At 39.4% G+C, this 54,467-nt stretch overlaps 2 protein-coding genes, 1 long non-coding RNA gene and 2 pseudogenes across 7 annotated transcripts; 4 read left to right on the top strand and 1 right to left on the bottom strand.

Annotated features, from left to right (window-relative positions):
* The first annotated feature begins 13,482 nt into the window (after positions 1 to 13,482).
* LOC137747833 (probable disease resistance protein At5g66900) lies at positions 13,483 to 15,798 on the top strand (annotated as a pseudogene).
* Positions 15,799 to 21,853: 6,055 nt separating this feature from the next.
* On the bottom strand, positions 21,854 to 22,455 carry LOC137747834 (uncharacterized). The gene is made up of 2 exons (XM_068487975.1): positions 22,322 to 22,455; positions 21,854 to 22,163 (listed from the first exon to the last, which is right to left on the bottom strand). Exons 1-2 carry the CDS (start codon positions 22,453 to 22,455, stop codon positions 21,854 to 21,856), a joined length of 444 nt encoding a protein of 147 aa, XP_068344076.1.
* A 4,893-nt stretch (positions 22,456 to 27,348) lies between these two features.
* LOC137748324 (probable disease resistance protein At5g66900) lies at positions 27,349 to 31,733 on the top strand (annotated as a pseudogene).
* LOC137747835 (probable disease resistance protein At5g66900) lies at positions 31,689 to 32,228 on the top strand. The gene has a single exon (XM_068487976.1). The coding sequence runs from the start codon at positions 31,689 to 31,691 to the stop codon at positions 32,226 to 32,228; it is 540 nt and encodes a 179-aa protein (XP_068344077.1).
* Positions 32,229 to 32,701: 473 nt separating this feature from the next.
* LOC137748201 (uncharacterized) lies at positions 32,702 to 36,526 on the top strand. Of its 5 annotated transcripts, XR_011070039.1 has the most exons (6): positions 32,702 to 33,143; positions 33,596 to 33,682; positions 33,987 to 34,806; positions 34,941 to 35,028; positions 35,310 to 36,232; positions 36,342 to 36,526. It is a non-coding gene; the product is annotated as an uncharacterized lncRNA (long non-coding RNA). The 5 variants fall into 5 exon arrangements; XR_011070036.1 differs by having other exon boundaries at positions 32,702 to 33,682; XR_011070038.1 differs by having other exon boundaries at positions 33,596 to 34,806.
* The last annotated feature ends 17,941 nt before the right edge of the window (positions 36,527 to 54,467 follow it).

Raw genomic sequence — 54,467 nt, forward strand, 5'->3', positions numbered from 1 at the left:
TCCTTCGAAAGTGCGAAAAGACTCAATGGTGGAGCGTAGTCGAAAGGTACAAATACACCAACAAGCTGATTAAATGGGATGAATCTCTTCAACAACATTTGAAAATACTACGCGTTGAGGGAATAAGGGATGTGAAGGACACTGCAGTTACGGTGAAGACTAGAGAGGAGGCGGTCAGAAGAATTGAATTGAATGAGAACACCATTGTAATTTACCCTTTCTTGTCTTGGCTCAAAACAAAAATTTTCTTCTCATATTGGTTTGTCATTTTGTTTGTCAGATAAACATATAAGTAATTTTGGGTTATCACAACTCATAATTGCAGGGTCTCTATAATTCAAGTTCCAGTGGGTCAGTTACACTAGACATTGGTTCCCAAGATGTAAATCATGAGGTCTCTGAGCACCGCCACAAGATGAGGGTATTGGTAAAGAATAACTATAATCAAATCGGCATTTATTTATCTTTGGGAAGGTTCTTTGCTTTCACATTTTAAAGTAAGAATTTAATTGAAGTTTGTATAACTTCTTCTGCAGGCAACTTCATCAGAGTGGATCCCGTTACTCACTAACCTTGGCCTAGAGATTCTGTCTGCTGCTTTTGATCAGGTTTCCTCCCCACGTAAGCCTCACTATGCACTAATTGGTATGCTGTTGGCAATTGTTGCTATGCTTGCTTGCATCTGTGAGCTCGTTTACAATGGTATAAAGGAAGGAGTTGTATTGAGGAGGAGGGGAAAGTTATGGTGGTTTTATTATCCATCTCCAAGTAACATGCTTTATGGTACATTCCCCAAAATGTTTGGATTACTTCTTGCCATTGTTCAATGCATTTGCTCAGCAGTGCAGTATTATTACCTCTGTCGGCATGCTACTAATCCTATAAAACTGTCCCCTGTGCCTGTTGTATTCGTTTTCTGTTTGGTTGTTTTAAAATTAGTTGAGCATCGGAGGTACACCGTTGATGGCACCCTTGAGAATCGTGCTTAACCAAAGACAGAGACTAGATTTGAGTGAACTCAAAAAATGATTCTCAAAGAATAAGATCGACCAGCAGAAGGTTTTCTTAGCATGGAAGCATACCTTGAAGCTCACCTTTAACGTATAATGAAAGCTCATATATGGCTTCTCTGTAGAAATAGAGGTCCCTGTTCAATAAATACATTCTGCACGTGAGCGCGTGCATGAAGACTAGTTAAATTGTGAAAGCAAGGTTCGAAAGGAGACAAAAGCCTAAAGACAAATGAAAGTTTTGAACCAGTGAGCAATAAACGATCAATATTCAACCACAAACCAGTGAGCAATAAATGATCAATTTTTAACCATTGTTTCTACGTTGCAGGAAACTGTTCATAGTCGAGTACTACCGATCATATTTTGAAAATTTTAACTTTGCAATATCCACGATATCATGTGTGGTTGCATATAAATGGAGAAATTTTTTAATGTGACCAGAATACGAGTTGGTACATCACATGCCACTATACAAATTGTGAGATATGTGTTCTAAAAAGTTAACAACTTAAAAAATACAATTTCCCATCACTTATATAATAACACGTGATGTATTACCCGTGTTCTGGAATTTACATTAAGAATAAAGAAAATAATATTTAATAAACAACTGATTTAATCACATTATTGTTAGCCCATTGTAAAGTTAAGCCTACCCCCTCCCCCTTTTGTCACATCCTGACTCCGCTGTAGCACGATATTGTCTGCTTTGGACCACGCCTTCACATATTTGTTCTTGGGTTTCCACGCAAAACACGTCATGCTAAGAAGAGAGGGGCATGTACATATAAGGCCAGGGACCAATCCCCACCCCGCTGATGTGGGATACTACAATCCACCTCCTTTAGTGAGATCGACATCCTCGTCGACACATCTAAATGGACGGTGAGTCTAGCTCTGATACCAAATTGTCACATCCCGACTCCGCCGTAGTACGATATTGTCCGCCTTGGCCATGCCCTCACGAATTTGTTCTTGGGTTTCACCCAAAACTCGTCATTCTAGAAAGAGAGGGGTATGTACATATAAGGCCAAGGACCAACCCCCACCACGCGGATGATGGGGATACTACACCTTTAGTTTACCTATCTTGCTTGATTTGCTTGTTTTCCTCACTTTGTATTGCTTGTTTTCCAAATCTCTTTATTTTGGGTTCCAAATTTAAGAATGTCTCACTTTTTCGTTATCATCCATCCAACCAAAAAAATAAATAAAGTCAAGTCAATATCTCTTTTTATTGATTTTTAATTTTTCCTCCCACTTCTATTATTCTACTATCGTTTTTAATAATTTAATAAAATTCAGAAATTGGGGATTGGCCTGGATTATTGTTCTAACAGGAATTAGCTCTTTGTAATTGCTCTGAGCATGAAGAAAGTAGTCTGCTTGTTGATGGCTAATCCAGATGTTTTGGTTCTTTTTTAATGTTTTTTTCTGATATAGAGAGTAAAACTACTATTGTTATCCGAAGACCATACCATATATCTAGTGTAGTTTGATTAGCCTAATCCATTTTATATCATCTTTCCAACAAAAATAAATAAATTGAGTCAAGTCAATGGTCTCTTTTTACCGAATTTTAATTCTTCATTTGGCAATATAATTATTGGAGTCTCTTTTTACTGATTTTTAATTCTTCATTTGACAATATAATTATTGGAGTTGGTCCGTAATTCAAAACTAAGAACGTGCTTACAATTTTATATTACACTGTCATGAAACACGCGATATGTGAATTTGACTTTGGATGAATTAGAATCTGTTATTGTTAATCTTTTTTATATTTTAATCAAATTTTCTCACATTTTCAAAGTTACATTATCTGGTTTGCTGGGAGTGGGGGAGCTTTATACCGGGGGCGGCCTAGGGACAGTTTTCAGTGTGCTGTATGACGGAAAGGGATCCTCTACGACATCTTCAACGAGGTGAAAGCAAAGACGTCCATGTTCAAACCCGTCTTGCATGCTGAGCTCTATTTTGATTTCGTTTAAGTTGATCATGATGACCAGTGGTAGGTCTATGAATTATTTTCAAGGAGTTAATGAGTAAAAGAAGTACTCAACTGTTTTTTAGAGCACAGATATTAACGGAAATTCTCTCCCGCACATGTTTTTTCATGAATGAATTGTTGAGGTTTAGGACAAACCTCATTTCTGACCTGCTCTACGGATTGCAAGACGACCAAAATATATAGGCTCAAGTGCATAATATGGGCTAAAACTTTTGCGGCTTGAAGATTTTTGGGCTTAGTTAGAGCATCTCTTCAAGAGAAATTCTAAATTTTTGCTAAACTAAGTGAGCAGTATAAAACACTATTTTAGCTACTCAACTTAATTTTTCATCTCCAACAACACTATTTTAACAAACTTCGAATATTTTATTATTAAAAATTCAAACTCAACCCACTCATTTTGTAAAACAATATTCCCTCTTCATTTTCTCCTTGCTCAAGGGTCTACCCTCCAATGTTATTTTTTTTTTTACATTTAACAAGTGAATAGTTGAACTCTAAATTTAATGAGTGGCCGTTCATTTTGTTATAATGGAGACTCTTTTACAACATCTCTTGGAGATGAATTTTTTGAGTTTTGCTCCTTAAAACAGAGTTTTTAGAGTGTTGATTGTTTTCCAACAAAAAAAATACAAAATTCCAATTTTCCTGTTAGTGTGGTGGTACAAAAAGTATAGAAAATAAATTCAAAAGAGTAGATCAGTAAAATTGGTTTGTGGTTGTTGAAAGGTTCCAACTTGCGACGGATTGCGAAAGGTTTGTGGTTGTTGAAAGGTTCCAATTTTCCGGAGTGGTTGTTGAAAGGTTCCAACTTGCAACTAATTGCGAGTGAACACAACACTTTTCAGGAAGGGATGGAAAATGGGTTTGTGGTACATGAATTCCTTGTCCCCAAAGAAAGAAAAAAAATAAATTGTAAGGTATTTCTGAAATCATAAGAACAACAACAAGATATTAGTATCACGAATGCAATAATAAAATCAACATGAAAAGGAAATAAGCTTATCTGTAGCAGAGGAAGACAGATGGTAGGGTTCCAGGAAGAGTCTTCTCCACTCAAACAATCGTTAGTTCCTTTGCTAGTGAATAGGGTTTAGCAGGAAAGAGGTTAATTATTGTGAGTGCAACGACCTCCTAATATACGGATAATTATCCATGTAATACAGCCTATCAACTGATTACATGGGATATTCCATATCAATTAGGGTATCATAATAGTCCTAAATGGTAACAAATTCTTTGTCAACTAATTAAGGTTTTCATGATTAATTGCACTAAATAAGGACTCCTAAACCTAACCAAATAAGGCTCCATAATTTTCTCAACTATTAACTCGGATTGACCAAGTTACTTGTATGTCAAGAAACGGCGAGTACATGTCCTTTGACACTCACAACTTACATTCTCCCACTTGAGTGTCCAAGGACATGATACTTACTTGATTAGGTGGTAAGTGATCACTGAGTCCCACAAAATTTGCAACTATACCTTTAACAACTTGTCACTTGTAGTTTAAATATTGGATTATAGAAAATAACATGTAATTGCTTTTACATGTTTACTCTATTACCACGAATATCAAATTACAGGCACAATGTTGCCTGACATCATTCATTAAATTCAGGTTGATAAGCAAAAGATCAACTCTTGAACTAAGCCTCATGCAAGCATGGCTCATATTTTTCTATCAATTTATAATGTGATAAGAGGACAAGTAAATACTACATACTATTTACAAAATTAGGATCTCTTATTAAACTTATGAACAAAACCTAAACAAAAACTCTTAAAATATCAGCCACTAACACTTCAAATTTTTTAACACAAAAGGTAATCTCCTACTCCCACTGATTAACAGAAATAAAATTATATAAACAAATTATTACTCCCACTGACTAAGAGAGTAAAAAAAAATCTTTATAAATGTCTAAAAAAATTAAAAAATTAAAAAATGAAACAGATACCTTTCAAATACTCCCATTAGCAAAAGATAAATCATGGGATCTAGAACATAAAATTTGTGAGCTCAACATCTTTATTCTAGATATCTGTAGGGAAGTGACTCTTGTGACTGAAAAAATATACAAAATCATCTGGTCAGTTTTGTTCATCTAACATTTGACAGAAATAGAAAACTTTAACTGTGACAGCCCGTTCCGAAAATTTTAAAAACTTACGCATGAAAAGACGATGTTTTGAGTTATTTTTTGGGTTTTGTTGACATGTTTTGAGCCACACACACACTCCCACACTCCACACCGTTTTCTCCCTTTCCTCTGCATCGGTCCCGAGCCCCATTCCTTTCCCATTTTCCTTGAAACGTACGGACACACACACAAACTCATCAAACCTTCACAGATCGAAGAAACAAAGTACATATCCATGCTCGTGAGGCTTGTAGGAGTCCAACCATACCCATTTCAGGTAAGAATACCTTCGTTTTCACGTCGAACTTGGGATACCCGATTTTGGGTACTGTTCATGCACACATAATTTCTCATGTTTTTGGGAATTTCAAGCTTGTAGGAAGCTTGGTGAGGTCCCTAGGAGGCTTGGGGTGGTTCGTTTGAAGGTTTTGGACGTCGAGACAGTGAGTTTCGAGTTTGGCCGGAGTTGGGGTGATTTTCCAGGTGAGATTTCGTGGATTTTAGCACTTGAAAGTAGTATTATTTTGTTCCTCTCGTTGTAAGCTTCATTTTGGTACCAATTTTGTAAAATTTGGTTGAAAAACGAAGAAGATATCACGATTTGAAAATTTCCCGATTTTTCGGCGTCGGAGTCTTGCCGGAGAAGACGACGGAATATTCCGTCAAAACTGACGGAATATTCCTAACACCGTTGACGGAATCCGTTAGGGATAACAGAATATTCCTGACGGCGTCAACGTGCCAGGCACGTGCCTGCGCGTGGGGGCATGTGCGACGGTGAAAAATTATTTTAAAAATATGGGGATGTTCCTGAGGTTGAGTAGATCACGTTGGTGTATTCATACACCCCATTTGAGTATTGTACGAGAAGTTATTTCTTAAGTTTGGTTATGTGCTTTAAAATTAACGTTTTTATAGTTGTTTCGCATATAGGTGAATCCTATCCCGAGGACGCGGCAGGGGGGTTACGACCCTTCCACTTACCAGTGAGTGGGCTTTTGGTTTTCCGTATATACCTATATACTTATATTTCCCCAGAAATTGATTTAAATGTTTATTAGTTATATGCCATATATTATATTGCCGTTTGTGTGCATGGCTAGTTGCATTTATATATGTGTATGTATTGGTGCTGCGGATGCACAGGTAAGTGCCAGGTAAGTGTAATTCATGTTTACATTCAGTAGTGATTTGAGATGCATAGAGAGCTCATAACCTGCACCCCGGTGTTAGTGCTCCCGCCCAGAGTTGGGCACAGTCCTTCACGTGATGTTCACCTCCCGCACCACACGCTCAGCTTGGATCCAAGTTAGGTGCACAGTCCTATCGTACAGACCACTTTAGGTGGTTCCGACTCATAGGTGACCCGTGATTATTCGCACAGCCTTCACGTGATCGTAGCACTTGAGCGTATATATATATTACACCCAGGCCTGTCGTACAGACCACTTTAGGTGGTTCCGACTCGTGTGCAGGTCTAGTTAGTGAGATTGAGATTTGAGCTCTAGATTCAGCCGTACAGGTCACGTTAGGTGACTCCGGCTGCCAGATTATATGTTAGTGATATAATTATACCTGAGCACTTACATTTCATTTGAGGTTTTGGCATAGCATATTCTTGAGCATGGTTGACATATGTTTATATATATATATATATATATATATATATATATGTCTATTTTCTGGGAAGTATACAGGTTTTACAGCGAGGGGTTAGAACTATTTATTAAATGGTTTTCGAAAAGCTTTGTTCTTGCCCACTCACGCTTTTGTTTTGCGCCCCTCCAGGTTCTAGTTGGCTAGCACGTTTGGTGGTTTCCCTAAGGATTTTCCCGGCATATCTGACAGACGATCACCAGCGTAGGACCACCTTCGGGTGTACTTTTGTTGCGTCATTTTCTCCCGGACTGCTTTAGGCTTTATGCTCTGAACTTAGCATCGCACTTACGCTTGCACTTGTTATTACTTTATGTAAAACCAGTTTTTATTTATTCTTACATTTTACATTATTATTTTATTAGCTTCCGCACTGTGCACATGGTTACGTCACTTTCACGTGACAGCCAACATGCCCTGATCTAGGTCAGGGTGTGTCATTAACTGAATGTTTTTCTGATTGCAACAAAAACATATAAGTCCAAAATCATCTTTGGACATTTTCTGATTATATTAGGTTTTCACAGCTAAAACATAAAATACAAGGGCAAACGTATATAGTTTCAACACTTTTGAGCAGATGAAGTATATACAATCTTGTCAATTCCATGTTTAACCGTTCACTGATTTATAGTTGGACTGAATAAGAAAACTTTTTTGAGCAGAATATACTCATTAACCCTTCTTGAATTTCCTGCAAGATTAGTTGCATATATAACAAATAAAATATAAACAAGTACGATAATGTACGTTTTATCTACCAAAACTATGACCATTACAAGCAAGCAAAATTGATTAGTGTAAAGCCCATAATACATTATTTCTCCCACTTGGGCAAACACTCAAAATTGCAAGTTTAAACACTAGAGAAAGTGGTTTTCATATAACAAAATATAGGCTAGTTGAATCAATAAAGATCAAATACATATTTTATTTTATTTTATTTTTTTAAAGTAGGTTAGAATTAAAAGTTCCATATGCAATGACTACAAATTTTATTTTATTTTAGTATGTGAGAGAAGACCCACATATGTGTTAAAGGTTAGGTCATAAATTAAAATGAAACCTAATAAGAGAATCCAAACTCAAAATTTATGTTTTAATTCTAAAACAAAGTCGACTAAAGTAAACACATAGATATCTCAACAACATAATTTTAATCCAATTTAGAATTCACAGAAAATTAAGGCAAAAGATTGGAAAATTTACCTACTCATTCTCAATTCTGCAAGATTCATAATGGAAGTAATCAAGTTGTGGAGGATCAAACCAACTCCAAATTGCATGATTGTTACACCTTTGGGCAAAAACTAATCATGCAAAGAAAATACCTGCATAGCTAGCCCAAACATAAAATACACAAAATACATATAGCTTCAACAACTTTGGCCAGATGAAAATATGTTAGAAGTACTTTATGATGATTTGCAATAATACTAATTTATAATTGGTAAGTGATTTCCTGAAATTCTCATTGGGACAAAAGTATTCACCATATAAATTAGAATTTTGATTTTTGAAAATAATACTTTAGAACAGTATTAAATAACTGATTCTCAAAAGATTAAATCAAACACAAGAGTATGTCATTGTTAACATTGAACAATAAAGTTCTCGAAAGAGGAAACATGATTATTCAGTTATTCGATAGAGACCAAAATGATCAATTAGTAAATTGATATCACTTTCCATTTTTTTTTTCTTTTTCTCGAAAGACAATGATCATCATAATCATAATTGATGACCAAAAAAAATATTGGTTTGAGCAAAATAAACCAATACATCTTTAAATCAAAATTTAATCAGTGTTGTCTATAAAAGTCATTAGTATTGAGAATTTGCATAAAATAAGGACTTATTGGAACCATAAACTTGGATAATAATCGGTACCAATAGATGTGCACAAATCAGTGAAACAATATCACATAACAAAACTAGTTTTGAAGTACCAAAATTCAGCAATACTACTTTAGTTTGCAAATTCACTAAAAACTCAATTCTCTTTAGGTTGTCATGAAAATTTTTAGGTATGCACTAGACATATATGGCTACTATTTCGCAAAATTTCATGATTTTTAAAATTTTTAAGCGAGCTAAACATGAATTTGAAAAGAGAGGTGCTTTAGAAACATCAGAAAATGTTCAATACAAACCTGAGATTACAAACTCACCAAATATTCATTGTTCATCCGATATGCATGAAAATTTTCAGACATAAAGTAAACATACAAATTTGTTAATTCCCAAAATTTCATAACTTTTGAGACTTTACAAAAGAAAATTAGAAATGGGATGTGCTGCAGAAACGGCAAAAATTCTGCAGTACATAATGGAGACTAAATAATTCACCAAAAATTCATTTTTTTCTCCAATATGCATGAAGATTTTCAAAAATGAAGTAGGCAGGTAAATCAATTGTCACCCAAAATTCCATGATTTTTTCGATTTTAAAAGTGGGCTAAAAATAAAATTGAAATGGAATGTGCTGCAAAACTGCATAAATTCTGCAGTACAGTCTCAAGATTAAAAAATTCACTAATAATTCATTTTCAAACCAATGCTCATGAAAATTTCCAGATTTAAAATAAATATCTCAATGTATATTATACTAAAATTTCTTGAATTTATCAATTACATAAATATATCAAAATAATATTACAAACACACTATTCTGTAGAAGTCTGCAGGCTTCCAGCAACATGATATCACACTTAAAAATTTACCATAAAATCCATTTCTTGTCCCAAAAAAGATAAAAAATGGAAATATTGTCAGCGTCTACAATCCATTCGATATTACAACATGTCAAAATTTCATAATATTTGGAGTTATGAAAGTCTATTAAGCCCAGGTTATTGTCATGAATGGTTTTCCTTATGAAAATTACATCAGTTATATATAATACTAAAAGTAATATTTATTGCAATAATAGAAGCGACTATCATTTCATAGAGAAATAACCAAGAACGAAAACTTACTTATTCATTTGCATATGCACTATATGGATAAGAGTCGAAAAATGCAAAATTGAATTAATCCCAAATGAAAACACCATATTTGCTAAAAAACAACAAGATAGTTTTCAACTTCTCAATTATAATATCACAAAATCAATTCAGTTGAAACAAAAAGCTTAATTTCAATTCAACCAAATTGCAATAATTTATGAAAAGCAGTTTCATACCTTCGCGGGAATACCCCGAAATTTCAAGCTTCAATTCGAGCATTACAGTGATTGAAGGAGGTTGGTGTAAGCTGGGCATTTATGAACAGCAACCCTCACGCGAGGGAGAAACCCTTTACTGTTCGCATGTTTTAACCTCTTTTTTTATTTTTTATTAATCAAATAAAAACCGGTAATATTTATCAACTAAAATAATAATCAGAAAATTATATAATAAATCAAAATATTACCCAAGATAAGATTAGGTCATCGTTCACCGTGACCTTGATATATATATATATATATATTAATTATTAATTCATAATTATCAAATAGGAGTCCATAAAGTCGCATAAAACAAACCTTGTTAGAGTTGTATACCTAATTTCAGTTTATCTTGATGCCCAGGTAAACGTGATAAAAAAAAACTGCAAGAAAAAATTTGCAGAAACCAGAAGCATGGTTATGAAAGAAAAACCTCATTGCCCAGATTCAACAATCCTATTTCCTAGTACTTTATTTTGGCATTAGATAGATAACTTATTTAAAGATACTTGATTCATATAATTGGAAAATTCACAACATAGATGACACGATCTTCTCGGCAATACAAGGTTAACATATCCATACAAGAAGAAAAAACACGGAAGCAGGAAAAAGCCCAAAATCATATCACTAGAGCGTGATTAGTCGAACCAAAACAAACCCACTCTTAATAATTAAATGAGAGCCAAAAGGAAAAAGAAATAATTAAATTTCATGAAAACTACTTAAAGGCAGCAGTATGCATAGTCACCACCTAGACCAGTCCATATATTATAGTCAATAGAAATCATACCAAATAGAATTATATATATCACGGTTCTCTAATCATATTGGTTGAAAAGAATTTGAAATTAACCAATCGCAAAGAACCCCTTCCTCCGAACCCTAAGCTTGTTGTGTGGCTCTGATACCACATGTAAGATATTTCTAAAATCATAAGAACAACAACAAGACATTAGAATCACGAATGCAATAATAAAATCAGTGTGCAAAGGAAATAAACTTATCTGTAGAAGAGGAAGACCTGATGCTAGGGTTCCAGGAAGGGTTTTCTCCATTCAAGCAGTCGTTAGTTCCTTTGCTAGTGAATAGGGTTTAGCACGAAAGAAGGATAATTACTGTGAGTGCAGGGACCTCCTAATATATTGATAATTATCCATGTAATCCAACCTATCAGCTGATTACATGGGATATTCCATATCAATTAGGGTATCATAATAGTCCTAAATGGTAACGAATTATTTGTCAACTAATTAAGGTTTTCATGATTAATTGCACTAAATAAGGACTTCTAAACCTAACCAAATAAAGCTCCATAATTTTCTCAACTATTAACTCGGATTGACCAAGTTACTTTATGTCAAGAAACGGCAAGTACATGTCCCTTGACACTCGCAACTTACAGAAATGCCCCCATGCATACCAACTGTTTGCGTTGCGGTGTCCAGAAAATTTTAAATTATTTCAATATTATTTGTATTATATTAAAATTTATCTTTGGATCATTGCATTGTAATTATGCTCTTGTAGGAAGCCATGAGTGTGATAGGTGCGATATTTTGGTTAGCGGAAGCTTCTTCTTGATCAGTCAATGCAAAATATATTAGTTTCGAAGTTTCCCAGAAAGCAGCTTTGCAATTTGGTTAATGAGGTAGGTGAAAGCAAAAGTTAGTGGATTCAACTAAGAAGTTCTTAGCCTCCTATATGAAACAGGATCGGATTGTTCCTTACATTAAGAGCATTTTTATTTGGGTTTTTTCATACTACTACGTTCTCCTCTTGTCTTCAAATTTTGATGGAAATGATTGCAAGTTAGTTTTCGGATTTTTCGGTGTCGTGTTTTGTTTGAGGGAAGCTGGAATGGCTGGGGGGCTTTTTGCAGGGGCTGCTGTAGGAACATTGTTTACTCTGCTGTATGATGTTGTGAAGGATGTCAAGGACAAGACTATGATGTTTAAGGAGCTCCTCAGAGATCTCAATTCCACACTAGAAGCGTTAAAGCCGCTGATAGATGACTTAGCAAAGTACAAAGCGGTGTTGGATCAATCAAACAAGGAAGTAGAAAAAATTGAGAAACAAATGAAGAATGGGAAAGAGTTAGTTCTCGAGTGCTCCAAGCCTAGCCGGTGGAAACTCTTCAAAAAGTATAAATACACCAACCGACTTCTCAATTTGGATAAGTATCTAAAAAGGTTGTTGACGATACTGGATGTGGAGGGAACAAGGAATACGTTTGAGAACTTGGTTGTTTCAAGGGAGATGGTGTTGTGAGGGAGGACTTGGCTGTTTCAAGGGCGACATTTGGTGTTGCGAGGGAGAACTTGGCTGTTTCAAGGGAGTCATTTGGTGTTGCGAGGGCGAAATCGGCCGTTTCAGGGGAGACATTTGGTGTTGCCAGGGTGAACTTGGTTGTTTCAAGGGAGACATTTGGTGTTTTGAGTGAGACCTTGGCTGCTGCGAAGGAGATCTTGGCTGCTGTCCAGAAAAATGGTTCGGTAGGAAACAAAGAGAATGTTGTGATACAAAAGCAAGAAGGATTTCATGATTTCCGTTCAGTTCCAGAACCTCCACATGTTACAGTTGGATTGGATGAGCCTTTGAGGTATTTGAAGAAGATGCTTCTTACAAGCGATTTCTCAATGTTAGTGCTGACTGCTACGGGAGGATGTGGGAAAACCACATTGGCAATGAAGTCAAGATAAGGACGTCAAAGGTATGATAGTACTTTCTAATAGCTAATTGAGAAGTGTTATAGAAGAATTAATCTGTAATTTCACATCTTTTTCTCTCGATTAGTACAACTAGTATGTTATAGATGTCGTTCGTTGAGTTGAAGCCTTTTGTATGAGTTTACAGCACCTATTTATACCAAATCAAACCCAGCTTCAGATATATATAATACCAAAGTTAATCCAAAGTGTAATATTTCAATTGCTTGAATATTATGTCTTATTGGATATTAGTCTCACTCATGCGTTATATCAGTAAAGGATCGTCCCCATTGCTGATATACAGTTCATATCTGAGTCTTACATGAATATAAATGGAAAACCTCATGGGTAGGAATTTACTACACTAGCTTCATGATTGAACTACGTTCCATTAGGACAACAACTTTAACTCGTTTCATACTCTTTGCATATGCTAGGGCTGTACTTGAGATCAAGGTTTAGTTCAAGGAAAATATATTCTTTGTCACTGTTTCGGAACACCCCAACTCAGATGTAGAAAAGCTATATCAACGCATAAAGTCTCAGGAAGCAGGACAAGATCTACTGTTGGTCCTGGATGATGTTTAGTCCAACACTGTTCTAAACATCCAACACTGTTCTTCAGAAGTTTGTTGAATTGAAGTTGCGAAATTACAAGATCTTGGTGACATCGAGATCTGAATTTCCAGGATTTGGCACTCCGTATAAACTCAAACCTTTGGAGTATAAAGATTCAATGACTCTTTTGCGTCATTCAGTAGCCCTGGGAGATAGCTTGTTTGTTCCAGAAGATCTCCTGAGAGAGGTTTATTTCTCACTATGCAATTCGTGACACAATATACTCATCAAGGCCTCACAAATTATAGGGCAACAAAGTGGGGATAAGAAATTGTTTTGATCTTTTATGATCAGTATACAAATACAAGTATGCACGTATAGAAGCGAACACCCATTTTACCATATGAACGTGCAAATGATCATTCACGAATCACATATGATTTTAATTAAGAACTAAAACTAAAATAAGAATGAAGATAAGTAGGTAGTCATTAACCATTTTCATGAAACCATTGAGATGTTAAAAGAAACTTGAACTTACAGTATGCAACTCAGATAGTAGTTGACATCATTTGATACAACTAAGCTGCAGATACTAAAGCACTGTAAGGGAGTTCCGCTTGCCATTACAGTGACCAGGAACTCACTTAGCGGACAAGCTGCAGAATCCTGGCTTTCAAGACTAGAAGACTGGCGTAGAGGTTCTATTCTTGATTATGAGACTAAGTTGCTTCTTTGCCTTCAAAGTAGCATAGATGCCTTAGGTGACAAAGAGGCTATCACCAGGGAATGTTTCATGGACCTTGTTTCATTTCCTGAAGATCAAAGAATCTCTGCTGCTGCTTTCATTGATATGTGGGCAGAGTTATATGTGCTAGATGGGGACTTTCGGTCCATCAAGAACCTCCACGAGCTCGCCAGGAAAGGTCTGGCAAATCTTGTGATCACTAGGTACGCAAGATTTTATGTTTCTCCAGTATAATATTCTCATTGAAAATTTCTATGTTCATGAGTAGCTCCTACCATATTATACAACTGCAAGTCTGCAACTGACTGAGTTTGGATTGTTACCAGGAAGGAGAATATGGAGATTCTGGATAACTACTACAGCGAACACTTTGTTCGCCAGCATGATATGCTTAGAGAGCTGGGTATCTACATTGCGAAACTAGACCCAATAGAAGATAGAAAAAGACTGATTGTCGTAAGTGGACGCAATCAACCCAAGTGGTTGAGGGAGCAGAAATCTCAAGCCATCAATGCTCGCCTATTATCTATCTGCTCTGGTTGTCCCATCTCTCTCTCTTTATAAAATGCATATACATGCATGTACCTATGACCAGCATATGTACACACACATGCATACACATTCGTGCGTGCTCACATCCAAACACACACACACACACACACTCAGATTTGAATAGCACTATCATTTATGTTCTCCACACACATCAACACATACACAAGTACATGTATATGTACACACGCAAATGCATGTGCCCACACAGACACACACACTAAAATATGCAGTAAAGTTTAATGTAATTCTCACCTACTCATATCTCGTTGCATATTGTTTGCAGATGTAACGTACCCAACACAATGGCAGAGTGTTCATCTACCACAAGTTGAGGTTCTAGTTTTGAATTTTAAGACAGAACAATGCCTTACCTGAATTTGTGCAGAAAATTGACAAACTGAAGGTTCTAATAGTCACAAACTATGGTTTATCACCTACTGAATTGAGTAATTTCTATCTTCTGGAATCATTATCAAATCTGAAGAGAATCAGATTAGAGAGTATTTCAATTCATTCCATAACCAAGAACTGGGTACCATTGAAGAGTCTAAAGAAGATATCTTTATTCATGTGTAACATGGGTCAAGCATTCCACAATTGTTCCATCAAAATTTCAGATGCCTGGCCAGGTTTAGAGGAAATGAATATCGACTATTGCCATGATTTGGTGGAACTGCCTGCCGAGCTCTGTGATCTTGTTCATATGAAGATTCTCAGTATCACCAACTGCCATAAGCTATCTTCCTTGCCTGAAGAGATCGGAAAGCTGAAGAATTTGGATGTATTGAGACTAAGGTCCTGTACAGAGTTGGTAAGGCTTCCGGTTTCAATTGAGAACCTCACTAAGTTGCGCTGCCTTGACATGTATAATTGTTTCGGCATTAGGAAGTTGCCTGAAGGCATTGGTAAGATGAGAGGTTTAAGAAGGATCAACATGGGACAATGCTCAAGATTGGAGGAGTTGCCTCTATCAGTGTGGGATCTTGACGAGCAGTTAGAGGAAGTGATTTGTGATGAAGAGAAGAAACCTTTCTGGGATTCCTTCTTAGCCAGAGACAAAATCAAGGTGACAAAAGAAAAATCCACTCTGAATTGGCTCGAAAAGCCTTAGTTATGAAACCTGTCTTTCCTCAATAAATGTTGAAGCAACATGTTTCTGATTTGCGTTGCATTGTTTTCCTCAATAAATGTTGGAGCAACATGTTTAGTTCATGGTTCTGTTCAATTTCTATGTTTCATCATGAGTTTGTAATACTTTTTATTTCAATCGCTTTTGAGTCTTCATATCTTGTGTTGTTTTTTTTATGTATAAATATCATGTTATTGTTTTACACAATATAAATATGTGTATTATATTTTTTTGGATTATACGAAACAAAATGTGTTTTAACCGCACCTAATATGTTAATTATGCACTTGGTTATATCTATATGTTTTTTTTTTTTTTTTTTTTTTTTTTTTTTTTTTTTTTTTTTTTTTTTTGGTAAAGATTATCTAAGTTGTGGTTTACCATATTGTCAAAATATGATCAGTAGTGCTCGACCACAAGTGAGTTAACTGCAACGTAGAAATAATGGTTAAATATTTAATCAATCATTGCTCTTTGGTTCAAAACTTTCATTTGTCTTTCTCTATGCTTTTGTTTTCTTTCAAAACTTGCTTTCTCAATTTAGTAGGATAAGAAACAAAATTTTCTCTGTCACCATATGAAAGATTCCCAGACATGCTGATGCAGTTTCCTGGTTAATTTCCAAGTCTTCCTCCGTAGTCAATTGAACTTTTTTTTGTTTATCCTACCTTGCTTGATCACTGACAACGTAAGAGAAAATTGAACTTTGTATTGCTTGTTTTCTGAATCTCTTTATTTTGGGTTCCAAATTTAAAAGTGTCTCACTTTTCCATTATCATCCATCCAATCTAAAAAATAAATTGAGTCAGTGGTCTCTTTTTATTAATTTTTAATACTTCTATTATCTTTTTTATTATTTAATAAAATTGAGAGATAGGGACTGGGAACTGTTGTTATATTGGGAAATGATCTCTTTCTAATCGTTCTGAACAAAAAGGAAGTAACGTACTTTATAGTTGATGGCTAATCCGAAGTCTTGGTTCTTTTTTACTGTCTTGTGTTGGTGTAGAGAGTAAAGCTACTATTGTAATCTGACGACCAACTTTATGTGTAGTTCTACTCGCCTAATCTGTTATCATCACACCAACTCTTTTTATTTATTTTTAGTTCTTCCTCACAACTGTATTCTTGAGTATTCTTTTTTATTGTTTAATAAAATTTGGAGATAAGGGATTGAGAATTGTTGTTCTGTCTGGGAATTAGCTCTTTCTAATTGCTTTAAGTGCGAAGGAAGTAGCTTATTTTATAGTTGATGACTAATCCCGAAATCTTGGTTCTTTTTTATTGTCTTGTGCTTATTTTAGAGAATAAAGCTACTATTGTAATCTAACGACCAAACTTTATATGAAGTATAGTTTGACTCGCCTATCCATTGTCATCCTTCCAACAAAAAAACAAATAGAGTAAGTCAATGGTCTTTTTAAAATTGTTATAAATAGGCAAAAGTTAGAGAAATAATCTTTGCTAAAAACAGGAGCATAGCGGGTGCAAAATATCATGCTATAATTTTAGTAGCTATAACACAAAGGATGGCAGAGAAAGAGAGGGAATGAGATATACTGATATTATTTATTTGATTCTTTCTTTTGCAGTGTGTTCTGATAACACATGGATCACTCTATTTATAGAGCTACTCCCATGAGAACATTCAAAAATGATATGATGGCTACTTTTGACAATATTACTTAACAACAAATATATTACTATTGTTTTCACCTTTTTCCAAATGCATGTGGGATGTGGGTATACTAATGCATGTGGGATGTGGGCATACACCATACAGCTTTTACAACACACCCCCTTGGATGCCCACATATCAACATTAGTTGCCTAACCTTGCTTGGAAAAAAACCCAGTGGGAAAAAACCATAGCGAAGGAAAAAGAGTACAACTTTACCTGGATTATTGATATAGTGTTATGTAAGCTTATGTTGCCTCGTTAAAACTTTGATAGGAAAAACTCAGTGGGAAAAATCCTAATCGAAGGAAAAAGAGTACAACATGCATGTATCATGGATGCTCCCCCTGAATTATATCTCACCATGATTATGCATTCTTCAAATTTAGTTGATTGGTAAGCCGACGTAATCTGATTCCCTGCACTAACTTCTGAAATGTGCACTTTGGTAAAGATTTGGTGAACAAGTCTGCCAGATTTTCATTGGAACGGATTTGTCTGATATCAATAACTTTAGCCTTCTGAAGTTCATGTGCACTAGAAAACTTTAGAGATATGTGTTTAGTCTTATCGCCCTTGATGAATCCTCCCTTCATTTAGGCAACACAGGCTGCATTATCTTCATAGATGACAGTTGGAGTGTCTGTCTTTGAAGTTAAACCACATGAATTCCAAATATGATGGATCATTGATCTTAACCAAGAACATTCACGACTTGCTTCATGTAAAGCAAGTATTTCCGAGTGATTGAAAGATGTAGCAACTAGTGTTTGCTTTGTTGAGCACCATGAGATTGTTGTATCTCTATTAGTGAACACATATCCAGTTTGTGAGACGGCTTTATGAGGATTAGAGAGGAAACCAGCATTTGCATATCCAGTAAAGATCTGGTCATTTGTGGATTTCTCTGAGTAGAAGAGACTCATGTTTGTTGTCCCACGAAGGTATCGCAAAACATCTTTTATTCCTTTCCAATGACGAATTGTTAGAGTAAAACTATACCTTGCTAACAGGTTAATTGAAAAAGCTATATCTGGTCGAGTACCTGTGCTAAATATAATAAAACACCTATTGCACTCAGATATGGTACTTCTGGACCAAGGACCATTTCATCATCTTCTTTTGGACCAAATGGATCTTTCTTAATGTCCGAAGAATGAACGACCATTGGCGTGCTAAGTGGATAAGCCTTATCCATTCCAAATCGCTTCAGGATTTTTTCAATATAAGCTGATTGATGGACCAAAATTCCACTAGCACAATGTTCGATCTGTAGGCCGAGACAATATTTTGCTTTCCCAAGGTCTTTCATTTCAAATTCGCTTTTCAGATATTAAGTAGTTTTATTGAGCTCTTCAAAAGTTCCAACTAGGTTCATATCATCGACATATACTGCCACTATAGCAAATCCAAAATTGGATTTCTTAATGAACACACAATGGCAAATGACATTGTTGATATATCCTTCTTTGATCAAATACTCACTGAGACGATTATACCACATTCGTCCGGATTGTTTCAGCCCATATAATGATTGCCTTAATTTGATTGAAAGTATACTTGTGGTTTATTAGTCGTTTCAGGCAACTTAAGTCCTTCTCGGACTTTCATATATATGTTAGTATCTAATTCTCCATATAGATACGCGGTGATGACATCCATAAGTCACATGTCAAGTTTTTCTGAAACCACTAAACTTATCAAGTAACAGAACGTAATTGCGTCCATTATAGGAAAGTACATCTCCTCATAATCAATTCCAGGTCTTTGTGAAAGACCTTGTGCAACAAGTTGTGTTTTATATCTTGCAATCTCATTTTTCTCATTGTGCTTTCTTGTGAATACCCATTTGTAACCCACGGGATTCACATCAAGCGGGGTTTGGACTATCGGTCCAAAAACAATTCGTCTTTCCAAGGAATTTAATTCTGCCTAGATTGTATCTTTCCATTTAGGTCAATTTTTTCTCTGTTTGCATTCATCAACAGAGCGGGGCTCAATATCATTGTTTAATATGATTTCACTGGCTAGTGAGAATGTGAACATATTGTCGATGATTATTTTATTTTGATCCCACAATTCGTTAGTACATGCATAATTTATGGAGATTTATTTGCTTTCATGCACTTCTGTCTCTTCAGGGACATGTGTCTCATCAAGGACATTTTCCTTTTCAGAATCATGAATTGGGGATTTATCATTCATTTTCTTTTCTTGAATGATTTCATTTGGATTCAGCTGTGCTCTTGCCTTTCTCTTTTGAGGGGCTAAATCTTTTGAACCTAGGGGTTTACCAAGCTTCAGGCGTGCACCAGATGATTCATTTGCTGCCACTTTATTTTTTCCAATAAGGACATCCATTTTTATAAGTGCATTTGCAGCTGGAATATGTGACTTTCTCACTTTTGAAACTAAATGCATTTGGCATTTGATTAGCAATACTTTGAAGGTGAACGATCCTTTCACTTCATTTTCATATTGAGTGCTTCGTGGGTCAAAATGAGATAAGGTGGGACCAGCCCATGTCAATTCTTACCGTCCTTCTGGAACGGTATTTTCTCCCCCTAATGACGGGAAGACTGTCTTATCAAAATGACAATCCTCAAAACAAGCTGTAAATATATCACCTGTTAAGGGTTCCAAATATCTAATGATAGATGTTGAATCAAAACCCACATAAATTCCCAGTCTGCGTTGATGTCCCATTTTAGTGCATTATGGCGGTGCAATAGGCACATAAACAACACAACAAAAAACTCGTAAATGTGAAATGTTTGGCTAATACCCAAACATAAGTTGTACTAATGAGTATTGGTGGTTGCCTATAGGTCTCAATCGAACCAATGATGCAGCATGTAAGATGGCATGTCCCCATGCAGAAACTGGCAATTTTATTTTCATAAGCAGAATGCGAGCTATTAACTGAAGCCGCTTGATCAATGCTTCTGCTAAATCATTTTGAGTATGGACATGAGGAACAAGGTGTTCAACATCAATGCCCAATGTCATGCAATAATCATCAAAGGTTTGGGATGTAAATTCACCAGCGTTATCAAGTCAGATTGACTTAATGGGGGTAATCTGGGAACTGTGCTTGCAACTTAATTATCTGAGTAAGAAGTCTCACAAAAGCTACATTTCGAGTAAACAAGAGACAAACATGTGACCATCTGGAAGATGCATCAACCAAAACCATAAAATATCAAAATCGTCCACAAGATGGTTAAATAAGCCCACAAATATCCCCTTGAATTCTTTGCAAAACTGATGGGGATTCAACATCAACCTTTAGTTGTGATGGTTTAATTACCAACTTCCCTTAAAAACAAGCCTTGCAAGGGTATCATTTGAGATAACAATGTGTCTACTGAAGAATGGATGTCCATTATAGTTGGTTATGATCATACGCATCATGGTGGATCCTGGATGGCTCGAACGGTCATGCTAAAGCATGTAAACTTTTGAATCAATGAACTTCTGGTTCATGACAGTATGTGATTCAACTGTCTTTATGTATGTATAATGTAATCCACTCGACAAACCATGCAACTTCTCAAATATACGCTTCTGGGTATCATTGGAGGTAATGCATATATACTCCACATTTTCTGCATTTTTCGTTTCAATGTGGTATCCATTTAAACGTATGTTTTTGAACCTCAACAAATTTCGAGTAGATCGAGTAGCATACAACGCATTTTGTATGGACAATATTGTTCCATTTGGTAACATAATCTGGGCTTTTCTTGAGCCTTCAATTACGTCTAATTGGCTTGATATTGTTGTTACCCTTACTTTTGTAAGCATTAAACTTGAGAAATACTTTCGATCATGAAGTATTGTATGCGTGGTTGCACTGTCTGCAAGACAAATGTCTCTGCTATTTCTCATGTTTTGAGAATAACCACAGTTTTTATCCATACTTTCTGAGTAAAGGGGATCACAATTAAAAACAACTTATTCATAAAAGGAAATTGAAATGCCATTTTTATTGAATTGAAATGCGAGTTTTATACTACAAGTTCAGAATAAAAAATACATCAAACATAAATGATTCAATCGGACCGATACACTTCATTCCCTCTTTCCATAATGAATTATGAAGCATCTAAGTGATTTGTGTTCAACTGCCCTAATAAGTTGAGCACTGGATCAGGTATATCCATTGGTCTAGCTTGGTCAAGGAAATTGATCTTGACACCCCTCTCCTTGAGGGATGCTTAATATAGATCCACCAAATGTTTTGGGGTACGACAGGTACGCGCCCAGTGCCCATTGCCACCACACCTATAGCAAGCTCTTTCAGAGTTTCTAAGAACGTTGTTCATATAAGCTTTTCCTTTGTGGCGATTTGCATTCTTAAAGCTCGGGCATAAATTATGCCTTAGAACCTGTTTGTGAAATTGGACACCATGGTTCTTGCCTTTCCCATTTGATTGGCCTCACTTGGAGCCACGTCCTTGTTTGTAATTATTGCCACAATAGGATGTGGTATTCCCTTCAAGGGAAGCATCATTCACTTCTGGCAATGGTGCCGATCCAGTAGGTCGGGACTGATGATTCTTTATGAGGAGCTCATTGTTTTGTTCAGCTACTAAGAGCACAAATATCAACTGGTTGTATTCAGTGAAGCAATGCTCTCTATACTGCTGATGCAGGAGCACGTTGGAGGCATGACAGGTGTTGAAAGTCTTTTCCAGCATATCTTCCTCATTAATGGTTTCCCTACAGAGCTTCATCTGTGAGCTAATTCTGAACATCGTAGAATTGTACTCAGCCACTAACTTAAAATATTGATCCTTAGGTGAGTGCACTCATAACGAGCTCTTGGAAGAATCATTATTTTCTGGTGATTGTATCTATTTCTCAATGCCTTCTAGAGAGCTAATGGATCTTCAACCGTTAGGTACTCGCTCTTTAGTCCTTCATCAAGGTGACGACGAATAAAGATCATGGCATTCGCCTGATCTTGAGATGATGCACTGTTTTCCTCCTTAATGATTTTTCTAAGATTTCCTACCTCCATATGGATCTTGGTATCCATGACCTAGGTAAGGTAGTTCTTCCTAGCAATGTCCAAGGCAACAAAATCAAGTTTTGCCAAGTTAGTCATTTTCTTTTGTAAAAGAGAGATGTGTAAGAACTTGCAATAATATGTATTCCTGGAGGAATATAGTGTTAGAACTTCTAGTTCTTACAAATTTTTCATTTTGATATGCAATCCAAAATGATAAGCACTCGAAACTTTAGGCTTGAGATTTAAATGATTGATGAGAAAGGCGATTGTACCGCACCATTCTTATTGAAGTAAGCATAGGATGGGCGATTATTTCGCACCACTCAAACTGCAGGAAAATTTAAATATGCAAGGTGGACGATTATGCCGCACTACCTAAAATTGTAGTAAAATTAAATAGCAAGCAAATTTAAATATGCAGAGTGGACGATTATACCGCACCACCTAAAATTTCAGTAAAATTAAATCTGCAGTCCAAGATAGGTGATGATACAGCACCATCTTTGATCGCAGTAAAATTAACATAAATAAATACTGGGTTAGTAATCACGAACTACACCAAACCAGAAATCAAATATATAAGTAATTGTTAAATTGAGAACAAGAAACAGACATGGTGCAAACAGTTCTTCACGAGGGTATATCCAGTAGGTGAGGCAAAGGAAGAAGAAGAACAGTAAAATCCTAGGAGGAAACATTTTTTTTCTTTCGGCGAAGGGAAATGAGAAATGGTTAGAGAGTCGTACCGATAACATGTTATAAATAGGCAAAAGTTAGATAAATAACTTTTACTAAAGACAGGAGTAAAGCGGGTGCAAAATATCACACTATAACTTTAGTATCTATAACACAAGAGATGGCAGATAAAGAGAAGGAGGGAGATATACTGATATTATTTATTTGATTATTTCTTTCGTAATGTGTTTTGATAACACATGGATCACTCTATTAATAGAGCTACTCCCATTAGAACATCCAAAAATGATATGATGATTACTTTTGACAATATTACATAATAATAAATATATTACTATCATTTTCACCTTTTTCCAAATGCATGTGGGATTTGGCATACACCATACAGCTTTTATAACAAAAATAAAGTTTTGATAGAATGAATCAATTTTTGAGTTTTCTCTTTTAAAATAAAGTTGTGATTTTTTACAGCTAAAAACACGAAATTCCTAATTGAATACACCCCTAAGTTTAAAAGGGTAGATTAGTAAATTGCCTACATGATAGGAGTTAAAGTTACCTTTTTGGGTAAAATCTTCCTCTTGTTACTGTTACTAGTTCTTTCTGAGAAAAGTACCACCACCGCCGTGGTTGTTGAGTTGGAAGTGAGCGGTGACCGGAGAAAAGGAATGCAATTGAAAGGTTCCAACTTGCGGCTGATTGCGAGTGAACACAACAATTTTCAGAAAAGGGATGGAAAACAGGTTTCTGGTAAGCGGATTCCTTGTCCACAAAGAAATAAAAAGAAGAAATCCCCCCATGCACACCAACAGTTCTGCGTTGCGGTCCGCAAAATTAGACAAGACTATGATGTTGTTAAGGATGGGCTTTTTGCAGGGGCTGCTGTAGGAACATTGTTTACTCTGCTGTATGATGTTGTTAAGGATGTCAAGGGTAGGACTATGATGTTTAAAGAGCTCATCGAAGATTTTTGGAGTGCTAATAACAATTTTCTATATTTATATACATTTTATTTTATTTTGGAAGTCAACTTCCTTTTTATTTTGTTTCTTTATCAATATGGGAGTATCACTGATTGTGACTCTGTGCAACTAGTTGTTGATTTGTTTTGAATAATCAACATTATTTCTTACAATGTCTTGGGTGTATGAATAACAGAAAGAAAACAGTCATGATACAAGCTAATAGTAGTAATACTAATTAGTAAACAACTTGTGCATGATGTTTGCTTATAACCAAACTAATAGTAGTAATAGCCTTATGTTATTCTTTATCTTGCTTGATCACCAATAACGTAAGAGAAAATCGAACTTTGTATTGCGTGTTTTTCTGAATCTCTTTATTTTGGGTTGCAAATTTAAGAATGTCTCACTTTTTTATTATCATCCATCTAACCAAAAAAATAAATATAGTCAGGTCAATGGTCTCTTTTTATTGATTTTTAATTTTTCCTCCCACTTCTATTCTTTTATTATTTAATAAAATTCGGAAATTGGGGATTGACTGGTACTACTGTTTTATCGGAAATTAAATTTTTCTAATTACTCTGAGCAGGAAGAAAGTAGTCTATTTTATAATTGATGGCTAATCCAGATGTCTTAGTTCTTTTTTACTGTCTTATGCTGGTTTAGAGAGTAAAACTACTACTGTAATTTTAAAACCATACCATATATGTAATGTAGTTCGATTAACATAATCCATTATATATCATCTTTTCAACCGAAAAAATAAATCGAGTCCAGTCAATAGTCTCTTTTTATTGATTTTTAATTCTTCATTTGGCAGCATGATTATTGAAGTTGATCCGTAATTCAAAACCAAGAACGTGCTTACAATTTTATATTACGTTGTCACGAAGCACATCATATGTGAATTTGGCTTTGGATAATTTAGAATCTGTTATTGTTAATCTTTTTTAATCAAATTTTCTCACATTTTCAAAGTTATATTGTCTGATCTGCTGGTAGTGGGGGAACAGTTTTCAGTGTGATCTACGACATCTTCAAGGAGGCGAAAGCAAAGACGTCCATGTTCAAACCCGTCTTGGATGTATTTTGATTTCCTTTACGTTGATCATGATGACTAGTGGTAGGTTTATGAATTATTTTCCAGGAGTTAATGAGTAAAAGTAGTACTCAACCTTCTTGTAGAGCACAAATATTAGCGGAAATTCTCTCATGCACATGTTTTTTCATGAATGAACTGTTGAGATCTAAGACAAACCTCATTTTCGACCTACTCTAAGAGCAGTTCCACCGGGGAACTGATAGGCCGGCACCCAGCCAAAAAAATGGCCCGACACCCAGGCTTTGCACTCCAGCCTAGCGGATAGGCCAGCACCTAGCCTAAGCCAGGCAAGAGACTGGCCCATAATCGACATACCTATGGGACGACCTACTTGATGCAGGTTGAAGTTAGTCACTTTTTTTTTTTTTTTTTTTTTTTTTTTTTTTTTTTTTTGCGCCAGAGAGGGACTTGTTGTGGAGGTCGAGTTCGTCGGAAAATCTGAAGAAAAAAAAAATGCACCGACAACATGTTTGCATCAAAGCAAAGGTTTCCAACACGATTTATAAGTTAGAAACCATAAGAATAGGATTGAGAGCTTACCCAGGTGAAATGCAAGAGATTTCACCGAGAATTGGACCTTGAACTCATCGGAGTTTGTATGTTTTCCTTTGTCGGAATCACATGCAAGGAATTAAGCCCTCGAATTAACCACAAAAATTGCAACACAACAGGATTTAAAGCTCAAGAACACAATACAGTGATAGAAACATCACCTGGTTTAGAGATTGAGAGCTCAAGCTCTCGACTTCAATGGTAGGACCTCGCACCATGCACCGATGCCGCATGCAAGGCCATGTTTGGGTTCCTTGAGCTCCAGGGATTACAAAAATAATATTTTTGTGTTTGGTTTGTTGAAGGTTTTGAAGAGGAAGGAGAAGGAGAGCTCACGGGAGCAAGCTGGAAAAGAGAGAGAGTGAGAGAGAGAGAGAGAGAGAGAGAGAGAGAGAGAGAGAGAGAGAGAGAGAGAGAGAGAGAGAGAGAGAGAGAGAGAGAGAGAGAGAGTCGGTTGGGGATGTAGAGGAAGAGTACAGAGGGTTAGTGGAAAGGTGACTTATCTTCTTTTTTTTTTTTTAATACAATTATTATTTTATAATAAATAATAATAATATTTTAATAAAATTGATTAGGCTATTTTTTTTTAGGGGTGGAGATGCTCTTGACCTATTACTATTCATTGGGGTCTATCACTATTCATTGAGTGGATAAATGTGCTGGGTGCTGGTGCAAAGTCTTTAAGGGTGGAATTGCTCTTAGGGGTGGAACTGCTCTAAGGATTGCAAGACGACAAAAATGTATAGCCTCAAGTGCATAATATGGGCTAAAACTTTTGCGGCTCGAAGACTTTTGGATCCAGTTAGAGCATCTCTCTAAGAGAAACTCTAAATTTTGTTTACACTAGCAAGTGAACAATATAAAAATATTATTTTAGCTACTCAACTTAATCTTTCATTTCCAACAACACTCAATTTTAACAAATTTTAAACATTTTATTATTAAAAATTCAAACTCAGCTCACTCATTTTGTTAAACAATATTCCCTCTTCATTTTCTCCTTGCTTAATGGTCTACCCTCCAATGTTTTTTTTTTTTTTTGTAACATTTAGTAAGTGAATAGTTGCACTCTAAATTTAAAGAGTGATCGTTTATTTTGTTATAACATAGACTCTTTTATAACATCTTTTAGAGATGAATTTTTTGAGTTTTGCTCTTTTAAACAAGAGTGTTTAGCATGTTGATTTTTTTACAACAAAAAATTACGAAATTTCAATTTTCCTTTTAGTGCGGTGGTACAAAAAATCTAGAAAATAAATTTAAAAGGGTAGATCAGTAAAATTGCCTATATGGTCGGAGTTAAAGTTACTTTTTGGGTAAAAACTTCCTCTTGTTACTTCTGAGAAAAGAAGCGCCACAGTAGTGGTTGTTGAGTTGAAAGTGAGCGGTGACCGGAGAAAGAAAACACAATTAAAAGGTTCCAACTTTCGACTGATTGCGAGTGAACACAACACTTTTCAGAAAGGGATGGAAAATGGTACTGTTTGCGTTGCGGTCTAGAAAATTTTAAATTATTTCAAATATTATTTTATCTTATTTAGTTATCTTCGGATCATTGCAGTGTAATTACGCTCTTGTCGAAAGCCATGAGTGTGGTAGGTGTGACATTTTGGTTAGCGAAAGCTTCTTCTTGGTCAGTCAATGCAAAATATCTTAGTTTCGAAGTTTCCCAGAAAGCAGCTTTTGCAATTTGCGTGGTAAGAAATTCTTAGCCTCCTATTGACTCAGAATCGGTTTCTTCCTCATATAATGAGCATTTTTATTTGGGTTTTTCATACTGCTATGTTCTTCTCTTGTCTTTAAGTTTTGATTGAAATTATTACTAGTTAGTTTTCGGATTTTCTGGTGTCGGGTTTTGTTTGAGAGAAGCTGGAATGGGAGGAGTTGGGGAGATTTTTGCAGGTGCTGCTCTGGGACCAGTGTTTACTCTGCTGTATGATGCTGTTAAGGATGTCAAGGACAAGACTATGATGTTTAGAGAGCTCCTCGGAGATCTCGATTCCACGCTAGAAGCGTTAAAGCCGCTGATCAATGACATTGCGAAGTACAACGCGGTGTTGGCTCAATCAAACATGCAAGTAGAAAAAATTGAGAAACTAATGGAGGATGGGAAAGTGTTAGTTCTCAAGTGCTCCAAGCCTAGCCGGTGGAAAGGCTTCAAAAAGTATAAATACGCCAAGCAACTTCTCAATTTGGACAAGTGTCTAAACAGGTTGTTGACGGTACTGATTGTGGAGGGAATAAGGAATGGGTTGGAGACCTTGGCTGTTTCGAGGGAGAACTTGGCTCTTTTAAGGGAGATAGCAGGTGTTGTGAAGGACAAATTGGCCGTTTCAAGGGAGACATTTGGTGTTGCGAGGGAGAACTTGGCTGTTTCAAGGGAGACGTTTGGTGTTGCGACGGAGAACTTGGCTGTTTCAGGGGAGACGTTTGGTGTTGCGACGGAGAACTTGACTGTTTCAAGGGAGACGTTCGGTGTTGCGAGGGGGAACTTGGCTGTTTCAAGGGAGACATTTGGTGTTGCGACGGAGAACTTGTCTGTTTCAGGGGAGACATTTGGTGTTGCGACGGAGAACTTGGCTGTTTCAAGGGAGACATCTGGTGTTTCGATCAAGACCTTGGCTGCGTCGGAGGAGATCTTGGCTGCTGTCCACCAAATTGGTTCGGTTGGAAGCAAAGAGAATGTTGTGATACAAAATCAAGAAGGATTTCATGATTTGGTTTCAGTTCCAGAACCTCGACGTGTTACAGTTGGATGGATGAGCCTTTGAGGTATATAAGGAAGATGCTTCTTGAGGGCGATTTCTCAATGTTAGTGCTGACTGCTACGGGAGGATGCGGGAAAACCACATTGGCCTCGAAAGTCTGTCAAGATGAGAAAGTCAAAGGTATCATACTACTTTCTAATTGCTGATTAATTGACAAGTGTTATAGTAGAATTAATCTGTAATTTAACATCTTTTTCTCTCGATTACTACTAGTAGTATGTTATAGATGTCGCTTGTTGAGTTGAAGCCCTTTGTATGAGTTTACAGCACCTATTTATGCCCAAATCAAACCCAGCTTCGGATATATATAACATCAAAGTTAATCCACAAATGTAATATTTCAAATGCTTGAATATCATGTCTTATTGGATATCTGGTTTCGAAATTCAAGCTTTCTTTTTTCCATGACTAATATGTGGTATATCTCGGATATCATAGTTCACTCATGCATTATATGGTAAAGAATCGTCCCCATGTCTTATTGGATATCTGTTATACGGTTCATGAGAGGAATATAATTGGAAAATCCCACGGGTAGGAAATTTTACTTGACAGGGTAACGAAGCATTTACTACACTAGCTTCATGATTGATCAGGTTCCATTAAGAAAATTGCTTCACTTGTTTCATACTCTTCAATTTTACCATAGTATATTGTTCCTTGTTTTCACATTTATCTAACATATTTCTTGTATTGTATTTTGATAGATAAATTCAAGAAAAATATCTTCTTTGTCACCGTTTCTAAAGAGCCCAACTTAGATGTTGTACAAGAGCTATATCAACGCATAGAGTCTCAGGAAGCAGGACAAGATCCTATACTGTTGGTCCTGGATGATGTTTGGTTCGAATCCAAATCTCTTCTTCAGAAGTTTGATGAATTGAAATCACGAAATTACAAGATCTTGGTGACATCGAGATCTGAATTTCCAGGATTTGGCACTCCGTATAATCTCAAAGCTTTGAATGATGAAGATGCAATGACTCTTTTGCGTCATTCAGCAGCCCTGGGAGATAGCTTGTCTGTTCCAGAAGATCTCCTGAGAGAGGTTTGTTTCTCACTATGCAATTCACGACATATATACATACCAAGGCCTCACAAATTATGGGGGCAACAAAGTGGGGAAAATAAATTGTTTTGATCTTTTACAATATGTACACACATACAGAAGCGAACACCCATCTTACCATATGAACCTGCAAAAGATCTTTCACTAATCGCATATGATTTTAATTAAGAACTAAAACTAAAATAAGAATGAAGATAAGTAGGTAGTCAATAACCATTTTCATGAAACCATTGAGATGTTAAAAGAAACTTGAACTTTCTGTCTGCAACCCAGATAGTAATTGACATCATTTGGTACAATTAACCTGCAGATACTAAAGCACTGTAAGGGAGTTCCCCTTGCCATTACAGTGACTGGGAAATCACTTCGCGGACAAGCTACAGAATTCTGGCGTTCAAGACTAGCAGACTGGTCTAGAGGTTCTATTCTTGATTCTGAGACTGAGTTGTTTCTTTGCCTTCAAAGTAGCATAGATGCCTTAGGTGACAAAGAGGCTATCACCAGGGAATGTTTCATGGACCTTGTTTCATTTCCTGAAGATCAAAGAATCTCTGCTGCTGCTTTCATTGATATGTGGGCAGAGTTATATAAGCTAGATGAGGACTTTCTGTCCATGAAGAACCTCCATGAACTCGCCAGCAGAGGTCTGGCAAATCTTGTGATCACTAGGTACGCAAGCTATTAAGTTTCTCCTGTATAATATTCTCATTCCATATTTCCACATTCACGTGTCACTCTGACCATAATATGCAACTGCAAGTCTGCAACTGACTGAGTTTCGCTTGTTACCAGGAAGGAGAATATAGAGATTCTGGATGACTACTACATCGAACACTTTGTTAGCCAGCATGATATGCTTAGAGAGCTGGCTATCTACAATGCAAAACTAGATCGAATAGAAGATAGAAAAAGACTGATTGTCGTAAGTGGACACGATCAACCCAAGTGGTTGACGGAGCAGAAGTCTCAACCCATCAATGCTCGCCTATTATCTATCTCCTCTGGTTGTCCCATCTCTCTCTTTATAAAATGCATATATGTGCACATATGCACGTCTACCTATGACCAGCATACTTATCCACGTATATTCACATTCGTGCGTGCTCACACACACATGAACACACAGAGACACGCTAAAATTTGCGCTTAAGTTTCAATTAATCTCCTTCTCTTATCTCGTAGCATATTGTTTGCAGATGGAACGTTCCCAACACAATGGCAGAGTGTTCATCTACCACAAGTTGAGGTTCTAGTTTTGAATTTTAAGACGGTGAACAATGCCTTACCTGAATTTGTGCAGAAAATTGACAAACTGAAGGTTCTAATAGTCACAAACTATGGTTTATCACCTACTGAATTGAGTAATTTCTATCTTCTGGAATCATTATCAAATCTGAAGAGAATCAGATTAGAGAGTATTTCAATTCATTCCATAACCAAGAACTGGGTACCATTGAAGAGTCTAAAGAAGATATCTTTATTCATGTGTAACATGGGTCAAGCATTCCACAATTGTTCCATCAAAATTTCAGATGCCTGGCCAGGTTTAGAGGAAATAAATATCGACTATTGTCATGATTTGGTGGAACTGCCTGCCGAGCTCTGTGATCTTGTTCATATGAAGATTCTCAGTATCACCAACTGCCACAAGCTATCTTCCTTGCCTGAAGAGATCGGAAAGCTGAAGAATTTGGATGTATTGAGACTAAGGTCCTGTACAGAGTTGGTAAGGCTTCCGGTTTCAATTGAGAACCTCACTAAGTTGCGCTGCCTTGACATGTATAATTGTTTCGGCATTAGGAAGTTGCCTGAAGGCATTGGTAAGATGAGAGGTTTAAGAAGGATCAACATGGGACAATGCTCAAGATTGGAGGAGTTGCCTCTATCAGTGTGGGATCTTGACGAGCAGTTAGAGGAAGTGATTTGTGATGAAGAGAAGAAACCTTTCTGGGATTCCTTCTTAGCCAGAGACAAAATCAAGGTGACAAAAGAAAAATCCACTCTGAATTGGCTCGAAAAGCCTCGGTTATGAAACCTGTCTTTCCTCAATAAATGTTGAAGCAACATGGGTCAAGGAATGTTTCACAATTGTTCCATCAAAATTTCAGATGGGTCAAGCTTTCCACAATTGTTCCATCAAAATTTCAGATGCCTGGCCAGGTCTAGAGGAAATGAATATCGACTATTGCCATGATTTGGTGGAACTGCCTGCTGAGCTCTGTGATCTTGCTCATGTGAAGGTGCTTAGTATCACCAACTGCCATAAGCTATCTGCCTTGCCTGAAGAGATCGGAAAGCTGGAGAATTTGGATGTACTGAGACTAAGGTCCTGTACAGACTTGATAAGGCTTCCGGTCTCGATTGAGAACCTCACTAAGTTGTGCAGTCTTGACATGTATAATTGTTTCGGCATTAGGAAGTTGCCTGAAGACATTGGTAATATGAGCGGTTTAAGAAAGATCAACATGGGACAATGCAAAGGATTGAAAGAATTGCCTCCATCAGCGTGGGATCTAACCGAGCAGTTAGAGGAAGTTATTTGTGATGAAGAGAATAAACATTTGTGGGAATCCTTCTTAGACACACACAAAATCAAGGTGGCAGAAGAAAAAACCAGTCTGAATTGGCCCAAAAATCCTCAGTTATGAGACCCGTCTTTCCTCAATAAATGTTGGAGCAACATGTTTCTGATTTGTGTTGCATTGTTTTCTTCAATTTTCACCTTCTTGCGTGATTTCGTTCTTGCTTCTGTCCAATTTCTATGTTTCATCATATGCGCTTGTAATACTCTTTATTTCAAACTCTCTTGAGTCTTAAGATATTTTGTGTTGTTTTTTTTTTTTTTTTTTTTTTTTTTTTTTTGTGTATCATGTTCTTGTTTTACACAATATAAATAATGAATAATGCGTGTTATAATTTCTTGGATTATATGAAACAAAATGTGTTTTAACTGCATCTTATATGTTATTTATGCATTTGGTTATATAAGTTTTTTTTTTTTTTTTTTTTTTTTTTGTTGCTTACTTTGGTCAACATGATTATCTAAATTATGATGTACCGTATTGTCAAATTATGATCAGTAGTGCTCGACCGCTAGTGAGTTACCGCAACGTAGAAATAATGGTTAAATAGGCCAAAACAATCAGGGACTCTTCGGGGGCGCCGCCCGTTTGCTCGGTCTCGGTCGGGATAAAATCTCCCTCAGGAGTAATCTGCCTTGAAATACAACCGGTTCTTCTCCTACTGCCTCCCCTCCAAATCCAGCGGCACTGGATACCTCAGCTTGGGCAAAGGCGGCGGATCTTCCAACGCCGTGAAATTCACACCCCTCGCCGACGTCTCCCAAGGCGTGAAATTTACACAGGCCTTCAGCAATGACCTGGAGGATGGCAGGTGGCTCGAGCTCTTCGAACCTGTTGACGACGATTTCTTTGGATTTGGGAAGATATGAGAAAAAGGAGAGGAAGTCCCAATAAGCAGGGTTGTCTCGGTCGAGCACCGGCTCGATCATGTGTATAGCCTTCAGAGGAGATTTCCGTCCGGGGAATTCGAAAATGGTGTCGGTGAGGTCCTTTGAACTCTGGGTGGTTTGTTCATGGATCTTAGGGAAATACAAAAAAGCAGCCAGAGCTGCGGCCCAGAAGAGGTCGATGATGAAGGCGCAGACGACGGGTGAAACGGAAAAAAAAAAAAAAAAAAAAAAAAAAAAAAAATTTGTTAACGGATGGAAGGGATGATCTGTTAGCTTAACGGTTAGGTTTGGATAACCCGTTAAATTAACGAATCAGATGAAATCCGATCCAAACCCAATAAACCCGACCCATTTACACGTCTACTTGATATACAAATGGATGATCGTGATTAATTTTTGGGTTTAATTTAGCTGTTGATGATTGTGGATGAGTTGTGAAACTTCTTTTCTATTATGTGATTTGTGCCTGTTATGTTTTTCTTATCTTGATTATATTTGATTGAGGTCATGATGATTTATGGGTATTTATTAAATATGATACAGGTCTGAGCATTCTGGTTAGCAGGCCCGCTTAGTTGAATCAACTAAGTTTCATGTCTGACATCGACGTACAGCTTCCCACTGCCTTTGGTATGTTTTCTGTTAATTCATAACTCATTTGAGTGTGTTTGTGCACTTGAATGCATGCCTGTGTACCTAGATGCCCGAGAGATCATTTTTTTAAATTGAATTCAATTGGATAAGTTTTTTAATTGAAAACCTGGGTACCCAGATGCTCCAAAGATCATTTCAGTCATCGATACAGTACTGTTGTAATTTAGTAGATGTGCAGTTTGAGAATTGGTGTCATGCTAAAATTTTGGGCCTCTTTCTTTTAAATTTTTCTGCGTACCGAGTGTAAACATTGTTGATAATGTCGTTGTTTACAATTCAGTCAGTGGACAAAACCTAGGGAAAGAGTGAAAGAGTACGCAGGTATTTCCTCTGTTTTGGGTGAGTCCCAATTAACCAGTGCATATAGTTTGCTTCATTCTATCACTACACATTCTAATAACATTTACAATCTCATCTGTCATGGTAAAATTTTGGGCCTCTTTCTTTTAATTTTTTTTGCGTACCGAGGGTAAACATTGTTGATAATGTTGTTGTTTACAATTCACTGTCAGTAGACAGAACCTAGGGAAAGAGTGAAAGAGTATGCACGTATTTCCTCTGTTTTGCGTGAGTCTCAATTGCCCAGTGCATCTATATTTGATAATAAAATTTAATACATAATTTGAATGGATCAAAGATTTTTTATTGTTGAAATGTTTGACTGAAGCTTTTAGACTCAATCAAATAACCGTTTATAAGAGATTAAGACACATGTAGGACCTATTGTAAAAGAAAAATAAACAAAGGTGAAATCATTGCTACAACCATAATTTGGTTTTGTCATTTATAGATCATATTCCTTGATAATTATCAAATAAAATTTAATTTTGACATGTCTACCACTTGCATTGTACTGAAATGTCTTAAATCTTTCACTTTTATACCGCTACTCCAATGTTTTCTAATGTAGATCCATGTGGCGTTTAGGAAGCCAGAGATTATGAGGTTTGAATATTTTCCATTTTTAGCTTAGTTTTGGGTAGGGAATTTTGATGAATTTATGTTTTTTTCCTCTTTTTCGGTGTTTTCAGGCGGCTGGAGCTGAATATGGAGAAGGTTTTGAGACTTCTAGACCTATTGGACCTCTCAAGGTTTATGTGGTAAGGAATTTATGGAGTTTTATGTATGGTAGTGAAATTGTTTCTGTATTATGTTGAATTTAATTTAATGGTTATACTTTATGTTGTTATGAGTTACTGTTGTTGATTTTTACTTTGGATTTTTTGAACAACAGATTGCAAGGAGATTTTCATAAACTGATACAATATGCCATGAAACTGGATGAAGCGTATGGTCGTATATTCTCTTTTGACAATTTCGTGGTAAGTTTCTTTAACACTCATTAGTTATGTGTTCTAGGTTCTGATGGGTAGAGGAATATCGTAGCTATCACGCTTTAACTGTGCAATTATTAAAAGATATCTAATGCTTATCAGTGAGTTTTTCCGGCAAGTGTTTTCGAGTTTTTCAGTGAATTTCTCTATCTTTATTTTATTTTTTGAGGTGCATGTAATAGTTTATGGTCAATGTGATTAGATCGTGTAGGAAGACTAGCAAGTAGCAATGATGCTTCTTTTTAAGTTAGTTACACTTCTTATTGCAGACAAAACCATTGGGATAACAACCTTGCATTTACGTTCTTTCAAAGCAATCCATATGTCTATATTGGTAAGCATCATTTTCCTATTTTTCTTTTATTATATATTTAATCAAATTGTAGTATTCTAACCAACAATTTGTTACTATAAAGGAATTAGCTTCATTTATTCAAAGCCTAATTAGTTAATTTATAAATTTATCTTTGTAATGTTATCATGCTTGGATTTTAAATATCTTAGCAATTACCTCAAAATCTCTAATAAATTTACCCTTTTTTTCTGTTGGAAATTTTGGAATTTTGGGTCATTGGAGAAAGAGGAAGAGTTTAGAGATCCCAGGAAGGAACATGGAAACTGCATCAGAGATTTTAGCTAAACTGAAACCGAATCCCCACCCAGAAGATAAATTTTATTTATAGACTTTCAGAGACACTTCCATTGCCCTACCTTTGTCTCAGCTTCCCCCAGACCGTTGAGTTTTGTTGCTTCTCATTCTCCTTCATTTATTCCTGTAATTTTTCATGTTTTACAAATTATTTGAATTTTGGATGTTAGATTTTTGTTTCGTTATGTATTGGGGTTTGTTTGATTAATGTGTTCTGTTGTGTTGTGTGAAATTGCATTCTTTGTTTTGTTGTGTTTTATTGGATATGTCAAAGTTATACAAATGCATGAACAATGTATTACAATTTTGCGTTTAAAAGATGTCCAGTTTACGATGTTTTTGAGTTTTTCAGCTACTTTGTTTATTTTCAACCCAAATAATTAACCTGCACTATGTTGTTGCCTATTTTATGTATGCATTTTTCCGTGCACGCTTCATGCCGAAAGAACAACGGATAAGCCACTTTCTTGGAGGATTTGAAGGATCACGATTCACATTGATGATTTTGTTAATGCTACTTGCTTCAAGACCACCGTGCAAAAGGTTTGTTCCCCTTTCGCATTTAATACTTTTACGGCATGTTCGCAAATGTTTTCATTGTTCAATCGGTTTGCTTCTAATTTTGATTAGGTAATTTTGCATTCGTTTTTAGTTCTTTGGAATGTCAAAGAGTTGTCGCAGAGATGAGCAATGATACCAAGGAAGTTGGAGCGAATTACCTTTGTAAAATAACAAAATAAGAATTTTTTTGCGGCAAATAAAAATCTTTCCTATCCTGAGATATTTTTATTTAGATTAATCAATGTTATCCCAACATGCATTATTAGCTCAATTTCATATACTGTAGCCGATTTCTAATCCCACTAGCAACGCGCAGGCATTACTATCTAGTATTATCTAAGTGCTCGACCGCAAGTGAGTTAACTACAACATAGAAATAATGGTTAAATATTTAATCAATCATTGCTCATTGGTTCAAAACTTTCGTATGTCTTTCTCTATGCTTTCGTTTTCTTTCGAAACTTGCTTTCTCAATTTAGTAGGATAAGAAACAAAATTTTCTCCGTCACCATATGAAAGATTCCGAGACATGGTGATGCAGTTTCCTGGTTAGTTAATTTTCAAGTCTTCCTCCACAGTCAATAATGATAATAGAAACACAAGTTCATAGTGCGCGGAAGTTGCTAATGCCTTAGCTTCTTTCAGTGCGGCTGCTAGTGCCTATACGGCTATAAATGTTGGACCACCGTTCTAGATTCTGTAGTTGTCGCTTATACTCATGACCTTGAGTTTCGTCTTGTTTTTCATTTTCATTGTTTGTTTTTTTTCTTCGGGGGTTTAGGTCATGTTCCTCCGCCTATATTCTTTTATTATAGTTTTTATTATTGTTGACCCTAAAAATTACAAAACCTACGTGGCGCGCAGGCCGAGTAACTAATAAGCTAACTACGTCATTCGGTCGAATGCGGGGCGTGCCAACTCGTCGGCCGAGCCTGGCCGAGGAGTAAAATTTGTTGATGTAGCTTTGAGCGCGTCGCTGACTTCTCTATCTTGCGATTGCGACCGAGGAAGGAACACTTTCGGTCTCTGGGTTCTACAGCCTGAAGACAAGGCTGCTAATTCTGCGGAGTTCACAGATCGTCCGAGCCCGATTCGGTCACTGTGATTATATTCGTGAGAGTATAAGCACGTCGAATCGAGACCAAACTGTATGGGCACAGGTACTCGAACGTGATGTATGTCTTGATGGTAAACGTAGTTCGGCCGTCGGAATGCCGAACCCTGAAACTCACTTGTGAGTATCCAATCATAAAACCACTCGGCGACCAGTACGCCGAGCAATGTAATTCGTAACACCTGACTATGCCGAGAAGGCTAGCAAGGTGACCTCTGCCAACAAAGGTTCGAAAACCCTTCTCGACCGAGACTTGGATAGATAATCGGTCGACCTCGACGCAGTGCTGTTTATCCAAACTGAAGGTGCTTCTTGGTCGGCTGATTCTGCGGCAGCAGTGCTGTTTATCCAAACTGAAGGTGCTCGCCGGGTGCTTCCACAGTGCTGTTTATCCAAACTGAAGGTGTGTCGGCAGGAAAAAGAAAAGGAAAAAATCTCAAGGTGTTTGAGAGGTTTTGCGCAGGGCAATTGTATGCTGATTTTAAGGTCCCCTTTCTGTTGCATGATCTCTTGTATTTATAGTACCCCATTCCTTGAAACCTATTCTGATTTGGATTGAGAGTCCTTGTCCCATTTCGATTCTAATTCGAACAAACCTACTCCCATTGGGATTCTAAATTTTCCTTCTTTTCGAGACTTCATTCCTTACCGGTCGAGACTCCTGATTGCACCAGGACTTCCTCGATCCCTCCTACTCATCTGGACCACTCAGGATCAGATTTGGCCGACCCTGCCAGCTGGTCCGGGATTTATTATTCGGCCCATAGTATTTATCATCACCTTGGGCCGAGCACATCCTGCCGCTCGGCCCAACAATAATATTTTGGGCCCAAACATTGCCCCCTCGCTTCTGAGGTCGCCGACTGTTAACTCTTAGTCGGGCCTCGACCTTGAAGAAGCGAAAACTTTTATTGCTTTTTTGGACTTTACTTCCTTAATGACCGTTATTCCTGCGCATTTATGAGACATGATTGCACTTTCCTCGTTGCCCCCAACGCGTGGCCACGTGTCGATTTACGCCGTTCTCAAAAGCTTTCAATCGTGGGCCTCGAAACCGTGCACTAACTGAAACGCCTTATCCTCATTAATGCATTAAGACTGACGCCGCACGCAATCGTGCGTCCTGGATTTTCGACTCCTCGATCCCCTCTTCGCAGGTTCCCCAAATATTCGAAATGATTGGGAACTTTTCCCGGTTAAATTTTCCCCCAATTTCGAATTCCAGTCGTTTGATATTCATTCTGAAAAGCTTATAAATACCCACATTTCTGCCATTCGCATCTTACGCTTTCAGAAACTCCAAAATCTCCAATTCCTCATCCTTGTTCGCTCAAACCAAACCTTCCAGTTCTTCCTTCTGAAATTATTTTCTCCAGTTCTTCCGAATTCTCCCCTACCATCTCTATAATGGCCTCCTTTATCTCGAAGCTTTCTGACGAGATCAACAAGTGCAAGGATTTCATCGATCGGAACGCGATCAAAACACTACGCTTCGAGAATGACATGGCCACTACTCATCAGATTCTAGGCCCCCTCTTCAGGGATGCAGTGCCGTCGTGCATCACCAATCTTCTCAAGGAGCAGTGCCTAACACCCCTGCTTCAAGGATTCGACTGGTCCAAATGGTGCTTGGCTCGGCCTCAAGGAGCTTGGCCTTCGACCACCACAGCCTGGGCCGCCTGGGTGGATCGAATGAGATCATTCTTCGGTGAGAAGTGGAAGGCCCTCGGCATTTATGATGCCATTCTGCTCTCGACCATGGAGATTACCATGGACAAGGAGCTGCTAATGGCGGCCTTGACTCTATGGTGTTCGGCTACCAACACCATGGTCCTTCCATTCGGCCCTCTTGGCCCTACAATCCTCGACATCTCGGCCATTCTTGGGACTCCACCATCCGGTCTCCCAATCGACGCCGCTCTTTCTGGATGCCCCTCCCTCTTTGACCTGAAGGCGCTTTTCGACGAGCGGGCCGTCGAAACGCTCAGCCGCGGAGATCGAGAGCCTCCAAGAGAAGAAGTTCAAAAGCTTCATAAGAACTTCTTCAACTACAATACTCTGATTCTCCACTTTGCCGGCCGAGGCGATGAGAGTCTCAGGAATGGAGAACATGAAGCCTTCCTCTTCTATTGGTACAACAAATTTATTTGTTGTACTAGGTCGAACAAGTGCTTGGTCGAGAATATGCCGGTGGCGTAGGCCCTGGCTAGTGGTCACTCTCTGGCGCTTAGCCCGGCTATTCTTGCCAACCTCTTTCGTTGCTTGGCCGAGACGACCATCAACAAGATTGACCCGCACCAGAATGGGCCCCTCTGGGTTTTCCAACTCTGGCTGCAGGTTTATTTCTCCACTCTTCGGCTCGAGGTCCCCGCTTTCCAGCGCTCGGCCGCCCTCGGCCCCCAACTGGCCTCTCGACCGGCTCTTCCTCACCGGGCTGATGAGGTCCTGAAGCACTTTTTCAGCCTCGACGTTCTTTCGGACGACGAGTTCCTGGTGTGCCGGCGCCAGGAATATCCTACTTCGATCGGGCTCCCGACGGCAGCTTGGGCCGCGGCCGAGGATGCGGGCCTCCGTCAATCCTGGGGGTCAATCGTACTGGCTCGCGACCTTCCCCTTAGTTGCGATGCCCGCCGAGCCAGTTGGGAGGTCTACCATCCCCACTTTGTCGCCCGGCAGCTCGGCTACCTCCAAGGTTGCCCCGTACCCCTGATCATCTCTCGTTCCCTCCTGGGCCGGAGACGTCTTTCTGGTTCTTCCGAGAGGGAGTGCCGAACGACGGAGCAAGAATTTCAGGATCGGTACAAGAAGTTCCGTCTTCGGCCAACCGTTCCGGAATCCTTGGGCACGGACACTTTTGGGGACTGGTGGGACGAGTACACCTGCGACTTCTTCGGCGCCTCGGTCGAAGACGTGGTGAGCAAAGTCTTTGGTGACGGGCCCAGATTAGCGCCCTCGACCCAACCTAAGGAGTCAGTCCAAGGTATATTATTGACTAATTACTTTGCTACTTCAGAAAAGAAAAACTCATTTGTCCTTGTTACTAATTCCTTTGCTATTTCAGGGGGTCGTGGGTCGAGGACGGTCGAGGTGGTCGCCGCGGTGGCAAGGGCGAAGAAACTGGTGCCCAAGAAGAAGACTATTGCCACCGAGCAATCGGTCTCTTCCAAACACCCCCACCGAAGGGCCGATCTGGAGGATGATGCCCCTCGTCCTTCTAAACGCGTCAAGAAATTGGCGAAAAAGGGCGACCGGGAGATTCATGTCGTTCCCAGTGACACTACTGGGACGCCTGCTCCTGCCGGCTCTCCTCCTATGCCGGCTGTCCCGGCTTCTCCAAACCCGACTCCTCCAGCCGTCTCCCTGGCCGATCCAATCGTCACATCAGCTCCAGCTTCGGAGCCGGTCGTGGCGCCTGAAGTGGGGAAGTCAGCTGCGCCTGCCGAAGCACCTTCGACACCAACGGTCGTTTTGGAGGTATAATTCTGTTTCCACTTCTCTTTTAGGTTTCTGGTCGCAATGCTAAGTATTTTCACTTTTTGTTCAGGATGTCGAGAGCGAGAGTGATGAAGTCCCGCTGCAACGCCGCCGTCGACCAGTCAACTCTCCTCACGTCCATCCTCCTCCGGTCGTCGAGGCGACCGCTCGACCATGTCCTTCTGCGGCGGATCGTGGCAAGAGACCCATGGCCGATCCTGAGGCCACGGCCGAAACGCCGATCCACCCGCAGGACGAAGACCCTCCCATTCCTCCACAGGAAGTGTCTTCGGCCTTTGTAAGTCTCGCTTCTTTTGTATTGATTTTTTCGTGACACATGTTTTTTAAAAAACCATTAAATGTCAGGTGCCCGAACATTCATTTCACCGGCAATTTTATACGCCGAGGGGCGTTGTTTATATTTCCTGGCCGCCGTCGTGGCCATCAAATGTAGATGACCTCCATCGGCCGCGTGAATTGCGTAGCGGTCTAAGGCACTGGGCTCGGCCATTAAGTTCCCTGGGTTCGAGCAATGACCCAGAGGGCATGGCCGAAGTCTCATCTCGGCAGGTCTAAAACAATCCCCTTTTTCCTTTATGCACTATATCACGACGTCTTCATTTTCTTCACAAAGTTCTCCTTTTATGTGCAGCCATCGTGGGAATTGGAGCTTGACGCTCTTCTTCAGAGCACGACCGGTGAGGCCGGCTCCTCAGCAGCTCCGGCCGAATCGGCGGGAGCCATGCCCGCCGAAGTCTTTGTGAAGCTGCACGAAGTCTTGTCTCTGACTGCCTCCCAAGCTCTCCGGTGCAAGGGCCTTGACTCTGTTGGAGAGTGTCTCAATGACCTCGCCAGCGGTGGTCACCTGAGTCCGGAGGGTATCTCTTTCTCACCGATCTCCTGGAGCGGACTCGGCAACACTTTCTCATCTTTGAGCGAGCTTTACAAGCCGAGGACGACTTGAAGGTGGCCAAGGTCGCGCATGAGGCCGGCCGAGTAGAGATGGGGGCCATCAAGGCGAAGAAAGCAAAGTTGACCGAGTTTGATCGTCAGATCTCTGACCTCCAACGTCAGATTTCTGACCTTCAACGGTAAAGGTTGGCTGCTGCTTCCGAGCTGGAGAAGGACTTTGAGGCCAACAAGGCTCGGCTGACGGGCTTCGCTGCCGGTGCACGGCGTATCCAGCAATTGCAGTGCAACAAGAAAACAAGGCAGGCTGAGATAATTTTGAGCAAAGCGAAGTGGTTGGAGCTAAAAGCTGCCCTTGAGACTTTCCTCCCTTCGACCCCTTAGGAATCTACCATTGTATTTGTATTTGTTCTTCTTGTAATGATTCTTTCGATATTAATACAATGGTCGTTTTGCTATCAATACAATGGTCGTCTGCTATCAATACAATGATCTTACTCTTGCATTTCCCATGTAATTGGATAGTATTTCTTTAAAAACTTTCCATTAATCGGCAACTTATGAACTGAACCCGTCCGATCTCTTAGATGATATGCCCCCTTGCCGAGTACTTTGTGAACGACGAATGGCCCTTCCCAATTCGGCGACCACTTACCAAATCTGGGGTCTTTAATCCCAACAGGCAACACAGTTTGCCAAACCAATTCTCATTCGCTGAACGTTTTTTGTCTCACACGCTGGTTATACGCTCGCTCGGCAATTTTCTTTTGTGCAACCAATAAGTTACCCGCGTCGATTCGACTTTCTTCTAAGTCTTCTAACTCTTGTCGCATCGCTTGACTGTATTCAATACTGCACAAATCACTCTGCTCGATTACTCGCAACGAGCTTATACTCAACTCGACCAGTAACATAGCATCGTGTCCATAAGTTAACGCGTAAGGAGTGGTTCCAGTGGCCAACCGGGGTGAAGTTCGGTATGCCCATAATGCTTCATTTAACTTCAAATGCCACAAACCAGGTTTCTCTTTTACCATTTTTTCAAGGATGCCGATCAGCACTTTGTTGCTTGCCTCGGCTTGTCTGTTTGCCTGTGGGTAGTACGGCGTAGATTGCTTGAGTCGGATATTCAAACTTGCCGCGTATTCCCTAAACCTATCGGCAGTGAATACAACGCCATTATCAATTATGATTGTTTCTGGCACGCCGAATCTAGTCACAATATTCTCCTCTACGAAGTTGCATACCTCTTTAGCAGTTAATTCGGCGTATGACCTTGCCTCGACCCACTTAGTGAAATAGTCCGTTGCTACAATTATCCACGCGTGTTTTGCTGCCCCCGATGATGGAGTGATTTTGCCAATTACATCCATTGCCCAACCCCTGAACGACCATGGTTTAGTAACTGAGTGTAGCATTTCAGCCGGGGCTCTCTGCACGGGTCCATGAATTTGGCATGATACGCATCTCCGTGCATATTCGATGCAATCCTTTAAAATATTGGGCCAAAAATAATCGTGTTGTCGGAGCAACCAGCGCATCTTTCATCCAGATTGGTGTGCCCCGCAAATTCCCTCATGTACCTCGGCCATTGCTTGGGTAGCCTCGTGTGGGCCGAGGCACAATAGTAGTAAACCATCCTCGCCCTTGCAATATAATTCATTTTGATACGACACGTAATTCGTGGCGAGCACCTTCGTTCTTCGGTCGTGTTTCCCATTAGGGTTATCGAGGTACCGTAGCATCGTCTTTCTCCAATCATCTGGTTCTACTTCGACGACACATACTTCTATGGGATCTCCTCGTTCTAGTAGGGATGGGAGCGACATTACCCTTGTACGTATTACGTGCGTGCGTTGGAGAGCTTGCTGATTGATCAAGGCGGGGTACGAGCGTTGACCCGTGGTCGCAACTCCCACAATTCGACCTAGTTTGCCCCCCATGAGTTGTGCTCCGGAGGCGATATGGGCGAGTTCGTCGGCGTCAGTATTGTGGACACGTGAAATGTGTTCGAATGTGATCCATTCGAATGACTCGGCCAGGTAGGTGGCGACCATGTGATAGGGAGCTAAAGTACAACTCATGCATCGAAACACGCCGTTCAGTTGATTAATCACAAGTTCCGAATCACCAAGGACGAGAACACGGGGGGCCCGCAAATCGTGTAAAACATGGAGGCCGATAATGAGGGCTTTATACTCAGCCTGATTATTGGTGCAGCAGAAATCTAACTTAAGAGAAAAATACCATCGGCAGTGGTCAGGCGACTGAATTGCGATACCGACACATGCCGAGGTCGAAGTACTGGAACCATCAAAATGCATAGTCCAATGGTTGTCGTGTGTGGTGACGAAACCGATGTCGACGTCGCCCCCCTCAAAACCATAAAGGGATGGGTGTTGTGCCAGGAAGTCGGCGAGGGCTTGCCCCTTGACGGCCTTTTGGGGTACATACTAAAGGCTGAACTCGGATAAGGCGAGTGTCCACTTCCCGATTCGGCCTTTGACAATAGGCCGAGTCAGCATGTAACGAATTACGTCGGTTTGGGCGATGACCTACGTAACTGTGGGGAGCATGTAATGCCGAAGCTTGGATGCGGCAAAAAACAACGCTAAGCAAAGTTTTTCGACAGGGGAATAATTAAGCTCTGGGGAATTCAGGTTTCGGCTAAGGTAAAAGATAGCTTGTTCGCGTCCGACGTTGTTATCTTGTGCGAGGAGGCACCCAATGGATTCAGCGGCTGCCGAAATGTACAATTTAAGGGGTTTGTTACGACAAGGTGGAACGAGCACAGGTGGGGTGGAAAGGGCCACCTTGATTTGCGTAAATGCAGCTTAATGCTTTTCGCGCCATTCAAATCGGTCGGTCTCCTTTAGTTTAAGGAGTGTAGAGAATGCTTTCATCTTACCGGCCGAATTGGTGATGAAATGACGGAGGAAATTTATCTACCCGAGTAACGACTGGAGCTGTTTCTTTGTCGTCGGAGGTGGGGCACTAATGATGGCGCGAGCTTTATTTTCGTCGACCTCGATGCCGCGATGGTGCACCAAAAATCCTAGGAAATTACCAGCCGAAACACCAAAAGCACACTTGGCCGAGTTCATCTTGAGGTTGTTCTTGCGCATGCGAAGGAACGCTTGTCGCAGGTCGTCCAGGTGTGTTTGACGGCGTTTGGATTTTACGACCACATCGTCGATATAAACTTCGACGATTGTACCGATTAAGTCGTGGAAGATCATATTCATGGCTCGTTGGTATGTGGCGCCGGCATTCTTGAGGCCGAAAGGCATGACTACCCATTCTTAAGTACCAAGTGCCCCCGGGCAACGGAAAGCCGTCTTGTGGACGTCAGCTTCGGCGATGAAAATCTGGTTGTAACCCGCATGACCGTCCATAAACTATAGCAGTTCATGATTAGCTGCGGCATCATTTAATAAATCCGAGATCGGCATCGTATACTCGTCCTTGGGAGTAGCCAGATTTAGATTACGGAAATCGATGCAAATGCGAAGGGCACCGTTTTTCTTTAACACGGGGACGATATTGGTCAACCATTCGACATACCGAGCGGTCCTAATAAACCCGGCTTTTAGAAGCCGAACTAATTCTTCCTTAATGCCGAGTTGTACTTCGTTCGAAAATCGGCGAGGAGGCTGTCGAAAAGGCTTACACCCCTTCTTGATGCGTAGCTCATGCTCTACAAGGTTTCGGTCGAGGCCTGGCATTTCATGATAGGTCCATGCGAAGCAATCTTTAAATTCCTGGAGTAACTTACGGAGTTCGACCTTCATGGGCGGTGGGAGTAACGAGCTAATAAACAATGTTCGAGGGTCATCGGCCGTGCCTACGTTAACTTCTTCTAACGGGTCCTTGACTTGAGGCTGATGGTCTTCGAGTTCGGCCGGCGCAGCCTGAACTTTATCGAAAGATAGAACGGGGCCGTTATCTGCTTCGGCCAGAAATTCGATTAAATTGATGCCAGAATGTGGTTGCTTGGTAATGGCGTACCAATGGGCCAGCAGACCTTCCATTGTAGAGGAAACCGCGGCCTGATGCCGTTCTTGCGTGGTGTGCTCAGTCATCGGTAGTGATGACCAAGTTCGCCAAGCCAAGTCGCGCCGAATCCTGTTGGACAGTCTCGGCGCCGACCTCAATCACTTTTTGTACTGAAATTCTCGTCGGCCGCCCATCCTCGTTAAGGCCTTGGAGGGTGATGTAGCCGACGTGATCATCATAATAGCGAGCCTGAATCATGTTGGTTTCAAATGGTTGGTTATCGGCTGGGTGGACTATGACCGATTTGCCATCCCAAAAGATGAGGACTTGGTATAGTGATGAAGGAATGCAACTGGTTTGGTGGATCCAGTCGCGGCCAAGTAATGCGTTATAATCGGTCTTGGAATCAATGATAAAGAATGTCGTCATGTGTTGACGACCGGCAATGCTAACTTCCAACGGGAGCACCCCTTTGGTCTGAGATTTGTCACCAACAAAGCTGCTCATAGTGATCCCTGACGGAATGAGCTCACTATCAGAACGGCGTAAAGCCTTCATGACGGATACTGGCATAATGTTGACTGTGGCTCCACAGTCGACAAACACTTTAGAAATGGGAAATCCTTCGATGTGAGCCGTGACATACAATGGCTTCAGGTGTTGGAGATTAGCCGAGGGGGAGCGAGGAAATAGCTCGGCCAAAGCTGCCTTAAGGTTGTCCCCGCTTCGGTTTTCTCTGTCGTCGTCGTTTGCGACGAAGTCTACTTGTGTTGCTTCCTCGGCAACTACGTCTCCGTCCAAGAAATTCGACTGATGGGTAATTGGTTGGAATTCGGCTGGTAGGACGTGGACCATACTGATCTCCATATGTTCGAGGATCGAGGGACCCATTGGATCGTGGTCGTCGTCTTCTGCAGAACTAACCACCGCAGCGGTCGACGGACCATCCTCGATCAAACTTTTGAGTTCCTCCGTAAGAACCGGTATCTGAGACGTGGGAACCAAATCGAGCGCGGGTGGGCTATTTCCCTCGATGATGTTGACTGTCGACGATTTATGTTGGTCCTTTGTTACACGGGCTCGTTCCTCATAGGCAATACGGGCGTTCCTCGTGTCTAGATATGTATCCAACCTTGCTATCCGTTTTTCCTCGTCGGCCATGAGGCCGAAGAGCGATACGGCCGAGAAAACTTCGAAATGATAGCGTAAATGCTGGAGGTCTTCGAGCGAAAAAGGTAATTCGGCAGCGTCGATGTCTGTATAGGGATCGACCTCAAAACAAAGGACCCGAGCCTCCCGTATATGTTGGAACCTACCTTTAATTGCAGGGTCGGAAGTTTTCTGGATAATTTGCTCGGCATCAGGGCAAGTTAAAGCTAAGTCGAGGGCTTCCTGACATGCCTTAGGTAATCCGTACAAGTCATTGGCGGAGTATTTCTTATGAAACTCCCGCATGTATTCCAGGGATTCACCTAGGAATGGAGGGTGTAAATTGCGCCGTATTTTAATAAACGGCTCGCGCGATGGTAACGGAGAAAGTTTCCTTTCGGCCTATTGCCTAAAGTACTCTAGACGAGCTCTCGTTTCCCCAGGCCGGAGAAGGATCTTAATACGTTTCTCAGATTCCTCAATGGTGGTTTCGAAACCAGCAGCCGCTACTTTCTTTCCTTCGGCTAACTCAGTCATGATAGTCGGGGTTGGCCGTTCACTAATATCTTCCACGGCCTTCTTTGGTTGCCACTAGTTGGCCGGGCTGGCCTGCGCTTCTCGTCGCCGAGCCAACAATCTATCCGTTGACGGCGACGTTTTTGGGATTTGGACAGCGCCGTATATAAGCCAGTCAGAGAATTGTAACTGTACCAACGTTGATCCGATGTCCTTGGTGGTTTGAAAGTTTTGCGATCGGCTGGTGAGGCCGAACTGTTAGTATTGCGCGAGTAATAATCCTCATTGTAGAAAGGTGCGTCGAAATCCAGACGCCGCCTGACCGAGGTCTGGTCTTTGGGCCGTACTTGTGGGCCGAGTCGATCAAACACTTGATGTCGTGGACTTAACCCTTTTGATGATGTTGTAGGTGTCGCGGGTGGTGTTGAAGATGTCTTCTTCCCAGGCTCAACTGGTGTTTTACAATGGTCACATAAAACCTTTGGTCCATGAGTTTCGTCGGAACTCGACCTCGTCATAGGCTCATCGGTGGGTGGCCCCGATTGTTCCGTTGGTGGTGCATTCGAAAAAATATCAAGCTGTAGTCTTGTGCGACCATTCCGTTTACGGACATGTTGCACCGGGACTTATTCGGCCTTCCCTTTGTTTTTAGGAAAGTGAGCATCCACCATACCAATTGTTGTTGAAGGGAAAGGATTAACGTCGACCGCCATCTTTTCCGGAAATTTCAACTTTCCTTTTTCGATCCAACTTTGAATTGTGTCCCGGAACACAACACAATTATTGGTTGCATGCTTATTAGAATTATGATACTTGCAGTATATCTTTCCTTTTAATTCATCGGCCTTAGGGATAGTATGTCCCGGCCGAAGCTTGATGATTTTTGCTGCCAATAATTGATCGAAAATTGCATCAGCTTTGGTGATATCAAAAGTATATACTTTTGATGACTTACTCGTTTCCTTGGCGGCCAAACAGGTTTTGGCGTCTTTGGTATTTACTTGCGCCAAAGCCTTGCAAATATAGGGTTTGTCTATTACTATTTCGGCCGCATCCACACTAGCATACTGAGGGTCTTCACTTTCGGCCGATGCATAGCTAACCGTGGGGTTTTTATACAACGTCCCCCGGGATGGTGACTTTGATATCTTTTCTTCTCGGAGCAGATAATCATATTGTTCGATGTGTTGAGCTAGTTCGTACATATCCCTAATATTTGCCCCCAGAAACTTCTTTTTGTACTCCACGTCTAATCCGTTAAGGGCGATCCTGACGAACTCCACTTCGGGGAGTGGTACTCGGCACCAATTCCTGGCCGACTTAAACCTTGTTAAGTACTCCATTGGAGATTCGTCGGATGTTTGAGCCATCCTGGCCAAGGATGATACGGACACCTCCATCCCTGGCCGATAGAATTGTTCATGGAACTTTTCGACTAACTCTTCCCAACTCTGCACAGAATTGGGTGGAAGATTAATGTACCAGGCGAAAGCTGAGCCTGTCAATGAAAAATTAAACAACCGTAGTTTGTAGAAGTCGCTATTGACGTCTCCACACTGCGCTGTGAACCGAGCCACATGTTCTAATGAGGATAAAGACGATTCCCCGGCAAAGAGGCTGAAATCAGGGATCTTAAATCCTCGTGGATATTCAAACCTTTCTACATAAGCCGGGTATGGATGGATGAATTTTGGAAACTTCGGCCCTTTCTTCAAGGCCGAATCAATCATTCTCTGGACTTCGGTCACGTTTACGGAAGCGGCTTCTTCTCCCTGGCTTGGTCCTTCGGATCTATTTCCTGGTCCTCTTCTTTCTAAGGGGACTGGTTGCGGTCGAGCAGACCCTCTCTCGGCTGGTATGGGCACATTCGTGGAGAGCTGCTGAGGTTGGCCGACCTGGCCATCTTCGAAGGCTTTACTAACCAGTAGTTCAAGCATTCTGGTCTGTGTGTCGTTGTTACTTCGTATTGCTTCTAACAAATCATTCATCTTTTGACCAATTGACTGCTCGACCTGACGATACTGTTCGTCCAGTCGTCTCCTAAGGAATGTCCTAGTTGGTGGATCGGAACCTTCCCCACCATCGTCGTCACAATCTTCCACAATCCCTTCCACAAACATTCCAGCCGTTTGATTCGGGACTGTTGGGTTATAAGGTTGCCCGCCGAGACAGATTTCATTCTCTCGGCGTGTTACACTTGTGGCCTCGGGCGGCGCAACAATGATCGGAATTTTTGTAGAGCGCAAATCCTGCCCAAGGCCTTGCACTGGCAAGTCAGTTGTTGACTTTCCCATGGTTGTTTTGTTCTTTGTAGACCGTGTTTCAATAGGCATGAACTCTGAAGGTTTAGCACAAAGGTCCCACTGGGCGTGCCAAAATGTTGACCCTAAAAATTACAAAACCTACGTGGCGCGCAGGCCGAGTAACTAATAAGAAAACTACGTCATTCGGTCGAATGCGGGGCGTGCCAACTCGTCGGCCAAGCCTGGCCGAGGAGTAAAATTTGTTGATGTAGCTTTGAGCGCGTCGTTGACTTCTCTATCTTGCGATTGCGACCGAGGAATGAACACTCTCGGTCTTTGGGTTCTACAGCCTGAAGACAAGGCTGCTAATTCTGCGGAGTTCACAGATCGTCCGAGCCCGATTCGGTCACTATGATTATATTCGTGAGAGTATAAGCACGTCGAATCGAGACCAAAGTGTATGGGCACAGGTACTCGAACGTGATGTATGTCTTAATGGTAAACGTAGTTCGGCCGTCGGAATGCCGAACCCTGAAACTCACTTGTGAGTATCCAATCATAAAACCACTCGGCGACCAGTACGCCGAGCAATGTAATTCGTAACACCTGACTATGCCGAGAAGGCTAGCAAGGTGACCTCTGCCAACAAAGGTTCGAAAACCCTTCTCGACCGAGACTTGGATAGATAATCGGTCGACCTCGACGCAGTGCTGTTTATCCAAACTGAAGGTGCTTCTTGGTCGGCTGATTCTGCGGCAGCAGTGCTGTTTATCCAAACTGAAGGTGCTCGCCGGGTGCTTCCACAGTGCTGTTTATCCAAACTGAAGGTGTGTCGGCAGGAAAAAGAAAAGGAAAAAAATCTCAAGGTGTTTGAGAGATTTTGCGCAGGGCAATTGTATGCTGATTTTAAGGTCCCCTATCTGTTGCATGATCTCTTGTATTTATAGTACCCCATTCCTTGAAACCTATTCTGATTTGGATTGGGAGTCCTTGTCCCATTTCGATTCTAATTCGAACAAACCTACTCCCACTGGGATTCTGAATTTTCCTTCTTTTCGAGACTTCATTCCTTGCCGGTCGAGAGTCCTGATTGCACCAGGACTTCCTCGATCCCTCCTACTCATCTGGACCACTCAGGATCAGATTTGGCCGACCCTGCCAGCTGGCCCGGGATTTATTATTCGGCCCATAGTATTTATCATCACCTTGGGCCGAGCACATCCTGCCGCTCGGCCCATCAATAATATTTTGGGCCCAAACAATTATTTAATAAAATTCGGAGATAGGGGACTGGAGGATGATGTTCTATCGGAGAATTAGCTCTTTTTAATTATTTTGAGCAGGAAGGAAGTAGCCTACTTTGTTGTTGATGGCTAATCCCCGATGTCTTGGTTCATTTTTATCGCCTTGTGCTGGTTTAGAGAGTAAAGCTACTATTATAATCCGACGACCAAACCTTATATATAGTGTAGTTCAACTCGCATGATCCATTATCATCCTTCCAGCAAAAAACAAAAAACAAAATAGATTTAAGTCAATGGTCCCTTTTTATTGATTTTTATTTCTTCATTTGGCAATAGGATTATTGGAGTTGGTTTATAATTCAAAACCAAGAGCATCTGCGCATTTTTTTAAAAATAAAGATCTCACATCGTTCTTCATTTTATCCATTTTCAATCCATGAGCTCTATGTTTTTCAGCATCTGCACAATTTTTTTTTTTAAAGAAAAAAAATATAAAAGAAACCAAACACCCTCACCCTCACCCCAAAAACCCCCAATTAAAAAAAGAAAAAAAAAACCCTAATAAGCCTATATATATGTGGGTTATTCATGTCAAGTTCACATGATCAAATATAAGGAACGAAAAGAAACTTACAGGTTCTTGGTTGCTTTCCATGATAAAATTGGAGAGGGTGCATATTTTTTTATTTTTTTATATTTTTTATATATATTTTTTAAGGAAAGCAAGAAATAGAACTAGGAGAGAGTAAGAAGTGGGCGAAACAGTGAACACCAACAGCAAAACAAAGTGGAGGGAAATTTGGGAAGAAAAAAAAATAGGGGGAAAGAAGAAAAAAAAAACATTAGATTGATCCATATTATATATTAATTAGTAAGAAAAAATAATTATGAGAATTTTAAATATAAAAGAATGATAAAAGATAATATTCAAGACTTGTCACGTGACGAGTTTTAAGTGTATTGTAGTGCCACTCAGTGAAGTCCAGTGATAAGCCAAGCTCGCCAAAAAATTTCTCCTAAAGAACACCTGAGGCTTGTTCAAACAAAAAAATGGACAAAATAGTGAAATATGTGCATTATCCATGTGAGGAATGTAAGTCTTATCGAAAGAGAAATGGAATACAATCCTACAAAAAGTTGGTAAGAATTTAGAGTTTATGGGCTCACTTTTTTGGGTGCTAGCTAATGCATTAGAGAAAATAAATAGTCTGGGAAACCAACTTGCAAGTGTAGAAAAGAAATGGTTTGCCAATGGAAGTAAATTTACTATGTAGTATTATCTAAGTGCTCGACTGCAAGTGAGTTAACTACAACGTAAAAATAATGGTTAAATATTTAATCAATCATTGCTCATTGGTTCAAAACTTTCGTTTGTCTTTCTCTATGCTTTCGTTTTCTTTCAAAACTTGCTTTCTCAATTTAGTAGGATAAGAAACAAAATTTTCTCTATCACCATATGAAAGATTCCCAGACATGGTGATGCAATTTCCTGGTTAATTTCCAAGTCTTCCTCCATAGTCAATAATGATAATAGAAACACAAGTTCATAGCGCGCGGAAGTTGCTAATGCCTTAGCTTCTTTCAGTGCGGCCGCTAGTGCCTATAAGGCTATAAATGTTGCACCACCGTTCTAGATTTTGTAGTTGTCGCTTAGACTCATGACCTTCAGTTTTGTCCTGTTTTTCATTTTCATTGTTTGTTTTTCTTTTCGGGGGTTTAGGTCGTGTTCCCCCGCCTATATTCTTTTATTATCATTTTTATTATTTAATAAAATTCAGAGATAGGGGACTGGAGGATGTTGTTCTATCGGAGAATTAGCTCTTTCTAGTCGCTTTGAGCAGGAAGGAAGTAACCTACTTTGTTGTTAATGGCTAATCCCAATGTCTTGGTTCAATTTTACCGCCTTGTGCTGGTTTAGAGAGTAAAGCTACTATTATAATCCAACAACCAAACCTTATATATAGTGTAGTTCGACTCGCACGATCCATTATCATCCTTCCAGCCAAAAAAACCAAAATAGAGTCAAGTCAATGGTCCCTTTTTATTGATTTTTATTTCTTCATTTGGCAATAGGATTATAGGAGTTGGTTTATAATTCAAAACCAAGAGCATCTGCGCATTTTTAAAAAATAAAGATCTCACATCGTTCTTCATTTTATCCATTTTCAATCCATGAGCTCTATGTTTCCAGCAGCTGAGCATTTTTTTTAATGAACAAAAATATAAAAGAAACCAAACACCCTCACCCAAAAATCGCCAATTAAAAAAAAAAAAAAAAACCCTAATACGCCTATATATATGTGGGTTATTCATGTTTAGTTCACATGATCAAATATAAAGAACGAAAAGAAACTTACAGGTTCTTGGTTGCTTTCCATGATAAAATTGGAGAGGATGCATATTTTTATTTTTTATTTTTTATTTTTGAAGGAAAGCAAGAAATAGAACTAGGATAGAGTAAGAAGTGGGAGAGACAGTGAACACCAACAACAAAACAAAGTGGAGGGAAATTTGGGAAGAAAAAAATAGGGGGAAAGAAGAAAAAAAAAAACATTAGATTGATCCATATTATATATTAATTAGTAGGAAAAAATAAAGGAAAACTAACGAAAATGGCTTGAAAACTTTGAGTTTTAACGATAATGACAAAATAAAGGGTAAAGTAAATAGTACCAAGATTGACTTTTTAGTGTAAAAATGTGATTTTTCGTTAAAGTGAATAGTACCGTGAATTTTTCGTTAAAACTCCCAAAAAAATAATTATGAGAAGGAGGAATGTAAGTATTTTTCGAAAGAGAAATGGAATACAATCCTACAAAAAGTTGGTAAGAATTTAGAGTTTATGGGCTCACTTTTTTGGGTGCTAGCTAATGCATTAGAGAAAATAAATAGTCTTGGAAACCAACTTGCAAGTGCAGAAAAGAAATGGCTTGCCAATGGAAGTAAATTTATTAGTTCATCCAAATTGCTCATTGGTTCAAAACTTTCGTTTGTCTTTATGCTTTTGTCTCCTTCCGAAACTTGCCTTCACTATTTAAAAGGATAAGAAACAATATTTTATAACAAAAGTACAATTCTGGTCGACCAAAAACCTGCATTGCGGTTGGTGGGTTATCTCTGTCACCATATGCAAGCTTCCTAGACATGGTGATGCAGTTTCCTGGTTAATTCCAAGTCTCCCTCCACAGTCAATCGAACTTTTTTCGTTTCACTGTCTTGCTTGATCACAATAACGTGAGAGAAAATCGAACTTTGTATGACTTGTTTTCTGAATTTCTTTATTTTGGGTTCCAAATTTAAGAATGTTTCATTTTTTTTCATTATCATCCATCCAACCGAAAAAATAAATAGAGTTAAGTCAATGTCTCTTTTTATTGATTTTTAATTTTTCCTCCCACTTCTATTCTTTTACTAGTGTTTTTAATAATTTAATAAAATTCGGAAATTGGGGATTGGTCTGGACTATTGTTCTATCGGGAATTAACTCTTTGTAATTGCTCTGAGCATGAAGAAAGTAGTCTGCTTGTTGATGGCTAATCCAGATGTCTCGGTTCTTTTTTAATGTCTTTGCT

This window comes from Pyrus communis, chromosome 10 (assembly GCF_963583255.1).
Source record: "Pyrus communis chromosome 10, drPyrComm1.1, whole genome shotgun sequence".
In the NCBI taxonomy this organism is placed as follows: domain Eukaryota; kingdom Viridiplantae; phylum Streptophyta; class Magnoliopsida; order Rosales; family Rosaceae; genus Pyrus; species Pyrus communis.

Coding starts and splice junctions, on each gene's coding strand:
- LOC137747834 (XM_068487975.1), bottom strand. CDS start 22,455: ATGGATACCAAGATCCATATGGAGGTAGGAAATCTTAGAAAAATCATT. Junction 22,164..22,321: donor GATGAAGGACTAAAGAGCGA/GTACCTAACGGT, acceptor TACGATGTTCAG/AATTAGCTCACAGATGAAGC.
- LOC137747835 (XM_068487976.1), top strand. CDS start 31,689: ATGGGTCAAGCTTTCCACAATTGTTCCATCAAAATTTCAGATGCCTGG.